The 72089-nt window shown below is 40.6% G+C and overlaps 3 protein-coding genes across 3 annotated transcripts in view; 2 read left to right on the top strand and 1 right to left on the bottom strand.

Annotated features, from left to right (window-relative positions):
• The first annotated feature begins 5324 nt into the window (after window positions 1–5324).
• Window positions 5325–38708, top strand: SLC9A2 (solute carrier family 9 member A2). The gene is made up of 12 exons (XM_075738740.1): window positions 5325–5900; window positions 11444–11907; window positions 17533–17783; window positions 24540–24757; window positions 26099–26301; window positions 29024–29113; window positions 30440–30510; window positions 32000–32161; window positions 32752–32848; window positions 33755–33886; window positions 35781–35871; window positions 38114–38708. Exons 1-12 carry the CDS (start codon window positions 5624–5626, stop codon window positions 38482–38484), a joined length of 2427 nt encoding a protein of 808 aa, XP_075594855.1. The 5' UTR covers window positions 5325–5623; the 3' UTR covers window positions 38485–38708.
• Window positions 38709–44465: 5757 nt separating this feature from the next.
• SLC67A2 (solute carrier family 67 member 2) lies at window positions 44466–54099 on the bottom strand. The gene is made up of 6 exons (XM_075738753.1): window positions 53925–54099; window positions 51821–51908; window positions 50468–50511; window positions 49051–49180; window positions 48289–48498; window positions 44466–47744 (listed from the first exon to the last, which is right to left on the bottom strand). Exons 1-6 carry the CDS (start codon window positions 54096–54098, stop codon window positions 46954–46956), a joined length of 1437 nt encoding a protein of 478 aa, XP_075594868.1. The 5' UTR covers window position 54099; the 3' UTR covers window positions 44466–46953.
• A 10632-nt stretch (window positions 54100–64731) lies between these two features.
• TMEM182 (transmembrane protein 182) overlaps window positions 64732–72089 on the top strand; it is a 23609-nt gene continuing 16251 nt past the window's right edge. Inside the window, exons 1-3 of the mRNA XM_010299880.2 lie at window positions 64732–65085; window positions 65501–65600; window positions 66974–67072. Coding sequence (XP_010298182.2) covers window positions 64945–65085; window positions 65501–65600; window positions 66974–67072 — 340 coding nt within the window. The 5' untranslated portion in view covers window positions 64732–64944. The remainder of the gene's footprint in view (window positions 65086–65500; window positions 65601–66973; window positions 67073–72089) is intronic.

A 72089-nucleotide genomic window follows, 5' to 3' on the forward strand; every position in this document is an offset into this window, starting at 1 on the left:
CCTCTGCGCGCTGCCTCGGGACACCCCAAAAAGCGGAGTTTATCATTCTGGATTCAGCGTTGTCCATCTCCACTCTGTGCCACAAACTCACGTTCAGCTTCACTGCTGCTCCATTCATGGGCTCCTTCTGAAGGTTAAAAAAATAGCTATGCTCCTTCATTCGTGCTCCATGCCTGTAGTCGTGTAGCCTGCTGCTCCTGCCACTCCTCCAGTTCTGGAAAATTTGGCACCTGCTGGTACCTGTGCCCTTTCTCAACCTTTTTCAATTTAAAAACCGAGTTGTGCAGACAAAACAGTTAACATGGTAAGGGCCTTAAAACAACTTACCAAAGTTCAGACCTGCACAACTAAATTGCTGCCATTAAAGTGGCCATATGAGGAAGGTATAATGCCTCTGGTGGACCTGGTTTAAAGGGACGGTTGCTAAGCAGCCCTGGAAAAGGCTGTGGAAAAACACATCTTGAATGGACTATTGATTTCATATAATAAATCACTTGAAAGCTGAGATATTCTTTCACTAATTAATGGATTTAGAGACAGAGTTACGTGGTCAAGCCCCTGATGACACAGCCCTCATAAAAAGAGTCTAACCCCTAATGGAAGAGAGATTTTGAGAAATGTTTGTTAACAGAATGCATGTAGGTGAGCAACCAGCTCCCCTCCCAAAGAAAACAACTCTCAGTCAAGCATGTTTGTATTTTATAATCCTTAAATCTCCACTGAAGCTATTTCCAAATAAGTAAAAAGGATTTATGTCACCTCTTTGTTGTCTGTTCTCCCTTAACTCTTTGAACATCCCGGTTGCATGTACAGGTTTTCCCTGCATTACTGTGATTCCCATGCAACTGCGGATGTTGAGAAGAACTAGAACTAATCTAATAGTACATTTTTTAACAAATTTATTTTAGTAACACGCTAATGTATTTCAGCGAGATGGCCCATGTTTAAGTCTCCTGTACTATACTTTTTGGGGAAAATTGGAGAAAATCTTTGTCTGTTTTAGAGAAATGGCTAGCAAGAAGGGTGAAATTTATACTTTTCTTCTGAATAAGGAACACAGATTTTACAATACTGCTGTCTGCACTGCGTCAGGGAAAATTTAAGAAGTATGCAACCTAAAAGCTCCTCTGCACAGAGTTAATTACCATCAAAATAAAATATCAGCAGTAGAATATAACATATTTTTTTTAATCTCCTGAAAATGTCTGTCAAACTAAAACAGCAATGAAAATTACAGACAAATATTTATTAATATATTTATGATTTTCCCCCCAACCATTTTGATTTTTTGATCATATTTACTAGAGAACACCTATAACATTGCTCATAGGAGATCTAGTAAGTGAAATAGTCACAGTAACATTTTCCAGAAATGCTTCCTTGATACCAGAGAGAGATCAGAAAATTAAGTATGAAAATATGACCTCATGATTTTTAGGGAATCCCTAAATATAGAACTAAATTTATGATACGGTGAACATTCTTATTTGCTCAACTCAATTTATTTTTTTTTAATTGTGAAAGCAGAGTTTTGATAATAGCTATAAAGATAGATATTTTCCTACTATATAGATAAAGCTGGATTAATATTAACAGATGGCATGCAACCCTGTGACTCAAAGCCCTGCCTGCAATGAAAACGTCCCAATGCCTACTACAGCAAAAGTAAAACTAAACTGTCATAACACCCGTATGAACCACCCAAGCTATTGCAAACCTGCGTGGTGTGACTGCCAACATCTCTCTTTCCCAAACAGCACGCTGTAGGTAGCCTGAGCAGTTCCTTGCTCTGGTAGTAATTTCCAGTAGTAAGCAATAACTGGATTAAAAGGTAAACAAACTGAATTATGTGAGTTACCATCTTGATGTATAAAATAGCATGCACTTTGTCACGTGAAATGCTGTTAGCACTGTATCTGGTAAAACAGACAATGCCTGTGAGCAGAATTAAAGAGATGAAAGTACAGCCGGGTGCAGATGGCACGGCACAGCGCGGGCAATGAGGCATTGGTGGGGGCACCGCGGGAAGGTCCTCTATGGATCAGTTGCAATCAGGCAAGTGCGGCGTACGTGCTTTCTGTTTGTGCTATCATTGAAATGGTGCGGAGTGACCCGACAGAAAATTGTTCTGAAGTGGGAGCAGATGCATTGAGCTGTCAGGGGCAGAGCCATGACGAGACACCGTGGCGCCAGGGACACACCTTCATGTCTCCTCTATCGCTCTCCCTGGCTGAGGGGACCCCCCTCCTTCCCTTCCCGGGGCAGCTTTGTGACTCGGGAATATTTTTCTCCATATGATGATGTCCCCGGCCATGCCCTCGGGAGGAACTGCTTATTGTGCAGATACCAGCAGGGCTGGGTGCCATGCAAGCGGTGGTGGAAGGGAGTGAAGCTGGTGCCACCGTCTCATACAGCCTGGGTGAAGCAGAAATAATGGGAATATCATATCCCACTCTGCTGTCTCCCACAAATCTCTGCCTGGATTTAAAGACCTTCCACCAGTGGTGAAACCCATCAGCATCTGTGGGACCAGCTGCACAGGCCGGTGGCAATGAAGAGCAGCATGTGCTGCAAATAGTGAGAGAAACTCCGCAAGACCTTCAGCACCTTGTACTGTACTGAGCTTCACTGCATCTCTTTCAACAAGCTCCAAAGTCAAACACGGTCCACTTCCCTCTTGTATCACGCCATCCTGTAAAGGCAATTCCTATCCAAATATTGGGTATTCTCATCTATACAATCCATCGATAAAATCGATTGTTTTGGGGTAACCACAGACAGTATCAACTCTAGTAACTAATCTCAACTCCAGTTTTCTTCACTCTCCCAGTATTTTTGGGGTCTGTGTCAATGTATTATTTCCCTTTTTTATTACTGGCATGTAAGTCACCAGCCTCAAGATTAATGATGTCTTTCTCTCACTTTTTTTTCTTCCCATTTACCAACTTCTCATTTTCATAATATTGTAAGAAAAAAAATTAGCCTGGTACCCAGATTCACAGCAGTGTCAGAACTAGAAGGATTTCTGTTGTGTGTGCACTTTTATTTTTGGAGAGGAGGAAAGTAAGAAGACAAATAATGGCAAATATGAGGATGGCGCCTCAAGGAAGGCTCCATATTCCTGTGTCTGGGAGAAACTTTGTGACTCTAATGGCATGACTTGGGTGCCAAAGCATTGCTCTGTCTCTGCCATCCATAGCAGCCAGGCTCTGTCATCCTTCACTGCCTGTAATGAAAAGGGCAGCAATAAAGAACATTTTCCATGAGAAGGGACCTTCCCCCACCTCCTCGTGCCTCAGCACTTTCCCACCCAAAGTCTCCCTTCCCCTCTTGTGGCAAAATGAAAACCCTCAGCCTCAGTTCACGATTCCCAAACACCTGCGGGGCTGTCGTACAGTGATCCGGTTCCCTGCTCTACCGCCTGTTGCTGCTGTGACTATTGAATGGGGATATGAATCCCAGCATAGAAGGGGATTATGAGGTGATATTAGAGAAAAGGGTCGCTGGGACAGTATATAAATAACCATACTTCCAATAGCCTTGGCCAGCTTGCTCTTGGCAATGCTTTTTCACTGACATTATTGAAGATAATTCTCAGTCCAGTGCAATATCCTGAAGGCACAGGTCAGATAACTGGAGAGGATTTGTAACGCTGCTCTTAGGAGAGCAGGTATTGACACTTTCATAACCGTATTTTTCAGAAAGCCTTTCTTCATCTGCAGGAAAGGTCATAAAATGAGACATGCAAGTACAACTACAGATCTTACGATTTCAGACTGAATTAAATTAATAATTCACAGTCTGATTTGCATGTGAGAGATAATGCTATCTCCTTCACCTGAGGGTTAGACTTCTCTTCATATGGGTGGTCTTTTGACAGGGACCAGGTGATTCAGGAATGACAGAGCATTTTCTTTTAGTATTTTTTTTCATATAAAGGAAATGTCCTCAGAATTGGCAATATTTATCTGTTTCTCTTATTTCAGGGAATCTAATATAACAAATAAAAGGACCTATGAAGATATCACATGCAGCCATAGGGTTAGATGGTAAACATGCTGTTTTGGTGTTCAAACGTGTTCTCCTGGCTGACTTGAAGATAAAGAAAAAGAGTTTTATTAGTGTCATGTTTTTAAATTTGTCATTAAAACCATAGGCTTAGCACCTTGTTTTCAGGTTCTGGGGGTAAATGACAGCTACAGATATTCAGCTAATTGATTCTGAGCTTTAACTGTAACTCACTACAGAAAGAGTAGCCACTGGTTACTTTTTGCCATTTGGGGAAAAACGGGAGAAATCTTACTGCCTGCTTTTGTTTTATTTGAAATCAAGACAGACATGCTTTGTTATACAGGCACGCAGAACCGTGTGCTATAAAGATTTTATGAGTTTGAGCTTTGGAATACTGTCTTACTCACAAGTGGTGAAGTCACGAGCACATCGTGGCTGAGATTTTATTCTTTCAGAAATACAGAAAACCGGTGTTCAGCAGTATCTGATGGAATACCAGCCATGCTGAAATTCATGGCAAATCCCCACTGCCTTCAGGAACAGGATTTTGCCAATCACATGTTCAATATTGGCAACGCATACTCACACATACATAAACACACAGGTGTAAATATATTATTAGTTCGATATTTATATACCATATATGAGAATATATGTATGAACACTCATATATGTTTATACAGTGTGTTCTTTTAACTCTAAATTAACAGAATTTAACTCTTAATTGGTGGGAACAGAATGTTATCTTTCATATAGAAAGGGCAGAAGCACCCTTCTTGTATTTGGTAATGGCAACATAACTACGTACATATATATGTATATATGTATACATATATATAAATGTATATACATATATAAAGTCACTTTACTAAAAAATATATGCATATACACATCCATATGTATATACATGCACACGTATTTGGATACATTTATATACATATACATACACATATAGTCTCTAGATACGTATATCTGAAAGCAATTTATCTAGAGACTTATCTACAGACTATATATGTATGTACCTATATGTATGTATAGGCGTGTACATAGCCATATAGCGTGTGTTAACGCTTTAGATATTGGTTTCTATAAATGTATATGTGCGTGTATTCTGTGACTGCATACAAATCTCTTCTAGTAATTGAACGGGACGCACCCCGCCTCTGCCTCTGCCTCTGCCTCTGCAGGCACCGGGGGTAGGATTGCCGCGGGGTGCCTGAACGCCCCGTCACGCCGAGGCACCGCAGGCCGGTGGCAGGCTGGCCCGCACCCAGCCCGAGCACCTGTAGGTCCGGCCCCCGCCCGGGCGCTCCCGCGGCGTCTGACAGCGGCCGCCCGGGCCCGGGGGGCGGCGAGGGCGGCGGCCGGCCGGCCGGCCGCGGCGGGGCCAGCCCGCGGCTTTGCCCCGCGGGGGGCGGCCCCGGGGGCGGCCCGGAGGGAGCGGGGCGCCGCGGCCGGCCGGCGGCGCCGGGCCGGGACTCGCCCAGTCACCGGGGAGGAGGCGGAGCCGGCGGGGCCGCGGCGGCGGCAGGTGCCCGCGGCGGCGGGATGGTGGCGGCGGCCGGCGCGGGGCCGTAGGGCAGCGGCGCGCCGGGCCGGGAGCGGGGACGCCATGGGCAGCCGCGGCGGCCCCCCGCGCCCTGCCGCGCCTCTGCTGCCGGTGCTGGTGCCGGTGCTGGCGGTGCTGGCGGCCGGGGCGGCGGAGGCGCGGGCCACCTCGGAAAGCCAGCTGCCCGGCGCCTCGGCGATGGGCACCGGCACCCCGCCGAGCCCCAGCGGCACCGCCTTCGAGGAGACGCGGCTCCACGTCTTCACGCTGGACTACCCCCACGTGCAAATCCCCTTCGAGATCACCCTCTGGATCCTGCTGGCCTCTCTCGCCAAGATCGGTGAGCGGGGCCGTCGGGCGACTCTCCCTCCCTCCCTCTGCCCTCCCGGGCCGCCCGCCCCCCGGGGCCCGCCGCGGGCAGCCGGGCTGGGGCGGTCCGTGCCCGGCGGCGAGGGGCGCGGGAGCGGGGGCGGCCGGAGGCTGATGCTCCTTGGCGGGGCGGGATGCCCGGGCGTGATTTGCCTGGCAGAAGCTGGGGTTTTCTCGGTTAGGAAAGGTGTGGAGGAGAAAAAGAGATGACTCCGGCCCTCTGCAGCAACGCGAAAACCCCGGGCTGTCAGGGCTGTAAACCCAGAGTTCACTCAGTGTGCGACTGACTTTTCCTTGATCGCCCGACTGTCATTTGAGCGCTTCCTTCTTTTTCTTAAAATAACGCCGGGTATAATGACAGTTTCAGAACAGAACAACGGATCGATGGAAAGTAAATATTAATGAGGGCAGAGTAAGCCTCCTAGTTGTACTTTCCCACCATTCACTTAAGTCCCGAGAAAGACAAAAAAGACAGCGCCGAATGAGTAAGAAAGGCCACCTCTTCCCTCATGTGGAAAATATTTGTATTGCATAGTTTCACTGTGTTTTGTGCAGCTTATAAATAATGTTTTTAATTAGCTTTCCATGTCCCAAACAGAAAAATGAGTACAGCGTAATAATCTGAAGAAAATCAGGTAAAGGTGTACTATAGAGAGCTATTTACAAATCAGTAAATCTCTGCAAAGGACGAACTTTTCTATCTTCTTAACTAGAAGATAAGGTAAGGAATAAAGTCGTGGGAACAAAAAAACCAAAGTTTACTCATACTCGTTTGATTCAGAAGTCTTGATTTTGCAGCTCAGATTTCAATAAACACTATGATTATACTCATTTTGATAAAACTTAAAACTTTGACTTCTGCTTGGGACATTTAAATAGACTGTGTCACATTCTGGTTAGTGATGGGGTAATTAGGATTCTGCAAACCCAAAAATTTGTACTGACCTCCTGCCACGGCTAGCGTTGTCGTTGGGGGCCTTGTCCTCTACCTGAGCAACTTGTGATGGCTTCATTATTTCCTGCAGAAATACTGTATGTTGCATCCATTAAGGATGCACGTGTCTCGATGCATGTTTCTTAATGCATTAAAGATGCAGGCTTAGTCTTGAGTATGTATTTAGGGGTTTGCAGAATCAGGAGAGAGTTCAAATATGATACACTCAGGTATATCATGAACTATAATAGCCGGAAAATACGGAGTTTGGTAAAGAACTTATCTCAGCTAGTCGAGTATTGTAAAATTGTTCTGGCTTCTGAGTTTAGGTACAGCAAGAGCTCTTCTATAAGCTAAGACTAGTGAAAAAGTTGCTGTTTTATTAAAGATGACAGGGAAGCCATTTGAAATGTAAACACACATACATACACAATGATACATAATTTCTGTAGGACTGCACGTTCTGACTATCATTATATTTTGCTAGTAGATAGGCATCTAAAAAGTAAAAAAAAAGGTGACAACTAATTTTCTAAGCTCACTGCAGTACAGTAAACAGGCAAAATGCACAGATGAGGAAAAATGCATGTAATTTTAAAATCCCTTCAGTTATACCAAATGAAAGCTAGAGTGGCTAATCTAGGGCATTACCTCTGCTGTTATAAGTGTGTGTGTGCTAAGCAATAAGGGACGGATCCAGGAGAGGCCCTAGGTGTGGCAGCGCTCAGCTTCACCACACCTATCTGCAGGCACCCCGACTCTGGGACTGGAATTAGGAACATCCAGTTCTTGCTCCTGGAGCTCCATCTGTACTTCCTTATCCAGCGAGTGCATCGGGTAAACCTTCCCAGGACAGACTCCCACCCCTCCTAAGTCACATTCCCATAGTGTCAATTTTTCACTTGCTTGCTCCTTCTTTTATATTGATGGTAGCCCAAATGGGCAGAGTTCTCCAACCACTGAGATGCAGAAATGTTGGCTCTGCCACGTCCTACTGTGTTAGTAAGAGTGGGCCATGTGTCTCAGTTCGTAGAGATGGAGAGGGGTTTTCCATCCCGTCTCACTGCCTGCAGCCCCGAGAGCAGCCCTGTGAGCAGGGAGTCTCTCCGGAGCATTCCTCTCCCCAGCATTTCCTGCCAGGCAGCACGGGCATCTCGCCCCTGTCCTGCCAGGCAGTGTGAAATCCGCCTCTAGACTCACGTACTGCCCAGGAAGCTTCGGTGCTTAATCTGGCATCACAAATTCCTTTCTGGGGCTAGGCGCTGACTGCTTACGGTTGGCACTGCCGAGTAGCAAACCTTTATGAACGGAGCTCTAAGGTCCTTTCAGCTAGAAGGGGCTCAGAAGATGGGGTTGCATTTAATAACAGCTCTCACAGCGTGTGAAGGATGCCAAAGACAACTGTATCACAGCACCTGCTTATTGCCCAACTGGAGCCTTTTTGAACAAATGTGATTTTGCAGAAATGCAGTTTCACTGGAGCTGAAATGTTCCAGCATTTGCTAATTTTTATAGGGGATTTACCTGGAAGGTTTCTCAGATCCTGGCTGTGATTGTGCCATTGTAGGCTAAGTTTAGAGGGAGCAAGACAGACAGCATGAGAAAGGAAAACCTGAAGTGGTCAAGTTGTCAGCCTGAACGTTTTGACAAGGTACATTTTCACAAAGACATTAGAAACATGTTGCTTTTTATTCCAGCATAGAACAAGGGCACATTTAGAAATCTAAGAATTTGCCTTGAACGGCATTATTGTGTTCTGGCTACCTCTACTTACGTGTTATCCTGTGTGGTGATACCATATATGAGGTATGTTACTAACATGCTGATGGACTCCACCAGTATATTAGGTGGGACCCAGTGCACCCAAAGTATGCTGCAGTCTCTGATCAGTAAGACTAGTCTACTTACTTACCTTTCATTTTTGCTTAATTCCTATGCTACTGAACTTACAAAATGTTGTCTAACCCATCCAGATTCCTATTACTCCTACGTTTAATCACAAATGCATGATTAGAAGTCCTTCTTCTGGGAACTGAGCTGATACCCTTCCAACATGTTTCTCCTGAAAAAGGGTTTAAGCAGTTCAGAGGGCCCTTGGAAAACTCATGTATAATCAAAAGTACACATCTCAGTGGCATTTCCAGCATCAGAGTGCACTGGATTTCACCCAAGAAGTAGGAAACCAGGACTCTTAAGGACTGAACTTGCACTTTAGGCAAGTGTCCTAATGCCCAGTGGCCTGAGGGTAAACATCTTCTGTGCTGTTCAGGCTGGGTCACTGCGTGGTCAGGAGCCCGAGAACAGGGTCAGAGGAGGAGAAAGTAGCTGTGTCTGGGGTTCAGCAAAAAAGTCCAAGTATTCATGTACTGCGAGGGATCTGCTCCCAGGGTGCTCCTGACCACGTGGCTGTGGATCCGTCGGAGCAGGGCACCTGAGCCTGACTCCCTGCACTGGATCCTAAATCCTAGTTATCTGCCCTTAGATGCGGAACCACAGCCTGTTCCTGATCACCTTTGAATGCCTTTCATGGAAGTAGGCAGTCTTTTAGGAGTTTTGATGCAGTTTACATGGATGAAAAGCATATTTAACTTATTGGCAGCCTTTCCATTACCTTTAAGGATGAGGTAGAGTCCCAAAAGCTCTGAGAGAGTATGAACTTTCCAAAGAGTCACTTGTAAAGAAGGAAAGCAAAACATTTTTGCTTTTATATTCACAACAGACATTTCATTGCCATTGCATTACAACTGGTTGGGATGGTTTTTTGTTTTCACTAAAAGCTGCATTTACAAAAATTCCCTCCTCTTCAATTTTTTTTGAGAAAATTATTTAAGATACTTTTGAAGGGCTTAAAAAAACTTTTAGCAAAATCTGCTTACTCAGGGGAAACTTCAATCACTCTATTTTGGCATCCTGCCACTGCAGAAACTAAGAAAAACCGTAAAATGTTTATGTGGAAGTGGCTGAAAGCTGAAGAGTCAAGTCTCCAACTGCAAATTCTTGTGTTTCCAGGGTCATTACCTGTTCTGCCAATATAGGATATTGATGATTCTGGTTTTGAAGAACGACAGTGAATTTGGCAGTCCTTCTAATGAGTCACATAGTCTGTGTTTGTAAATATTAAAAAGCAATCTGTGCTTATCCAGAAAGGAAAAAAATACAGCCTGAGCTGCTTGCTTTAAAAAATAGATGTAATAGTTATAGAATACGTAAGTATAAAATCTGTAGATTAAAACAGCTTTCCCCTTGATCCTTCTTAACCATTTGTTTTTCCTAATAATAAGTTCAGGCTTTCTTTTACCTGGAAAAAAAATCTATAATGAAAAGAGAATTAATGAAATTGGTGTTACAAGATACAGAAGCCTGAAATTGGGAAACTGGATGTGAACTCTATCAAGCTTGCACTAGTTTAACTGTTTCGACTACAGGTGTGATTTTTACTGAAATAGTTTTACTGAAATAGACGCCCGTTATTACCACACCCAGTGTTTCCGTGCAACTCTCATTTAAAATAATTTAAATGCTTTTTAGTTAGGCAGGAATTGTGGGATCTTGTGGGTGTGGATAGTTGTCTATATAATTATATGGGCCAAATATAGATAAGGAGGAGCCTGGAAAAGATTGGCATCGCCAGGACCTGGAATGTGACCTTGGTGCATAAGGTTGATCGTTCCATTAGATTGGCCAGAGTTCCTTCAAAACTTTTCTCATTCATTACCAAAATCATCCTTAAAATAGTCAACTTCTAGAAGTAATGGGAATCTTTAAATCAAAACTGCATGGCTTGTAGAGTTTTAGTAGGCTATGGAACATTCAACCATTAAGTCCTCATTCAGAACTGGTTTTTATTCATTTTTTCAGTACTTTGAACAGGTTTTTATGAGAGATTCCTGAAACTACCACAATTCATATAATACAGAAGAAAGAACATAATAATACAGGCTACGGCTTATTGTCGCTTTATGGAAAACATGTTGGTTCTTGCGAAATTAATTTGAAGGCGCCATTAAAATAAAAAGAATAATTGTGTCTGTAAGTGCTTCCTCGTGGTCACTGGGGAAGTGACCATGGGTGACTGGGCACAGGTCACATGAGCTAGTTCCCCTCCCTAGCTCTGAAACTCTAAGAAACACCTAAAAATGAAGTTAATGTACTCCTTAAACTCCTTTGTGAAGCTGTGCATGGAGGAAGGGGTGGTTAGTATGATTCTTTTCTTTATCTAGATGTAATTTACCATACAAAAGTCTTTGGATTGTGTTTCTGGAGGATTCTACATTACAAAAAACCCCAACACTTTCACAAACTGAACTCTTGCACACAGTTGCTCCAGCCAGCCTAGCTATTAACTGGAACATCTCACTATTGAATTGACTCTCCACCAAAGTATCTGAATTAACCACCTTAGATGACAAATTTGTCTTGACCTGTTGTGGTGGTTCAGTTCAGTCTTTGCATTGAAAATGAAATTGCCCTCCGATTGCTGTTTGTTTGCTATAGAAACTAAGATAACAGAATCCAGAACAATCTTTCGGATTCTGTACAAATAACCATTTTACTTTCTTGTGTTTGACTTTCCTTTGAAGGCTTTCATCTCTATCACAAGTTGCCCTCAATAGTTCCTGAAAGCTGTCTCCTTATTCTGGTTGGATTGCTTCTTGGTGGGATTATTTTTGGAGCAGAGGAGAAGTCCCCACCTGTAATGAACAGTGATGTTTTTTTCTTGTATCTTTTACCACCCATTGTACTCGATGCTGGATATTTTATGCCAACTCGTCTCTTCTTTGAGAACTTTGGTACCATATTCTGGTATGCCGTGGTGGGCACGCTCTGGAATGCCATCGGCATTGGAATTTCTCTTTATGGAATTTGCCAGATCAGTGCATTTGGTTTGACTGATATCACATTGCTGCAGAATTTGCTCTTTGGCAGCCTCATTTCAGCTGTGGATCCTGTGGCGGTGTTAGCTGTTTTTGAAAACATTCATGTCAATGAGCAGCTTTACATCCTTGTGTTTGGAGAGTCTTTGCTGAATGATGCCATAACTGTGGTAAGTTACTTGATAAATGATTACTTGATAAAAACAATAAATGATTGTTTGCATGCCACTCTGTTATAGCTCTTTGTGTCTGGTTATTAGAGTTTGCTAAAAGATTGAAGCCAATGAGTGCTAATGTGTTTATGTAATTCTCTAAACTTTAGATTTAGAAACTATGGTAGTCTTACTACACCAGAGTAACATGTAATGGTAGTATATTTGCTTTAGGGATTTTACTACCTGATCTCTTTAGTTTCTGTATCTTTGAATTCTTCTGTAATTCTCTGATTACTTCTGTAATCTGAAACTGAAAGTTTTCCTCACCTGCAGAAATGTCATTGGACAGGAGAGGGAAAAGCACCAGTGTGGGGTGTCCCACCACGTTCACAGGGAGAATGGGAAAATCATTGAGGTACCAGAGGCACAGGACCCAGTTGATGCTGGCCTTTCGCATGTGCCCATCCAGTTGGAACTGCCCTGAGACCACCAATGTATTTCTCCCAGGCTACAGATGAGATAGGACAGCCATCTGGAGGCAGTAATTTCTAATCATTAACTAGCTGAACTGGGTTTGCAGTGCTGACCTGAGGACAGCAATCTGCAGATTCCATTAACACCCCCAGTGCCCTTCGTTTGTACCTGATGACACCATGTCTGGAACACTACTCCCATTTATCCATGCCTTACTTGAAATCCTGCCTGTACCAACTATGTCCTGGCATGCTTCCTGTTTTGTGAGCCATGGAGGTCCAGTTTTTCATATGCCAGAAGGATCAGAAAGATTAATGAACTGGGTCCGCACCTTGCCTGTCTCTATCACTGGCTTCTTATTCCTGTCCCATTCCAGAATTTGTCCTTTGTTTTCCCCTTTTCTAGGACTTTGCCTCACCTGCTTAACACATACGTATCTCATCATTTAATCTGAGCCTTGGTGCTGATCGTTTCTTGTGTGGCTGGGGGAGTACTGTCGTGGGTTTTTTTGCATTTACGCTTCATGCTTTACCTGATTCTGTTGCTATCCAGCCAGCTGAATCACATCCTCTCTTATGGGCTTGCCTTAAAGCCTAGCTTTTCTCACTAGCTTACCGCTGAAATTGCCTGCCATTACTATATCGGTACTTAAGCCAATCCTGAAAATAAGTGGGTGTAAATACTGAGTTTCAAAAGGCTTAGCAGTTCTGCCATGGCTGTGTCTGTCTCTATTCACTCTTAATGGCCAATCATGCAGTGGAATTATTTTCATACAACTTTTTTCTGGGGGAAAAAGGTCTCGGTTTATGTTAATGTAAAGCTTTTTTTGGTGGATTTTTCCAACCGAAATAACTTTTTCCAATCACAAAAACAATCGTCTTTCCACTGGAGCAGCAGTTAATCCAGCAACATTTTCTAGGAAAGCACTGCATCCTGATGATGGAAGTATTCATGTGTGCCATTGCCCAACGCAAAATTACTCCCAAACACCATTTTTATAGGCTCTGGCATGGCAATTTAATAACCGTGATGCATGGCTTTCCTGTAAGCGTCATTATTGCCTTCTTTGGAGGCAGTCCTTTCTCACGGTATGCCTGCCCAGATGCCCTAATGCAGGGGGAGATATACGCTGAGGAGTCTGCAGGGCCAGCCCAGCATACGCAGTCCATGCATATATTCATGAGGCAGTGAAAGGAATTTAGAGTACGTTCAGTCTTCTTTCCCAGCTATCACTTAAAGGTAGCACTTGGCAGGAGATCAAGTGGTTTCCACATGCTAAGCATTGGTCAGCTAATGGTTCCTTGTTAGGATTTTGCACACCTGAGATCATGTGATTTTACTTAAAACGTGACCCAGGCCGTCACACAGATCCCCCGTGGGGTGCCCTTAGAGGACCTTGCCTCCCCTGCCCATAGCGGTGCTGCCAGGCCAGCCCTCGCTGTGGTGCTGCCAGGGTTACACAGCTATCCGCTCAAAGGAGACAATGTTTTGTCAATGCTATCTCTTCCTCTGCCCTTGTTGTGTTACCAGGAGAGCTGATAAAACCAGCTAGCAGGCAGAGCTCAGTCCCTTCCAGCTTTCCTCAGCTGGAGCCCTCGAGTCCCACCTACCCTGGCAGGTCCCTCCGGTGGGACGCGGGGACGAAGCAGGAGGGGAGCTGAAGGCGGGCTGGCCATCTGCAGCCCCTGCCTAATTCCTGTGGCCACTGCAGTATCAAAAAACCCAGGGGCTACACAGACGGGCAGTACAGAATGGTGTGGCTTTAGTAAACATGCTTTCTAAATACTTTAAGACCTTCTTCCTGCTATCCCACTTGCACTGCCTGGCTGCTCCTAATAAAAGCTTTTATTAGGATAGCAGTGTCATTATGCTTTCCCTTTTCAGAAAATGTGTTACCACACCTTCATTTTAGATAGAAAGCGAAGTGTGCTGTCTCAGGAATCTCAGCTCTGCTGTGTTTCTCACACCGTCTTTCATGCCTGATAGTTTTTGCGATATGCCTGTGCATTTGGATGATCCTTTTTCCCCACTGATGGAATTTTGGAGCTTGAATTTGGCTGAGGACAATGTTTGCCAGTTGGCTTCTTGTTCAGAGTTGGTCCTTTAACGAAAGACTGGGTCAGCACAGTGATATTAAATGGCAAGATCACAGCTAAAGTTGAGTGTTAGCAGTCCAAATTCCAATTCTGGTCTTAAAATCACAAAGAAGGAGCCAGTGTCATTACAATAATATTATTCCCATGTTGGAAAACATTACAGCAGTGGTCTGTATTCCACCTCTACTGAAAACATTGTTTTAGAGTGCTTTAAAGTAATTTCAGAATTAAAAACTAATAACTGACAACTGATGAAAATAAGCAATTAGTGTCTAGGAAGAGCAGAGATAGTCTGAGACAAGATTAAAAAGTGATTGGTGACTAATATTCCTTGGTGTACCCTTCAGTGAGTTCAGCTGAGGGATATTGAGTTAATGCAAATCTTGAACTTGAAAAAAACCCCTGTTCTCATACTAAACACGTTACAAAATGTGATCAGAGTTGATGTTAACTCACCTGAAAGCTTAGAGAGAGCTGTAAAACCAAACTGCTGTAGAGTAAAAGGGAAGCGGACCTGATTTTGATCTCATCTACAGCAGTGTAAATAAAGAACAATAGGAACGAGATTAAAATTGTGTTCATGACATTCCATAGTCCCAGCTGCTGCTTCTACTACGTCTGTCTGGTTTTGATCTGAGGTACAAAGGAGAACATTGCTTTTCCGCTTGCAACTAACTTAACGGCAACGGACTTGAGATTTATGAGGATGTCTGTATGTGGAAACAACAGATTCCATTCTGTTTGCAGGGCGAATACTTTGCTATGAGGATGAGAAGATGTTATGGGAAGGCTGTTGCTTGAGTAGATCAAAATTATATGCTTCTCTACAAGCAGCTCTCAGTGGCCTTACTTGGAGACTTGCCTTATATATATTCATATAGTTACATTTTAAAATATAAAATAAGTCTATTTAAAACTCCAGTTAAAGAAAATAATCATCTTCCCTAATACATACCAAGGGAGTATTCTGCTAGGTCAAATTCTGTAGGTGTCTTGAAGATTAACACAACTCTGGGATAGTCCCAAGTTTCAACAAGTGACTCAGGGGATCTCCTCTCCTTGCAAACAACACAACAGTATTTTTTCTTCAGTCTGTGATTCATGGAGACTCCTGGGAGTCAGTGGACTGAGAGGTCCTTGTAAAGTGACCAACAAAGGCACACCTATTGTCAATAAGCTTAATTCTGGTGTACTTCTCTTCATGCAAATCCATAAGGTCCACAAATCAGCAAAACAGGTTGAAAACCAGTGGAGCCTATGACATTACTTTCCTGTCCTGCACAGGACATAGTAACAAGGAACAGGGCAAAAAAGCTGGGAATCTGCCTCAGAGCAACAAGATGAAGGGGTTTGTCAAGGTGAAAAAAGGATGCATCTCCCAGGTGGACGCATCCTGAGGACATCATTCTTATCAAATAAATAGTTCCTGCTCCTGCTCTTGGCCTGTTTATCGCTTTGTAATGAAAATCAGAAATTACTGGTGACTGTGCTAGGTTTGATTTAACCTTCTTTTTTTCATGCTTGCTCTGGAATACATTTTTTGTTTGTAATGAAAATTGGAAATTATGGGTGACCATGCTAGGTTTGATTTAACCTTTTTTCATGCTTACTCTGGAATATATTTTTTTCTTTTCTTTTTTTTTTCCAGTTCTTTCCTTTCACTTAGCCAAAAGGACCCATAATAGGCCATGTCTTTGCATTAGTCTGTAGTGAGAACTTTCACCTCCGTAAGACCTATCAGATTTTGGCCAAGAAGAGCTGTACAATTTACTTTCGTCATGTGAGAGAGACCAAGACTGCGAACATGACAAATCCCTCCCAGTCACTATTCAAACACCTACATTGTTGGCACTATGCAAGTACTGATAAAACATTGTTCTCTCAAATAGCATTTCTGATAGAGAAACCTGTTTGGTTTACTAAGACGTCCAGAAGGAAAGTGGAGGTTTAACTCCTGCGAACTGTCCAAGATGACTAGTCAGGTGTTTATTATGACCAAGGTGGCTTAGCCTGTGAACTCACTTTCCATTTCTGGCTTAGATCCTTTTTGTGATAGGAGTAGGTACCTATGACCAAGCTTAGCTCTGGACAAGGGGACTAAGTAGCCATCAGGGTTATCTCATGGCTGGGAGCGTACATGCAGCACCAGGCAAGGCTTAAATCTCCCAAGTAAGTCTGCAAATGGGGAGACCCTTTAAGGTTTCTTTAAGAGTAATTGATTCCATTGTTGTCTGTTTCATAGTAACTAAAATACGGGATATTAGAGAAATGTGAAGTTTACATTGTTCTGTTTCCTGTGTAAAACAAAAAGTCTCTCTGGCTAAGAAAATGCGATAATCCCAATGACCCAGTTTGTTTTGGAGGATGGCTATAAACTCTTCGAAAATTAAACTGAGCAAATACACGGTAATAGGTCTTTTACTGGGAATTAAATCCAAATCTCTAGAAATTATCTAAAGTTTGAGTTGTCTTTAAACCGCGGGATTCTTAGTGGTTAATATATCAAAGAAAGAGTGCTCCATGGATGTCATGTTTCTTGTAGTCCTTGGGTGGTCACTGTCCATTCCTTTTCCCTCCCCACCCCATGCCAGATGGATCTGTGGTCTAATTTGGTACTGCAGCTCTGGGTGTCTTATGTAGATCTAACACATTTGAAAATAACCTGATTTTTCACTGATTATGAAACTGTGTTTTTTCCTTCTTCTTTTTTATTTCTTTGATTCTGGGGAAAATCTGAAATGGCCATTTGTGGGAAAATTAGAAGCTCTGCAAATAAATGAATTTAAAGAAAGATTAGATAGATCTATCCTCCTGGCCTGCAGAATGGTATGGGTTAAGAAACTTGTCTCATTTGCAAAAATGAGAATAATGATATTTACCCTTCTTTGTACATCTCCCTGATACATATAGATGAAAAGTAATATGCCAGAGGTAAACAACAGCATATCTCAAAAGTGAGTTCAAGACAGATAGAGAAATTCAAAGTTCAGCACTGAAGCAGAGGATCATAATGACATGAAGGGAAATTAAGAACAGTTCAGAAACATAATGTGCTTTCTTTTTCTCATAGGTCCTGTACAATTTGTTCAAGTCTTTCTGCCAGATGCGCACAATTAAGGTTATTGACATATTCGCTGGGATTGCTAACTTCTTTATAGTGGGGATCGGTGGAGTATTGATTGGAATCCTTTTGGGATTTGTAGCAGCCTTTACCACCCGTTTCACCCATAAAATCCGAGTGATTGAGCCACTCTTTGTCTTCCTGTACAGTTACTTGTCATACATAACAGCTGAAATGTTTCATCTCTCGGGCATCATGGCGTAAGTACTCCAAACTTCAGTAATAATAGCACCCAAGTAAGAATGCCAAAGAAAATTGCAGAGAGGACCAGATTATTTTGCAAACTTTGCCATATGGCATCCTTCCACTGTGCATGGCAGCCATGCTGGCTTGAGGATTTCCGGCCTCTCCCCTCCTGCTTCCTTCAATCCCATTCTCTCGGCTTGCCACCACACCAGCTGTGTCACTAAAACTGTTCATGGTATCACACCATAAACCATATCTTTGAAATGTTCCAAGTTAGAAGTATTCCCTTGTATTTTGGGTGGGGTTATTTTTAACCCAGATCAGTTTGGTGACCTGTGTCCTCATGTGACCCTACAACTAGTCATAAGGGCATGGCTGAGGGGTGGCCCACAGGGATGTGGGGACAGCGGTGGCCGGGAGGGAGAGGGAGTGGTAGCTGGGAACTTCATGAACTGGCTTCACTGCCGATGCCAATAGATTGTGAAACTACGTCTTACGCTTACTCATGTGAGCAGCCAGTAGGTACCATTCAATGAAGACAATGTATATATCATTAAGACAAACTCGTGCTGGATTCCAAGCACAGTAAGGACTGGGTGAATGTAAAATTTACAGAATCTAGTCCTATGGTGATATATCCCTTTAGTATCTTGATACATGTGCCTGTGTGTAGCAATGCTCTCTGTATACATCATTATGTATGAAATAATATTGTTCTTCCCACTTCCAACAGATGATACAAATATTTTCACTTCTGTTTTTTCACTCCTGGGCTTCAGTAAAGAGAGAGCACAGCCTCTCGCTTGATGCTGTTTATACTGTAACAACCTCAACTTTAGAAAGAGCCTTTATGACATTTGATATACTTAAACGGTTCGCTCTGGTTCCAAGTAATATTTTTAAAGGCCGACCTTCTTTAATGACTTTGTATTGTTCTAGTGGCAAATATGAGTCATTCAGGCATTAGGAGCATAGCTTTTTATGAAAGCTCAGATGTTACTTCTGAGTATTGCTAATACTTGATAATACCTCATCTGATGATTATCTTTTAGGAAAGTGAAGATAGGTTTGATATCATAGTCATGCCAGTATAAGGTTTTCTGGGGCTGGGAAGCAATTTACATGGAAACATACAGCTGATGATTTCGGTACACAAAATAGAAATATGCCATGAAATGGGAGGCGTTAGTACTTTAATATAAGTAAAGAGCTAAAGATTGCATGGGTTTCTTTCTCTGATATGAGCCTAAATAAAGTAACGTATGCATCCACTTTGACCGAGTTCATAAATATGCCATCTCTTTCCCTAGCTTCTATTCATAGCATTTGTGTGGTTTCTAGTTTCCTCCACTTCTTAAGTCAGATGTCCTTGACATCCTATGATCAAATACTTAAAGGGCTTCTAAGCCAAAACCATGTGGCTAAACTGTACATGGAAAAAATTGTAGCTGTATGCATGAAAATACTGATTTGGGCATGCTGCATCCAGAATACAATGGAAAGGGCACAGCGGGTCTGCTGGTGGGTCAGTGGACCCACCGCATGCCGGTGCCGGCCACCAGCACACCAGGGATTCGATGGCACTACTGACCTGTCCCTTTCATTTGTAACAGCGGCCCCTGAGTGGGTGCAAAGCAGCAGGGGAAGCATGAAGTATTTCTTCCCTCCAACAGCACAACAGAAAATATGGTATCTTTAAAATGTCCTGTATGTATTTGGACTCTAAACGTATTTTGTAACAGCTGAGGGAGCTGGAAACATCAGTAACGCTCACAGGGAGCAGGAAGGGCTCTCTGCAGCCCTTAGCGTCTCAGCGATCATGAGACGTAGCGCATGCCCCCTCCCAGCAGTGCTGCTGAGGGCCTTATAGCCCCTGTAATCTCCACATCCCCTCGGAGTACATCTTCCCCCGTGCTTTTCACATTCTGCTGGGTTTTGAACTGCAGAGAGTATTTTGCTCTGTCTCACAGTGCAACATGCACCGGTATTGAGTTCCCTGTCATTTTCTGCAGCAAATGACTCATGGCAGGATTGCCTGGGTCTGACTTCAAAGTCAGCCCTCCTTTGAGCATGGAGTTGCACCAAATGACCTTGGAGTGTCCCTTACAACCCAGGTTGTTTATCCATTATATGCTTCTGTGGCCACTTATAGTTCAGCATATAGGGAATAATTGCCTGATCTCCCCTTTTTCACCCACATCCCCGTGAGTCTATTAAGCTATTGATTCCCACTTCCTTCATAACTGGGTTCTTAAAGATACTTAATGAGACCTTGCGGTTACGTGCCGTACCATACTTGAGGTGGAGGACATGAGCGGGGACGTACACTGTTATCAAATAAATAAGATGATACATACACAGAGTGCCTCATTTCTGTGCAAGTAGGAATTCACTAGCAGAGGAACAGAGGGGAATGAAAGGTGCTTGTCCCTCTTCTGATAAGTCTGTTCTGGCGACAAATGATTCTTGAAATGTCCATGTATAACTCCTGCACCAGGATACCAGGCTGAAATAGCAATGGGACTGAACCATGTCCCTGTGAGCTGCAGTGAGAAAGTCCTCTCCAGAAGGAGAGGAAGTTGCTTCTACTGTAATTAGAGCCAGGCTTGAATCAGGAGCATGGCTGTAAAACATACAGATGTGAATCTGAACTTTATTTGCTTGGTTCCATTTCTAATTATAATGCTGCATTTTCTGCTTACTAATTTCTCATAAAGGCTGTGAAGCAGCAGAACTATTAATATGTGTTTGTTTTTTTTTTTTTTTGCAACAGTGAGTTAGCAGGCTGAAAGGAACAAACATTGAAACTACTGTAAATTTAGTAGGTCAAGGAAACTTGAGGATTGAACCCAGTGGCCTAGTTTGTTGCAGTCATGACAGAAACTGCACTGTTTGTACAGGAGGACTTTTATTCTTCAGATGCACAGAAGATTGCAGGTTAATGGCAATTAACTGGTTTTTTCCCTCCTCTTCTTGACCAAGGCAACTACCTCAGGTCACAGAAGTGGAAGCCAAAAGTAATGTGTGGATAAGAAATGTAAAATAAAACACACCTAAGCTTTTGCTTAGATTATGGTGACAGTAAAGATTTAGTTTGGGAAGAGCATATTATAATAATGTACCTGAAATCTTACATATCTAAAGAAATGTGTTTTATATTCAATTCTAACACTATATTGTGATAGCATTTTCAACTTAAAGAGACTTCATCAGAAGTTTTTCTAATGTAGATAAATACTCTGAAGAGATACCAGATTCATAAAGTGAGCAGTGATTAGCTGTGGAATAGTACTTACCTGAAGAGTTATAGATATTGTACAGCACTATTTGTTATACTGGTGAACCAACTCATCAGTTAGTTGACACTAACTGAATGAATGCAAAATGTGACTGAAAATAATATTATATTTATGAGTGTTGTCCCTTTAAATTCTACTGGTTAAGCATAGTAGGTGTTTTAAGTTACAGCTTGCAAAGATCCTGATTAATCTGGTGACAGATTCTTATCAGACATCTATTTACAGTGTCTCCATTACCTCAGGATCCAAAAACAAACTGTGTCCAGAGCATGCTTCCCCACTCCCCAAGCTGCAGGGCTTTCCTAAATGACTATAATCATGAAAACTATTTATTTTGAGAGAGTAATAAATAGTACTGAGCGTTTTGTTCTGTCTTTGCTGCAGACCTGACAGCCCTAATGCTTCGGGCAGTAAGCTGCAGCTTTGAGACTCTGAAACGACTGCGGGTCTGGAAGTGGCTGTTTTGCAGCCTGCCCACTGCCTTCTTGCTGTATTGCATTTGCTGCCCCTGCAGTTGCCAGCTCCACTGTGTGTGCAGTCAGCTGGAGGTAGCTGGGATGCATCGGACTTGTTACACTTCTACAGATAAGCTGTGCGTGCACAGGAGAGCTGTCACGACCCGTGACATAACATGAGATATTTTTAGGTCTGTCAGTGTACCTTGTGGCGTGTGAAGCACTGGTTTGCCACTGAATATGAGAGTTCTGGAGGGTGAAAGTGTTAAGGAGATTTGAGACCCTTCTTCACATGCACTTTTGAGGTTGGTCACCAGAACTATGTGTAAACTGAAGAACCTGGGAATGTTTGACAGCTTCGGGGCGTGGATGTATGTCCTGGCCAAGTCATTGCTCCATGTCAGGACAAAAACCCTGCGTGGCCCAGATTGTTTCCCACTTGCTTCCTGAGATATGCAGGCACATACGTTTGTGGGATCTATGGTGAGATCTACGACAAGTCCCCCCAGTCTGGGCAATTGTAGGTTCAGAACAAGGAGTAGAGCTGTGAAGGACGTCCGCAGTCTGTATTGATAAAAATGCAGGACCTCTGTTGTCCCAACCACATGCTCAAACTAGAAACATTACCTAAACTACTGAGTGTTTCAGGGAGGAAGCTTGCATGCTCATGAAATCTGCTTCATTTCTTCTGTGGTGGATCCCGTGTAGCCATGATGAGCTCTCCTTACCAGACAGCATGCTACTCTTGGGCCACAGAGGATCTTTCTGTTCAAGACCATGGTGAAATTAGCTGACAATGAAGAGAGAGCTGACAATTATGTCAGTACGAATTGCAGATGAGGGGTCTGAGATAGTTTCAGTCAAGCTTTCCTTCTTCTTAATCTTGGAGTTTGCTTAGGGTTGGAGCTAGTTTTTGCATGGCAATTGCCATTTTGTATTGTGTTGACTAGATCTGCCTCTCTGTCACCAAGTGTAGGTGGACAAAAATGCAGGGTGAATGCCAGGATAGGTGAGCTGTTCTGCTAGCAAACCCTCTCCACCTGTATTTGTAAGCCACTACCTACCCCATTGAACTGCATCTGTCCCCACGTCAGACCCTCTTCTCTGGGTTTTATTCACCCTGGTATGCCTGCAGGGGCTGTGCGGCTTGACAGAGGCCAACGAAGTACACTGTGCCCTCTCCCAGTGTCCACGTGGCCTCCCAGATTCGTCCCTCAGAAGTAATGCTGCCCAGTCACTTTGGGGATGTGGATGTGTTGGAGTCAGAGATTTACAACTATGTTTCAGATCTTGGCCATTGTCCTCCAAAGCAGGCTATGCTGGGTCCGCATAAAAGAAGGAAACTTCTGGACAAAACTAACTTTAAGTAGGAGAAACGTGTTCAGACTCTGCCAGCAACTGCAGCCTCAGCTGCTGCTATAAGACACCCTCTTGTAATATGCTGAGAAAATTTCCTATGTGAAGGTCCTTTTGAACTTACTGCTGCTTCTGGGATTCTCCTTTCTACTTCGTAAATTTTTTTTGGTAGTCCCTTCTTTTAGAATAAAGAACCATTATGTGTGTTCATAATGTCAGTGAGCTTTTTCCGAGCTCTCCCTCAGTCTGCCTTTCAATTTACACTGACATTCAGGGACATTTGAGTTGTTCAGAGATGAGGCTCTTGGCTTAGAGGCAGGAGATGCTCAGCAGAAGACTTTCTACAGTGAGATCTCCGTGAGATGTGGGAGAGTCTTCTCTAGCTTTTTCCAAAGAGATGCTGGCAAACCAACCATCCACCTCCATGAGAGAGACAGTATGGAAATTTCAGTAGGAAGAGATATCCCCTATGTTGGCAAATAATTATATACTGAAAACCTGGTGAAACTGGGATAAATAACCATAGGACAAGTCCTCTTGGGCTGTATTCAGAAAGACAACATAAATACACATCTCTCTTTCTGTTTAGATTTAGTGTACATGGTTTGACTGAGAACCCATACGTGGGTATGTGTAATGCTTTTAACTGGGAAATCAGAGAAGACATGTTTTGGCCCTGGATAATAGAATCAGGAGTGACAGCTGTTTCACAATATGCATTGCCTTAGTTGCCCACCCTGATAATTATTAGGTAATTCATACTATGCTCCCCTACACTGAGGCATCACCTTGAGGTTATCCTTCAGCCATCTCTGCTAACTATTCTAAAACCTGTGAACTTTGTAGCTGAGTGGTCCTCAGCCATCCCTGCACCATGGGCAACCGTACTGAGCAAGTGATGTACAGCCAGTAATGGCATTCTTTGCTCCTCCTGCTGATTAAGAAACTCCGTTTACTAACACAGCCTCAGAGCACTTAGAGTAAGCCCTGTCTGTTCTCTCACATACCAGCTGAGATGCCCATTTCATTCATTTGTAGGTGCTTTAAATGTGCAACAGCACCAGCGTGATTTCTGGGGGTGTTTTGCTCCTATTCAGCCCTATGCACAGGCAAAGCAAGCAGTGGCCTAGAGTGGTGGAGGATGACAAGTTGTCTGTAGCCTTGGTGCTTACTTTACCTGGAAAGAGGAGCTGGCTCCTCACTGCCATTGAGGAGGGGAATGGTTTGGTGGGACAGCTGCTGGTGGGAAGGATGGGAAGCCCTGCCCCAAGACATGCAGTTGCCATCCTGTCTGATGTCCCTCAGCAGCAATAGGAGCAGCAATCCCTGTTTTCCAGGGCTACCCCTGCCTCTCCTCAACTTTGCCTCTTTCAAAACACAGAGTTTGAGTGATCCCTGCACAGATCATGTGGATTTAGTATGTGACAAAACTCCCCATATACTGATGTCTTCTCAGAAAACTCCCCACTGTAGAAAAAAAAAAATCTCATGCCCCAAACTGTAGGTTCACCAAATCTATAAATTTGAGATTGGTTATGGAATAAGTTATGCTTGGCATTTTAAAGGGAACTATGGAAAAGTGAATAATATTCTGTAGAAATAAGAGAGGCTAAAAAAACCAAACAAGCCAATGAAATACAGGATAATGTTTGCCTTTCAGGATTACAGCTTGTGCCATGACCATGAATAAATACGTGGAGGAAAATGTTTCCCAAAAATCCTATACGACAATAAAGTATTTCATGAAGATGCTGAGCAGTGTCAGTGAGACCTTAATCTTCATCTTCATGGGAGTGTCTACAGTTGGGAAGAACCATGAGTGGAACTGGGCCTTTGTTAGCTTCACCCTCCTTTTCTGTTTAATCTGGAGGGCACTGGGTAAGCATGTCTCAGATTATGTATCAGTAATCATTGCAAGTGAAACTTTTTACCTCTTCTTAAGTAGAAAATGCCAAAATTTAGACAGAGTCCCATCAGCTCGTAGAATGATCTTCTTATTTGTAACGTGTCCTAGATCTCAGGGTCAGCTTCCACCTTCCCCCAAAATGGAACCCAAAATCAGTTTGATCCTGATCTTGCCCATCTAAAGTCAGAGGCAGTCTGCTTGTTAATCAGAGTACATGTATTTAAGTAAACATTTATTTACAAATAAACAAATTTTTGTGTTCTGCAACACAAAAATAGGTTGTGGGGTTTTTTCATTTATTTATGTTTACTAGCTTTGTGATTTTCCCAGTCATTGGCATAAATAGCATCAAAACAGGAAATGCTGTAGTTGAAGTGTGGTTCAGGTGTATATTGTGAAGAAAAATTTCCTATAAGAAACTGGTTGACCCCTCCTGAGTTTGCAGTACTAGCTCTTTTTCTTTTACCTTGAGACTTAAGTGCAGGCCAGGCTCATAGGTCTTACAGTTTCCTATGTAATGATTCAGTCCCTTTGTGTGTAGAGGCGGCTCATGCTCTAGTCTGCCTCTGCACCCCTTGTACCCCTACTTCCAGCTCCCAAGTCTCCTTCCAGTGCAGAAATCTGGACTGTTTTCCCTCTCACACCTGCAGTCCCACAATTAATACCTTGTGCTGAAGAAGAGCCAAGCAGCCTGACTGCCCCCCAGCTCCTGGCCCCCAGGCTTGCTCCCTTCACCTGCCTTTATACCTTTACTCCAGTCTGCCACATCCCTGGAGCATTTGTCTTTTTTACATCAGCATGCACCAACATCTTCTCCTTCCAGCCCCAGTCCTGCATCCTTCCTGTCTATGCAAGTAAAATTGAGTGAATAGGAGTTTGCAGGATGCAAAGCACAGATTGACGGAGGTGACAAGCCAAAGTGTTCAAAAGTACCTCAAATCCTATTAAAACATAATTTAGGAGTCTTGGTCTGTACTGACACAGAGAATTATTCCTGTTCTAGAGGTGCAAAGTCTAGCAGATGGCTGTCTAGTGGAGATCAATTAGCTGCTTCGGGTCCTCAATCCAGCTGACCTGAGGTGGTTAGCTCACTAAATATGTTTAAGGTGATGCTCTTTAGGTATTTTAAAGTTTTCTTTCATGATGTTTTCAAGCTGCCAAGTAACATTTCATTTCTTCAATAATATATAGGTAAGAAGCAAATAAAAGTGTTTTTAAACAAATATTAGCATTGTAGGGGATTTCTGTGTAATTTAATTTCTTTTCTTTCCCTCCTCCTTGTATTTCTGTGTTGTTGTTTTTTTTTCCCTCAGGTGTTTTTGTTCTGACTCAAATCATTAATGTGTTCCGGACAATTCCTCTCACTTTTAAGGACCAATTTATTATTGCCTATGGAGGCCTCCGAGGAGCTATTTGTTTTTCACTTGTATTTCTGCTTCCTCCTGCTGTGTTCCCCAGGAAGAAATTGTTCATCACTGCTGTTATCGTAGTGATATTCTTTACTGTTTTCATTCAGGTAATGCCTTTTTTCTTCTGGACTTCTTCTTTCTCAGACAGGTTGTAAATAATCAGTGGGTAGAAAAACAAATGCCCTGACGCACTGGAAGGAACATACTTGAAGGTACTCTCCATGGTCATAGCTTAAAAAAAATGCTATGCAGAATGCAGAGAGGTAGCAAAAGTATGCCAGATATTAAGTACTTATGCTAACATATAAGTAGTATTAAGTATTTAAGACCTAGTGAGGTTGGAGTAGAGATAAAAGATAATCTGGGTACAGCCCCAGCGCTAATTCCTTGTTAGAATATTTAAAGTTGTGCATTTACTCAGGAGTTTGGTGTTGGATACGGTGCACGGTGAGCAGGGGATGGAAGTCACTGAGGGCACTGAGAGGTGAACTGGAGCGTTTGTCTGGGTGTTAGGCAGTGATCTGTCCAAAAGCTCCAGGTGTGCGGAACAATGTGAAGAACTTGTCTCTTGTGTCAACCTGCCCATGGAGGACTGGTCGGTGTGACCGAGAGAGGGGGAAATGACTGAAACCAGCAAGATGTAGAGGAGGCTAAGCCCCTCGCATAGGCAGGTCAGGCTGGTCATTATCCAGAGCAGTGAGAGAGATTCTGCTACATGGAATTTCAGGACTGTGGGGAAAAATAAATTTTTTGGCCTGCCTTTTACATGGATAAGGGTGTCATGGGAAGTTACAAGTATCTGTGCTCGTGTTTGGGAAAGGGGAAAAGGTGGCTGGAGCCACTGAAGGTCAGTTAGTTGACCTTAGCATGTAAGCTGTGAAAACTGATTTTGAAGGATTGCATAATTTAAAATGTGGAGGTAAATGGAATGTGTTATGAAATGCAACATGGTTTACCAAAGGGAAACTTAGTATCATTCTTTGATAAAACAATTTATTTTCTAGAGTAATCTCATCTAACTGGACTATTGTAAAATCCAGGGGGGGTGTGTGGTTACATAGGAGATTGTTAGCTTAACTACTCGTTAAACTGAGGTTTAGATTGACATTAGGATGATTGTAAAGTAAATGAGGAAGGAGCTGACAGTTTCTGCTATAAAGGAAAATAGAAGCATATAGCCCTTTGGGTCAGAAAGGACCTCTGGAGGTCTCTAGTCCAACCCCGTGCCTGAATCAGGGCCACCTTCAAGCTAAATCACGTTGCTCAGGGCCATGTCAAGTTGAGTTCTGAACAGATTCCCCAGCCTCTCTGGGCACCTGCTCCAGCATTTGACCACCCAGGTTAGATAAGCGGCTGACGAGATGTTGTTAATGGAATTCCTAAAAGTTGTTTTCTGGGGATGATTTTGTTTAATGTTCTCATTATTGACCATGGCACATAAACGTAGGAGTTTTTTGCTGCTGATGTTTCTTGATGACAAGCTTTGGAGGTGTTCTCAGGGTGACAACAAGATGGGATATCATGTAGAAAGAAGAGAATAACTGAGGGCAAATATGATAGAATGAACTGTAACAGTGATAAGTGCAAACATGTTCTTGCTAGGATTTTCTTAGTAGGATTTTTGTCTTATGAAATGGTAGCCTTTCATTTGGAAAAAAATGGAAAGGGAAAAAGGACACAATTGTACTAGGTGATAACAGGGTGGAGTTTAAGTTACCAGTGCAGTGGGGGACAGAAGAAAGGCAAATCTGATCTTAAGACATACTGAGACAGGTATTTCCATCACGGAATAATGTCATGTCCTAGAGTGATCACAGGACTGGTAGGCCTGTTGGGTGAGAGGAGACCAGGATGCCTCGGCCTTAGCAAAATGAAGGAGAAGAGGGAATATAATTACTGTTTATATCAGGGAGTGAACACCAGCAAAGGAGGACAAATGTTGGCACAAGAACAAAGTGGTACAAAGTGACCATGATGCAATTAAGAAGCAGCTTGCTAATTATCAGAACAATGAGGTTCAGGATGAGTGTACAAGTATGAGCAATGGGGCAAAGAAACCTGACTACTTTTAAGATAAAGCTCCATTCATTTGGGGAAAGAAATATGTGACCTGGTTGTCTGGGATAGGAGGGACTGATCTCAACACCGTGAGAGATTCATTCCTCTCCCCTGTGCCAGTCCGCCTATACAAATAAACAAATTGTGTCAATTCTTCCACAAATAATTGTTCAAAACCATTATATCATTCTGGGATAGCCAAAACTTTTTGTTCTGTCTCTGAGAATAGTCAAGCAAGGATACATATTTACAATAAGTCTCAGTGTCATGGGTCTTGAATAGCAATTTGAGTGCTACTGTTGGCACATCTTGAAGTACCTGTTTTGGAAGTAATCACTGAAAATGGAATGATGTGGGATCTGTTTATTAATTCGGAAAACAAGTAAAGGTTTTTCTAATATATAACAGAACTAAAAAAAAAAAAAAGGTTTAAAAATACTTTGGATGGGGTAAGTGACGTATTCCTGATGGGATTTGTCAGGTTGCCCCTCTTGGACTCTTAGCTCTAGGGAGCCCCTTCCTTCCTTCTGTTGCATTAGTGGAGTCTGTGTGCTGACAAGGACTTCATAGCTAATTCTAAGATTGCTAATCACAAGAGTGAGTTCACTATTACAATTATTGTTCAGGCTGGATTTGGGGGTTAAGAAGGTGAAAGGGTATCCAAAGCTAAAAAGATATCTACAGGCATTTTCAATGCTCTGACAGAGATGGAAAAGACCAAAAGGCTTTGTTTTTTCGTTATGTTTATGGGGAATTTTTTTTTCTTCACAGGGAATAACAATTCGCCCACTGGTGGAGTTTCTTGATGTCAAAAGATCAAATAAAAAGCAGCCTGCTGTCAGTGAAGAAATTTATAACAGGGTATGTTGCAGCTTCAGTGCATAGATGAAACCTGCATATAGATGAAATTCCTAGTGGTTTTCAGTAAGACGAAGATTCAGCATACAGTATTACAGAAAAGCACATGCTCTTTTAGATTTCTTTTTGATAGCTGTTATAAGCACATTAACTGTAAAGCTTATATTTAACCTTTGGCAGTTATCAAAATTAGTATTATTACATATCATTATTTTGGAATCTTCACTTTCTTAATTGTTCACCTCTTGAGATAAATTAACCTTCTGTAGTTTGTTTCACATAGGAGATACGTGTTATTTTAGAACTTGGCTACATTAGGAAAAATTACCAATTTAATTACATTATATTGCATTTGAGTTAGTCTAATTAAACAAATGCAAACTCCTCCTAAACACACTCTTAAACTTACTTAACTCTCACATCATCAGCCTCTTAATGGATTTGTATTTGGTACGTGTATGTCTCTAATTATTGCAGTTTACTAGCCATGCATATTCTTGAATGTATTTCTTCTCACAGCATACCTGTGGCAGGTGGTTTGAAATGCCAAAAATGAGGAATAATAAGGGGCACATTCAGCAAAGAATTCAATCTAGGCATCTAAAAGTCCATCTTTTTAGAGCTTATCCTTTGGACATATCTACCAGGATTTCCCCCCTGAGTTTGAGAGACCCCTACTGTGGTACTCGAATTAAGAGCAAACGCGCTGCCTCTGGGGATCAAGTGAGATCTTAGCTGAACTGATTCACTCTTTTGTCATTCATAATAGGCTGAGGAAGAGTGTGTTTCTAATATTAGGTGACCAGGATGCTTTGAGGTGACGCTAAACCACAGTTCCCTAATATAGGAGCTCAGGACCTGATGCTGAGTATCTCAGCTCTGTCCTGTGCATCCCGAGGGGGCAGCGCTGACGTGGGGAGCTGCTGCCCACTCAGTCTCTCTCCTCCTCAAAGTCATGCCTGGTTCACTCTCAGGCCTGGGGAAGTCCCTGAAGAAGTCCCAGGCATAGCCCTAAGTGGTTAGGGAACTCAAAAGAAATGAAAATATGGGAAAACCAAATTAACTGCAGATTCAGGCAGGAGCTGGGCAAGACTGACGTGGAAATTAGGAACTAACTTTTGCAATTGTGAGGCTGTGAGCTAAGGAAGCTCCAGGGGGACAAAACGTAATCTTGGCTCTGAGTTTGGTTAGACTGCGTTTAGTTAAACTGAAGCATCATCCTGAATTCTGACTGGACTTTCCTGTTCTGAAGTCAGAAACTAATAATATCTAAGGGCAAGCCAAGCGATGTCTCTAAGTTTATGTAATGAACCAACGTTTCCCCTTTAGTTCTTTGACCACGTGAAGACTGGAATTGAAGATGTGTGTGGACACTGGGGTCACAACTTTTGGAGAGATAAGTAAGAATGGCATTTAAAACTCTTTGTTATACAGGAGCGTTGAACTGGCTCAGCAGCAACAAACGAAGGTTGTTGGGCATCGTATTTCATTTTAGCATTTTGTTCTTGAAAGCGGATGGTTGTTTTTAGAACATGTGGGTTACAATGGGAAAGCGGCAAAACAATGCCTTTTTACTAAACCACAAGCAAGTAGAACAAAATCTCCAGCTGGGAAGAAATGCAACCCTCTGATCCCAGGGTAAAGGATTTTGTACCTTCTGAGGGTGCGTGTCATCTCCCTATTTCTGACTGTTTCAGAGCGCTTCCTGTATGTCTGCTGAGACATTCATCCCATCTGGCTTTCCTCCTGCAAATTGTACGTCTCTGTGGTGTGAAGTGAGGGGGTTAGTTCCCTATTTGATGGGAAACATACAAAAGCTTTGGGACTTTCTCTAGAAAGATTGAGGCACTACCTGGCATGAGGTGCCTGAGAGATCCTAATGGCAGGCAGCTCCACAGTTCTTGATGGTATTATTTAGGACTTAGTGTCAGTTAAGAAGATTACTACTGGCAATACCTGAATAATTCACGTTTTCAGTTTAGCTGCTGAATCATCATCATCATTGGTTTGGATCTAACTCCCTTTTTTTCAGAGGCACACTCTTTTACACCCAAATTCTTTAGTCCCAAAGCATGGGCATTGCTCACTCACCTTCTAGTCACTGCTCCAACAAGAATTTAAGTGTTTTCTACAAAAAGGAACAGCACCAGCAGGAAGGGCTGAGAAAAGCCCTCTCCAAATGACTTGAGGGCATGACAGTGAGGACACTCTCCTGACAGATGTACGACATGGGTACAACTTTCCTTTACTCAGTCTGGTTGTCCTCCAGTCTGTGTGAGATATTTAATTAACAGATTACGGAGCAAAGGAGAGTTCCACCTCTTCACGACCTTCAGAAACATTTTTGACCCAAATTCAAGAATAATTTCAGAATGGCCAGAGGGCAGAATATTTTTGGACAAACAAAATCACCCCAGCTGTAATCAATATTTTTTCACTAAGCATCCAAGAGGGTTGCAGTCGCTTTAGAGAAAGGGAGAACTTCCAAAGTTTTACAAAAGCAGGCTAAAATTTCAAAGAAAAAGCAGCCAGTGCAAATTTAGACCTTTTATTTGTTGTTACAGTAAATATTTAATGTTCTCTTTGTCTCACTGAAAATGGAGAATTAAAAATAATATTGTCTAATAACACAGAATACCTAAAAGTTAGAAGTTGCTGCTAGGGAGACTGTCCATTAACGTATTAACGAAAACATAGGTTAAGTCTGTCTATCTGAAGCAAAGATGAACTTGACCCTTTATTGTGTTACTCAGCAGTAGGTCATTAATATGAACAGGCACATGCCCAGGGATTAAACTCCTTCACAATTGTGTTAACGACAGTATATTGGCTTTCCTTAACTATGCACAGTAAAAATTAACTGGTTGGGTTGGTTTGCCTCACGTACAGGTTTAAAAAGTTCGACAATAAATACCTGCGAAGACTTCTAATCCGGGAGAACCAGCCCAAATCCAGCATTGTTTCTTTGTACAAGAAGCTGGAAATCAAACATGCTATTGAGATGGCAGAGAGTGGAATGATAAGCAAGGTCCCATCGTCGGTGTCTCTCAGGTAAGCCAGCGATGCCAGCGTGGCCGAGTGTTTCGGCTGGCTTCACGTAATTTATTTCACAGCCCAGTCCATAGGCAGGATAATCGCTTTGACTTAGGACACTTTGTGTCCAAATGTCACCCGAGCAGTAAGCGGATGTGAAACAAGAACGTTTCATTTGCAGCTCACACACGAAGTGCTCGGTGAGCTGTGCTCATCCGGAGCGTGTAGTTTTACAAGGGCAGCTGCTCCCGGGAACATTGATTTGCCATGTAGAGCGGAGCTGGATTTGAACCAGTACCTGGACATCTGCTGCGAATAGCTATGAGGGAAGCCTGAGGGGCATTCTGAAAAGTGCCTTAATCAAATTTACAATTTAATGCAATTTCTGTGAAATTTTGGAGATTGAATTTTGAGCCTTACCACTGACTCAAATGAGATCAAGGTTGGATTCTGATGTGTTTCATTTTTACCTGTTCTTTGGTTGGTTTGAAATGTTATTTCCAACTCTAATGAAGGAAATAGTTCAAATGTAATTCCCAATCATAAAAATAAAAACATTCTTCCTCTCTTTCTCTTTCCCTATTTTTCTGGTTTTTATTCTGCCACAGTGAATATCATGAAGGAAAAATAAAGCCACTTTCTCCCACTGAAATGGAAAACATGCGAGAAATATTAACAAAGAATCTCTACCAAATACGACATCGGGTAAGGATGAAGTTTCGCATACTGAAATATCCCACTACTGTTTGAACATACTGATTACCTTCCTAACATATCTTTGGGCTAGTGCAGCATCTACTGTACCATGGCATAATAATTAATGCTGTTATTTACTTTTATTGCCTATGAATCCATTTTCTATCACATGTACAGCAACAGATTCATACTCCTTTATGTAAATAGCTTGCTTGATCTCATACTATAGATAAAGATTAATGTTTTTGTTTTGTTATTATCTGCAATATACTTATATTACTGAAAAAGGATCATAGGTGAAAATTCAACCCAACATTGTCCCACTTATATCAGTGTTTTAGTCACTTCATGATATGGGATTAGATTTCCTATTTGCCTCCAGTCGTGAAGTTGTTTGTATTAAGAGCAGAGGTGATGAGCTGGAAAAACAGTGAAATAAAAGCAAAAGGACATTTCACATTTACCCTCCTGTGGCTAAGTAGTTTGAATGTCTGAGCCCTTGGAAAGCATTCAAAAGCAGAGCAAGCTTCAGCTTGCTGGAGGTAAAAATGACTTCCCCCTAGGTGACTCATTGCTTTCAAATGTGCATCCTCTATTGACATATTGACTGAGCTAGGACAATGTGGGGGTAAACAGTGTATTGAGCCAGCTTTTTCCAACTTATCTTTCATTATAAATATCAGCAGGTTAAAAAAAAAAACAACAAACAAAACAGGTACTTGTGAAGCAGCTGACTAAAAAAATGCTGGCGTAATTACTGTTCTTGTTCTTAATCATCTGCAATATGATTTTGTTCACAAGGATTCATGCTGCTTATTAAAACATAAAGCAAGCACTTTATTATGCACTGTGCTTATAGTTCAACACATTTGACATTATGCTTTTCAGAATGTAACCACTGCTTTTATATTTCAGACAATGTCATATAACCGACATAGCCTGGCTGCAGATGCAAATGAAAAGCAGGCCAAAGAAATTCTGATCCGTCGCCGGCACAGCCTTAGGGAGAGCCTGAGGAAAACTAACAGCCTGTCAAGAGAAAGACCGGTACTTACATGTTGGTTGTTTTATAGAAAGCAGTTCTTTGTAGCTAAATGCCATGCAGAAAAAAGCTTTCTGATATGCAGGAAAAATAAATCCTGAATTTGGAAGACAACTGTACATCTAATGTCACACTAACACCTTGAGTTGCAATACATGGGCCCCTTAATTTGTGTTGACCCCTTCAGCAAAGCTTCAGTCTTATATGGGAGTGGGATGCGCTGCCATAATTTTATCTCAGAGGAGCTGAACAGTACACTGTACGCAGTGTACTTCTAAGGGATGGTCAGTATTCTCTATCAGTATTTTGATGAAGTGAGGATGATCGAGGTCAAAAATGACTTTGAGATAGACAAACTACTTACAGTATGCTCCAAAATATGGGAAGGAGAACTTTTAACTGAGTCAGTCAGAGTGAGCTCTTAATTTGAAAAATGTTGTAGGCTCTTTAGTATTCATAAAACATAGTCAGGACTTCAGGTTTTGCAACCTGAATAGGAAAACCCCTTCTGCCACCAAGAAATGCTGTGGCATGATAATATTTGGCTCTCTGAGGCAATCCTGCAATACCTTCACTGTGAACGTCAGACTATATTTGAATGGAGCACACTGATTCAGCAGGGAAGCTGATCCCCCAAATAATCTTTCCGGTTTAGGTATCAGGGAAATTAACCATCCTATAAATATGTATTTTTGTGTTACAGGAATACTTAGTGACTGTTGTCTTCATTGATACAGTTATTCTTCAGCAGCTGAGACTGGAATGATGTCTCCAATAAGTGCTATATATCATTTGTGATCATTGCCAGGGCTACTGTGGTTTGTCACAATAAGTCTGTTCCTGAATGATTTTTTTCCCTCTCAACCACAGTTACATATGTTGTCATACAAACAAATTATTTACTAGGTGGAATAATGAAGAGACTCAGCAGGATTGAGACATTTTTGGGGTAGGGAAAGAAACAGAGCGTCTGACAGCTTTTAAAATGCACAGGCTGTAAATTTTAAAATAATTATCCTTAGATAAATCCACCACAGAGGCAAGCATAGTGGTCCTGAGCAACACAACAATATCCAAAGAGGAAAAATCTCTCATGGAAAATAAATTTCCTTTCAGGTTCCCTTTGAGTGTGCAACAGTGAATAGCACAAGCAGAGAAGAACAAGTAGACTGTAAAGGTTTAAAAAATCTTTGTAACAAATGTAAGAAAGGATGCCCTTGAGAAACTTCTGAATTTAAAAAAAAAAGCAACCTCTCCTGGAAAGTACCACTCATGTTCCAGGAAGTATGAGGTGTGCTCTGCTCCCGGGGCCTTTAGAGCTCAGTCTTGGGAAAACAAGGATTTTATGCCCTGAACTGGTAAATGATCACGCTGATGCCTAACTTCCCCATCAGTTTCAGTGTGACTAGTCAACTGTATCAAGTCATTTATATGTATAAAGCGCTTGCAGGATCAGAATACAGATTAGTTCATGTGCCCAAGCTTCAGTCTCAACCTAATTTTTGCAGCTGACTAATAAAAAGTTTCAAACTGGAGTAGCATGAAGTGATGCCATGCTTGCAGCATTTGCCTGCCTTAGGAAAACCCGTACAGGTAAGGTTGAGGTTAGAGAGCATACATTTATTAACTTTGATCTCAGAGGGCATATCACTAGGCTTTCCTTTGATTAAGATGCTTGAGATATTACTCAGTTTTTACCTTAGTTAGCACAGACCTCAACCAGCAATCAGCATTAACTTGAGTGTGTAGTAAAAGATCACATATTAGCTAATCCCAAACTACTCTCCAACCCTTTAGCTACATAAACCCGTTCAAGCCTCAGTTGTGTATCTTAACATACATCATGCAGGTACTTCAGTCTGCAGTAGCTCAACATTTCTTATATTTCTTTGCGCGCAGGCTGCTGCAAATACAAAAAGATTCCTTTCACTTCCTAAAAACACTAAACTCCCAGAGAAACTACGAGTGCGAAATAAAACATCTTCCAGAGGTAATGAAATATTTTCTGCTGTCTCTTACTATGCTGCAGTCATTTTGCCTATGTAGAAGGAAAGTTTTCCAGGGATGACATGGAGAAATCAGCATATTAGTTTTCAAATAAATGCTAAATATTTTACGTACACACGCTTGCATTCTAGAGTTAATAACTTCATAGCCTATTTCTAGGTGTTGGGTATTTAGCAGGGGTCTTAGAGCATTAAAAGCAATGAGTCCTAAAGGAGATATTTGAGTGAAATGCCACAGCAAGCAGAGTCTTGCAGGGCTTTCTCAGTTCCAATGCTGTAGTGGTGTAGTCCTCCCAGCACATCTCCTCATGTGGGCAAGCAGCAGCCTGGAACACGTCTGCACCAGAAACACTGCTATGGCTCATTCTCCTTGCCTGTGTTCCATAACGTCCAGATCTCCCTCTTGGATTATGAGCCTATTTGGTTTCTTTTCTCACTGGGGACAGGGTAGAGGACACTACCCTGAGAACCAAACCAGAGAGGAGAATGAGGGCATGAGGTCTGATTTATAGTTCTCATGAAGAATGTCTCAAAATGCTGTGGTTTACAACCAAAATGTCTTTTTTTTTTTTTTTTTTTCCCTGCCTAAACTCACAAATGTTTTATATTGGAGTTCTTGAATTCTAACAGAAAATTTAAAAATCTGGAGGAAGACAACCATTTGATGTGAAAACTTTGCCCAATTCTATATATTACTTTTGATTATTACTGGTTGCATTACCATGCTTATACCATGCTCATACCATGCTCAGGAGCATTTCCTTTCATAACAAGCAACCACTGAGATCTCTTTTTGGGAAGATTAAATCTCTACAGTCACAAAAATGTCCTGATCCCCACCACAATTAGTTTCCCACTCTTCCAAATTAATTTAGAAATAAACCATGGTTTTGTCTGTTAATAATTACATCTTTGCTGTCCTGAATGTAGGATGACTTTTATTCTTTAGTTATGTCTGCAGAGGTCACCTACTGTCACCTAGAATTAAAGAGGAAATGTGCCTCCAGATTATTCAATTATCAAAAAATATATTATTTGACATATTGGGGGGGGGGGGAGAAAGCCTGCAAACACAGTCTGATGAAGACCTTCCTTGATATATAATTATCTGGGTGAATGGACAATTATGTGGTGATATATTTTGTTGACCCCTTCCTCACCTTTTTAAAAGAAATAACATACAGGCTACTAATGGATGTTGTTCTTATGACAGTTGCACAATACGCAATTCTTTGCTTTAATATATTTCACAGAACCATAGAATGGTTTGGGTTGGAAGGGACCTCAAAGACCATCTAGTTCCAACCCCCCTGCAAGGGGCAGGGACACCCTCCACTAGACCAGGTTAAGTCATATCTGACATAGGTCTAAGAACGAATCTAAGGCATTCATAAATGCTTGTTAAAATGATTATCAAATGACTGAAGTGTGCAAGTTTTGATGAAGACATTAATCAATTTAAAAGAATTCTGCTGGGGAAAATATATGCACATGTACACATCCAGAAAGCTTCCAGCTTGGTTTACCTGACAGCGATCATTTAAGAGCATTCTCTGAATGATTATGCCAGCTTTCCCGTGACCATTTTCTACCCTGCTGTGAGGAGGTGAAGGAGTCTGCAGCACTTGCATCCTGTGAGATTTGCCCTGTGGATTTTCTTTGATATCTATCATTCAGGCGTATTAAGGACAGGATGTTTCCACCCATCTGTACATTGACCTTGGGAGATCCTTTGCTCGGTGGAGTATTGATGCTCCTTTCCCAAAGTCAAGTTTCTAGAGCCCCTGTACATGTCGTGCTCTGGAAATGCCTCTAAGATTAGATTTCATGGGATATGAGGGTGAGAAATCTCATTTTTGTATCCAGCTTGGACATAAGCAGGCACTAGACTCCAAGTAGCTCAGAGAGAGACAGGTTTTTCCATGTCCAGAGCCAGAACTGGGCAGATGTCGACTCAAAAAGGGGGTGCTTGGAGATTAAGGAGCAGCTGAGTGCGGGCTTTCTAAAAATTGCAGTTTTGAGGGGAGGGATGTTTCTAAGTCAAATCTATTGTCTGTCCTGACAGAGTTAAGTGTCTATTACCGGGTCTAATCAGAAAGCATCGAATTTAGGAAACATGGGGAAACTTTCTTCTACGGCTGCTAGTGCTCAGTGTGCTGTTACTTGAATATTCCTGAAAGAGTAATATTCTGCACCTAAAATTTTAATTTTGTTTTCAATTAACAGTGGGTGACAGCAGTGACTCTGAGATGGATGCCGCTACCACAGTGCTCAATCTAAGACCCAGAGCAGGGAAAATCTTGAGAGACCAGAGACTGAGACAGCAGAGGCCAACTCCTGAGTTTAGGGTGGAGTGGAAGAATGAAGTTGACGGGAGCCAGGACGGCCGAGGAGAGCAGCAGGAGCCGAGCGCCTTGCCTCAGCCATCCATTGGGTTCAGGCAGCCGCTGCTGACGAGACCAAGATTTGGCACTCTGAGCAGGGAAGACTTGACTGCAGACCATGGGTCAGCAAGACCTATGCCACCACCACGGTTAGTTAGGCAGGCATCGCAAGGGGAAAGGCAGAGGAATAAGCCCGAGAACCAGACGTACTGAACATAGCAAAAAGAGAATTATTCATAATAAACCATGGGCGTATCAAATTAGGATTCTAAACTATCTGATCAGACTATGGGATCCATTAAAAAAAAAAAAAAAGCCTCTATGTGGATCTAAGCACTTCCATTTGGGTAAAGTCAATGCCATTAACTAAGTGAAAGGAATACTGGAGCAATTGCAAAGCTGAAGACATAAAAAAAAAAAATCTCTTTTATAAATAACTTATGGCAGTGCTTTAATTACATTATTTCCACTATTAAGATAGGATGGAAATGTGCCTTATCGCATCATCTCTTGTGGAATCAAATCATGCAGGTTCAATACCCAGTTATCCATTGAAAAGCATTGTTGAAAGTCCGGTGATGAATGGGTTCTTAAAAAAATTCTGTGTCATTTCAGATTTTATTTATAATCAAATAATACTTATTTTAACTAGAGCTTTAATATGAGTAACACTGAAAATTGCACAAAGCACCTCTCATATAGACTTTATAAGAAGAATAAATATATTCCTGAAGCCCAGTTTGTTCGAAGAGCTGTGATGCAGAAAAAGAGGAAGAAGAGAAGGAACAAGCTGTAGGAGCAGAATTGCAAATACAGTTTACAGAGAGGAGTTGCAACAGAGACAAGACCTGAATAGCTTGAATTTTTACATTCTGAATTTTTGGCAATATGTAACCTTTGAAAGCTACTGAGGATCACCAAAGGAAATCTTGACTTTCACTAATGTCAGCAAGAGCTAAGAGCACCTAGCAGGACACTAAAAGCCCTAAAAAGAGAAAACTTCAAGCAGATAAATAACGTTCTTATTCGAAATCGCTTTTGCACCTTAGTTTCTTGGTTGCAGTGCAAACACGGCAGTAGAATAGTTGCAGAGCGCTGCATGTAGACAAGGCAAGCAGTCTCCTGTTTGAGTCAGGGACCACTAAGACTCATGAAAGCTCGTTCACTCATGCTTGTGACCCTGCTCAGCTTCTTTTACTTTTTGTTTCCTCATCTGTAAAAGGGGAAAGATAATCTTTTCTTTGTCTGAGCTATGCACTCCAAGGAGCAAAAATGTTCCATCTGATTTGTTTGTGCAGAAAAATAGCACAGTGGGGCCCTGGAATCAGTTGAAGTCACTGTGCACCTTAATAACACCCACCAGAAACACGGACTTCTTCATCCCAGCGTAAATGGCAGCCATTTGAGTGCATACGGGAAGGGAGGGTGCATTAAAATAAATGATACTTAACTGTAGCTCTCAGGAATTTGCACTTTCTGTCCCACTTAATCTGTCTTAAGTTTTGAGCTTGCTCTAGCACAGATACACATTTCAGCACAATGCAGAAATCATTTTCTTTCTACTTGTTACAAGATTGATAACTTTCATTGAAGAATGTACACTGTGAAATCATAACTTTTCTTTTTCGTTAGCACATTTCTAAATCTGTGGGCAATAAGATTCCTTTTTTATTTAAGCTTGTTTTGAAAGAACTATTAAAAATCAGAATTTCCTTTTAAAGTCACTGGGTAGATTTCTTTCAAAGATTCATGGGTGGGATTGATAAATTAATTTTATAAATGGGGATTAAGACTTTCCTTCTTCTAACAGCTTTTTCAAAATATTCATTTCATGTATGTATTTGAAATGTTAAACCTTCCTGAACTCTTTTATTGGGACAGGTTTTTTAGTCTTTTTTTCTCTGTTCCAGCTATGGAAGTTTCTGCTGCGTGTCAAATGCAAAGTCTAAGCTGCAGAGGGATGGCTATGTGAACCCTAGAAATCTCAAACGTTCATGGCTAATCTCAACACGTGATTTTTGTGGAAGGCAATACTTAGCTATCCTTTAATGATCATCTCTTGTTTGTAAATAAAACTGGGTTCAAACAAACCCAGGAAGCTTTAAAAACAAATTTGAATTTCTCTTTCAACTGGTAAATATGTTCCATCAGTAAAATTGTCAGCAAGTACTCTGTCACTGCATTATCAGGATCATGTCTGAATAAGAAAGAAGCCTTAAGTTTGGATTTTAGTTTTGAAACCGTGTCCTCCTTGCAGCTCAGACTGTTTAGATTAGGTGTTTTATATCAAGCCCATCTGAAATCTGACCAAATAAATAAATGTGAAATGTTGCACATCAACATTTAGTTTACTCCCTGTGGAGCTCTCTTTCATGTGCTGGTAATGACCAAGCAATTGACTTGTATCTGGGGAAAGCTGCCTTTTTTTTTCAAATGGTTGTCATGTTTTATGGCACAATTTTAAATACTGAACGCAGGTTTCAGGAACCTTAGTGCTTTGCTGGTTGTCCCTTAGTACAGTGCATGCTCAGATCATTGGTACTTCAAGTGGGTGCCCCGTTGTACAAGCAAATCAAATTGGAGGTCCTTTTTATGAAATGTGGTCTTGAGCTCTTGATGCTTCAAAACATGCTAGCACATTGTTATGTTTCCAAAGCACTTTGAGATCCACAGAATACAAGCATCGAGGCAGATCTCCAGCATGGTTACACTGTGAAGCAGAATCACAAATTTTCTGGGACTCTGTCTCTTTGCAAGTGCTCTCTCCCTTCCTCGCTCCTGCTCCTCCCACCCTTTTTGGGCTCTTTTCCACCACTGCTGGGTCAGGCCCTCATCACCTCTGGGAACTGCTTTCCTGGGCAATCTCCTCAGTAGCAATGACAGCAGCAGGCAACACAGGCTGTGTTCCAGGTAGCCCTTCTCATTCAGCTCTTGCTCTGGTTTGCGTCAGAGGTTTGCCTTTCTTGCTTCCACCCCCACCCCCTGCAAAGGAAAAACAAGTTCAATAGCACTTTTTCATCTTTCTAAAAGGCCCATCTAACTTCAGTTTCCAGAGGAGACTTTTCCTTCATATTATATCAAAGAGTTTGTCCGCTGGAGAATGAAATGCCCAATAAATCTGTGCTTGAGCACCATCTGATGGGGAAAGTCGTGTATTGACCAGGAACATGTTTTTCATTTTTTCAGGAAACTGCATCTTCAGCAGTGACTGGGAAACTCGCCAAATGCACATATACAAATTTTTTGTTTCCAGATGGACTCCCTAGTACACTCTGTAGTATCAACATTTAATGCCTTGGTGAGGAAGCACAATGCCCAGTTGTCCAGTTTAGGGACAGTAGGAAAATATATATGTTACATTGGATTCTGTGAATTTCTTTTCCCCTTCAGCTGCTGAGAGGTCCATAAATCGAAAGCAACTAGGGTAAGAAAGTAGGTATAGCAAGGGCAAGAGAGTAGATAGACATCCAATTATCTGTTTTAAGCAGATATTTGAAAATGAGAATAATTTGCCATAAGAGACGAAATTTTAAGGGCTGTCCTACCTGGTACTAAAGTATAATGCAAGCTCCACTGAAACCACAGGTGTTTAACAAAAGAAAACCATGAGGCATAACAATTTGGAAACTTTAGAATATCCTTCTCCACTGAAGTCACATAGAAATCACATAGAGAAACAAAGTTAAAAATTTGGCCAAAATAACATGCATGCTGCTATGAAGAGTATCTTAGGGTCTCAGGGAGCAAACACCCTGCAGCCTGTATGGGCTTTTTCAAGGGATGCCAAGTCCACCAAGTCCAGAGACCAGCAACATTTTAAGGCTGATGTTGCAAGAAATGGTTCAGCTGGTCACCATTTCCAACATTATCTAAATTTTGCCAACATCCCCCAGCTCCTGAAGAAAAGATGAAGGATTTTGAAATTGGCTGGAGGAATGCTTTGTACTACAAGAGCTCTGATCCTATAAAAATACGCTTGTGAATATGCTTAAAACACGTCATCTGCAACAGACAGCCCCAGCCAGGCCAACGACAGTTGGGAGGCTCAGTCCAGGAAACATGATGCAAGCAGGAGAAAGAGGAACTGCTGTAGGACACAGTGGAGAGAAAAGTCAAGGACTACCTAACTCACCTGATTCAGGTGCTATTTAAATCCAGGAGAGATAGGAGGACTAACAGTCTTTTTTTTATCTTTTTAGCAGATCATGATGTAACTTGTACTTTCTAGACAAACTTGCAGCTGTGTTTGACACTGTCAGTGGTGTGAACCACCACGAGGAAGCTGTTTTACAACTTGCAAGTCAAAGGGTTTTATCTCCCTCTTGGCCTGTTTACTAGAAGGCCAGCTAAATGGGGACCTACTTAAGAATAAAAAAGGAAAGGCAGCTTAATTCTTCTGTGAACATTTGAAGGAACCTTAGCATTTGGGAGTTATCTGAAGTTGGAGCTGAAAATTGTCCCTCTTGGATATTGTGCTGAGCCACTGGAGAATCTTCTCCACCAGAATTATTCTTGCAGGTGGTAGACTGATCTTCTAATAGGACAACACAATGGAAGGTTGGGTTAGCATCATTGCTCTCCCAAGTAGGCAAACACTGATGCGGTTTCTGTACAGCGCTGATGTGCTTTGGAAGCCTTTTTATCCTCTGAGATTTGACGGCATATGAGGGACTAGGATTGCAGAAGGAAAAGTGATAGTTACACTGGCTGCTCTGGTGAGTCTCATTGGTTCATGATCTGAAACTTGCTCGGGTTTACAGTTGTGATTTGCGAGTTATGACAGCACCCTAATTACCATAGGCTTTGTTTCAAAAAGTAAGGTTTTGCCACAAAAGGAAAAGGCATTTTAAATACCCCAGTTTACTTCCCCCCCCCCCCCCCCCCCCGTATCTAAGACCTCCTATTTATTACAAATTTGACAGAATGGAAGAGCAGTGCCTATGATGTAGCACATCTTAAAAATAGTTCTTTCATGCTAATATAGGATTAAAAATAACTGGAAATTTGGGGTTATTTCTCCTTGTAAGTTAACACAGAAATTTTTCAAAACTTCCCTTAAAAACAAGCTCTACAAATTTTCATTTTTATAATAAGGCCGAGCTCCACTCACAATCATTTGATTCTAAAAGTTCAGGCTCCAATGTACTCCCTTACAAGATTCACGATCAGCTCTTTGTGAATGAGTCTTCAGAATTATAGCAGTTAACAGCACAGTCAAGTCTTGGGTTTTCAAATCCCAAAGCTCCAAGCTATAAAGCATCACTTACCCAGGAGTATTCCACAGCACCCATAAACAAATGGGGGCTGGCAGCACCCAAACATACCCACAGAGGCTCCCATCAGCTAGAAAGCGATGTCATGACAGAGTGCTTGAGGTAATGAGCAAGCCAGTTAGTAAGCAACGCTTGTCCTGTGTCCTTGCTGCATTATCTGCTCAATAACCAACCTGTTCTCAGGAAATGAGAATAGTACTGACCTCTGTGATGGTGCTGCAGTGAGTAAATTCAGAGAAAATAAAACACGACAAAAAACTGAAATCTGCAGAACTGGTATGTTTTTAAAGGATCTCTTTGAATGTATGCAGCGTACACCAACACGGAATTCACATCTGCTTCATCTAAAAGCAACAAAATCAGTACATATGGTATGATACCAGCTGCTTTACAGAAATAAACTACTACGTTGTAGACAGTGTCTTCAACGTCAGCTGATCATAAAGGTTAAAAAAGTAGTCACTGTTAAAAAAAGTGAAAATTTCAAAATGTAAAAAGCAAAAAACCCCAAGCCTGCTTACAAGCCCAGGAAAACCAACCCACACCTAAAGTAACAGCAAGCAAGAGAAAAAGGTTAATTTGCAGTGATTTGCAGGTAGAAACTTTTTTAGTCCACCTTCAGATCTCTGGTTTGTCAGAGTCTTCCGGTACCACAACTGGATTTCAGAAACTGCTGAGTAAATTCAGTAAAGCCCACTAGACTGTAGCCAAAAATAGCTGCAACTGCTCCTCCCCAACTTAAAAGGGGGAGTCACACCTCCTCAGCCTCAGGGATGTCATTTACTCATCACTCTCTGAACTTGCACAGTTGTGGCAACTAAGAGACAACACAGGGGATCCAAACATGGTCTCCAGGCACTAGGAACAGTAGCTTTAAGCACTCCATCTCAAAACGGGTAAGTTCTTTATTTTCTTTTCCTTCTTCTTTTTCATTCACTGTCAAGCCACTTCTTGGTTGAATCATTGGCTCCTGTGCCTTTTATGGTAAAAGTAGGCTGATTCAAATGATCATTGTAAGGAACAGCTCAAAGAAAAACAAACACAAAAACATCTGCACTTCATACTGACTTGAACATCTCTATTTTGTGCTAGAGTTTCAGCAGAGGAAGAGGGGAAAAAACACAGTGACAATATGATGTGGAATGTCACTTCATTTTATTTCTATTCCTTAAAAGAAAAAAAAAAATAGGGCAACTTTTCTAACTGAGGCTTTACAAAGAAGAAATGTTTCTGCAGCACTTCAGAAATCATTTTGGCCTACAAGTAAAAAACTTTTCTTCTGTAACATCATTTGCAACATGTCCCTGAGAATGCAGCCTTCCACAGATTTCTCAATTTGATTATTTAATTTCATTTTTATTTAGCATATATGGAGAACTATTTTTCAAAATAAACCAAAAATATTTGCTGTTTGTGGAAAGCACATTTTTCACTTACATATAAACAAAAGCAGTGAAGTTTTGAAGTTTTTATAAGCAGAAAAGCAATATTCAGGCAGCTCTATACGTTAGTATAAACTGAATTTTATAGTATTTACAGAATTCAGCTTTAATCAGTGCAGCAACTTAGAAAGGTAAATGTTATCTATTACTCTATATAATCAAAAAGTATAGTAAAAACTACTAAATCTTTCATATATATTCATTTTTGAGTGTTTTTTTCTACCCTTTTCCTTTACTCCTTGCTATAATTGCAAAACAGAAGTCCCCGACTTACAGAAGGGTGGTTTTAGGTAAAACAAATAGAAAGTTTTTTAGAAGACGAAAAGAAAGAAAATAGGAAATTTAGGGCGAGAATGTTTTGGGGCATCTACCAAGCAAGACAAGACACTTGAAAATGCCTCAAGTTCCTAGGGAGAAATGAAACACAGATTATTACAATAAGGAACTCTGAGGATATGTACCGAAATCATAGCAGTAGTAAGACGCACACTCATTATGTCAATATATAAAATTAAAACAACTTAGAATTCTATAAATATTCCCATGGTGCTGCCACTGGAATCACTGCGGTTTCAATAAGGATTTAAATGACAACAGGCACTAGAAAAGGTTAAGAAGAGGAAAAAAAAGAAGAAGAAAAAAAAGCAAAACACCATCGATGACTCTCCTGAAGCAGCAACGCTATTTGCACAGATCTGTTCAAGGAGATAACTAAATTGTTTTTAATCAACCCCCAACAATTATACATAGCTGACTTTGTACTTTCATCAGGTAATACTAGGAAAAGCATATGGAATGTTATCAGTGCAAAATACATTTTTCACGTTTCCAATGAAATACAAACAGTGGTGACTGGCAAGTAATATGAACTTGAACAGTAACTAGCACAGGAGAGTGCTACAACTCTCAGTATAGCTCTGAAAGTAACCTCTCACTCCCTAAGCAGTGCAGACACATGAAGACTAAAATACCAAAAAATAAAGTTTTTCTCTTGTCACTGAAATGTCACTTATGCCTCCAGAAATGAGAGAGAATGCATTAATCCAGATCTATGAACTACTGCTAGTTGCTCCAGCACACTTTTACAGTCATTCAAAAGAATTAAGCAGCAAATTTATTCTTAAAATGAAGGTAAAAAAAAAAAATTGCACAGGAAATATTAACAAATAATTTATGACAAAGCTTCTCAGTAGAAGTTATTATTAAACAGAAACCACCAGTTTAAGTTTCAATAAAGCTTACACTCAGTCTCAGTTTCAGTCTGAATGAGCCTGTATTATTCTAAAATTGTCCATTTTAGGCCTTCTAATACATGAAGTCAGCATATACCCAATCCTGTTATCTGGGAAAGACCAGGAATCAGCAGGGTTTCGATGGCTACCCCGAAGTGCCTAATCATGCTGCGCAGCAAGTTTTGTAGACAAAGTATGCTTACAAAATCACATAAGCAAACACTCTGTTAATTAAGCTACTGTCACAGCAGACAAATGGCAGCAGACCACAGCATAAGAAATTAAGGCTAACGAGCTATATTGCAAATTGTCCTGATTAAATAACAAAAATTCACCTCTGATTAAATAATAAGAATCAATTTCTGTCTTTTAATAATCCATCAATTTAAACACCATTTCAAATGTGAGCTACAAGCAGGATTTGTGTATTTCATTATATTCTTCTCTTCCCCTCCAAAAAGGTTAAAAATCCATTAAAAAAATCCCGTCCCGTAGAATACAGCAACACCTGTCCCTCTCACAAGTGTTCTAGCGGTACCAGTTAGAATAACCTTTGTCCACAGTTAACATTCCTGCAGCAGAAATATTGTATGTACTTGACTCCACGTGAACATAATATGCCCTCTTAAAAGATCCTGTTCCTACTGTACTAGCCTGGCAGGGGTAAGCACCACCCCAGGTTGATTCACTTTGCCTCTCCTGTAAGATACTTCTCTCTGCAATCCACATTTGCAGTTATGGATTTTTTAACTTAACATTTCCACGGCTACAGTATTTTTCTTTGTTTGCGTTCATTATCAGAATAGCTACTAAAGCTAGTCCAACCCCTAGAGTTGGAGGGCCGCAAGGACTGAACTCCTGAGCAATTCCAGAAAGGAGTGGGGCAACTATACGACCCACTGATGTCACGGACTGTCCAACACCTAGGAGCGTACCGCTGGCCTCATTCCCACCAATGGTCAGTTCAAGATCAATGATACAAGTCCGACCTATAGTAGTGGAAAAAGCTAAGAACGTGGAAGACAAAACGACCATCCATATGCTCAGCGCTGACGCGTACAGGAGAATCAACGTGCAGGTCAGAGTGCTGGAGTGCAACAAAAGTCTGTAAGTGTTGTGCTGATACAGTCTTGTTATTGGTCCGAGCAGACAACCAGCCAGGACTCCAAGGGCACTGCTATAGCTCATCAGGTATCCAGCGAACAAGGGTTTCACGCCAAATCTCTCCTCCAAGGCCAGACTAAAATTATTATAGTACAGTAGTATAGCAACAGACATCAGCAACCGCACTAAAAATATATCCCACAGATCAGAGCACGCAATTCCTTTAATCCTTTTCAGCACTGTTGCAACTTGGATCCATGGAGACTGGAAAAGACTGTCGCTTGCCATAGCTCCGTTAGTTGTTGATTTCAAGTGCAGGTCACGGTTTGCTTTTGCTGAGAAACTGCCTGTTTCTTTGTTGCCTTGTTGGTGTTCCCTGTTGCCAGTGTTTTCTTCACTCCAGGGTAACATCCAGACAAGACCTATATAGATCAAGAAATTAGTTGGTTTCATTCAATTGCTTTAAGTGCAAGATATTAGTCTGATGGCAACAGTTTACTCAGTGTAAAGATCACAATTCAAAACAGGACTTTAACAACCATTTCACTTTAAAAAATTACAAAGATTAAGTCTAGTGTTATTCACAGTATTAGTTCAATTTTAAGTGTGGTGAGAGCAAGGAAGGAAAATACTGAGGTGACACATTTGCAATATATAAACAAATCTAAAGGCTAAAGCCAAAATTCTGATTTCCAGTCTTCATCTTTGGGCACATGAAAAATTCCTATTCCTGTGTCTGAATGTAGAAGCGATATATACAATACAAAGGAGAAGCATCTGGAGGTTAACTGTTTCAAAATTCCCACCCTTCCACACAAGCTCAAATTCAAAGGGTAGTATCAGTATACAGAACACGTACGCCATAGATGATAAACACACCACCAATTCCAGGTTTTACAAATGGCATAAAACCACAAAAGTGAGGAATGAAGGAACCCAAGATGCAAAATATGACATACAACTTACCAGCATTCAGAAGGAAGATACAGGCACAGATGAAAGACGTTTGATAAAAGCCATCTTCCAACTCTGTAAGGTAGCCACCAACAACAGGCCCCAGAATGAAGCCCACGCTAGAGGCTGCATTGAAGCGTCCCATCACTAATGGGCGATCTCTCTCAGAAACCAAGTCAGAAAGCAGGGCTTTAGAGATGGAGAGTGTGTGTTTGAAAATACCTACAACATAACATAAACACAATAATAAACATGTATTGTTCAGTCCAAAAGCTTTAAAATCATAAAAGCTATCTGAAATATCAATGTTCAAAATTTATTTTTAAGATTCCATAAACCATAAATTCCTTGATGCTAGAGTCACGCAGCACGGTGGGCCACAACCATCATCCTGGCTGTTCAAGGATTTGGACTTCACAATTAAAATTATTCACGGATCTGTGTTGAAGGAGCGCTCCTGCAGCCCTACTGAAAGACAAAGTAACTTAGCTGAGTGCTGGACCACACTAGGAATAAACCAGCCCCTAAACCAGGAAATTGTGAGTGGGTAATGGTGGAGTAGGAATGGTTTGTTTGCTTGTGAACATAACTCTGTACCAACTTTGCTGAGTATGGAGATTTCCAGGATTGTAACATACCAAATTCATATGGGAGACTGGTAGGTGGCAAAAGAAGAGCACAGAAGGGCAAGCATCCTGCAGGAATACTAATAATGCAATATTTGATTATTTACTACAGGGAATTTAAAATGCAAATTGCCAAGCGTTTACTCACCTACGGGGACTCTAGAAAGGGCAAACAGGAACACAGTGGTGGATGTTCCAAGAAGGAAGTAACCCAGTGCACTGAGAAGAATACAAGCAAGCAGGGAATACCGTCTTCCTACTATATCACTCCAGCAACCCTTTCATAAAGCAGGAAACTAAGATTAACTTTTTATAACATTTAACTATGTACAGTGAACCATCAGTACTTCTAAATTAAATTGAGAAAAGAGATCAAAGGACTGTCAGTGAAAGCTTAATAAGCTTATTACACAACATTCCTACATGTTCAAAATCTGGAACTGACGAGCAGAGTTCTGCCATGCCAGCAGTGCACCTGCTGAAACTATCATTCTATTTAATGTCACGCATACAGCTTTTTTTAAAAAAAAAAAGTCTCTCTTTTAAAAATACAGTCCTGCAATAAGCACCATGAAATATTAGTAGTAGGGGCCCCCGGAAAATGTTACCACAACTGACCACAAATATTTCTTTGCAAAAATGGTTGCTGTGTACTAGACACTTGTTGAGCATCCGAAAAGGAACGATCTTCACTATGAGGAGTTTGTCATCTGAGCGCAGACAAGTAGGAAGTATTTATGAGAAGGGAAACCAGTAAATTTGCATGTAGCATGCTTATAAATCAGCTTGATTCCAAACAGGAAGTTTTTTAAGAAAGTAGGTAATAGTCTTGCAGTTCACAGAAAATGCCACAAGATTATAGAAGCAAATTATCCCAGGTGGCCTGCATCACAAACGCTGAAACAGGTTTTTTTTCATCAGATGCTCAAACTCCGCTGTCTTGAAGGCTAGGAGGTATCAGGGTAATATTAAAGGTGCTCCTATCTAAATATAGGGATCTAAGGTATCGATAGGTAAAGCATACATTCAAGAGGTTCAGCCTTCATGTTTAGCCTTTGCACTCTTGCTTAGATTAGAATGTAAAAAAATCAGAAGCTAACAGAAAACAAACCCAAACAAAGCTCACAGGCATAATGCATGAATTTAGGCCATATGGCAAATTACAGGGCACTATTCATTAAGCAGGGAAAGCAAACTCTAGATAACAGGCTTATGAAAAGCTGACTCGTGAGACTGCTTTTTGGACAGGCAACTGTAGTGAAGAAAACCGCTTTACTAGCACCAACACTAAAGAGAACCCTGTGTAATGTACGACTGACCCCAAATCTGGATTCTAGCTTTTGTCTGAAGACTGTATTCTGTTTAGTTCTGGAAAAAAATTGGTAATTCCCTATAAATGAAACAAACATTTTCCACACAAACTAAAAACCGGATCCACCAACGAAAAATGCTTATATGAACACTGTAAACATGTTAAAATTTTCAAGAAAAACTATTATTAATCTCATCCTTTTTTCCCCTAAAATCCATAGAAATACCAACAGGAATGCAGTGTTAGAACTCACCACAAATGTGCTGGAAAATAGTTGCATTATACCATAGAGAGATCCTAAAACAAACAAGTAAAACACCAATGTTAAAAATTAAACTGTTTTTTTTTTTTTTTAATGAAAACTGCCAAATTTTTTCAATGATGAAACATGAGAGAAACTCTGGGAATAATTTACTAGGAGAATAGGAAGAGGGAGCGGGACAAACCAAGGGTGGAGCTTAGCACATAACCAAGAGAATAGTTTCTGCTAAAAACTTGTAGAACTATGTAATGAAGAAGGATGTTGCTTTGTATGATGTATTAAACATTGCCATTTATAGTTGCTTTCTCAGAATCAGGAGAGAATTTCATTACCGGGAGGCTCTAATTACTTTCCACTTGGCACTTCAACATGTTACAAGTCACCACAGAAGCCCTGAACAAACCACAGACACTAGTCTTCCATTCTGGAGGCTAAGAGTTTAGCAGCAGTTAGTAACAGAAGAGAAAAAGCAAAGAGAAACAGAGAAACATCTGCCAGACTCTGTAAGAACACACCTCAAAACCCCGTTTCTTTTTAAAGTTAAAAATCAAAGCAGACTGTTGAAATGAAAACATACTTTTGATGAATTGCTGCTTAAAATAATACTCTTGACAACTCAGACCAGAACCCGAATTATTTCATGAAAAGTGCTGAATTTCATCCAAAATAAAAACCCAAGGTAATAAAAAACTAAGTAACAGAGCCCATGCAAACCACATGGAGCTATAAAGAATATCATACTTGTAACATTACAAATCATAAACAGTACCATACGATATAAGTAAGAGCTTTAGAACCACAGAACTTCATCTTGGTGCTTCATTTTTAAGATAAAATTCCAAACCTTCAGAATTTACTTGTAAACACTCCTTAAAGATGATAAATATTTTGCCAAAAGACAATTGCAAGGAATTTAATCAAACTCGGAGTAATCACAGCCTTTGGAAAGCTCAGGAGAACCAGCTGCAGAAGTACTGTTTGCAAAGCCTGTAAATAACAATAAAACTAAAAGCAATACCTCTGGCTCCCAAAGTTGCTGAGCTGTGAATTCTTGGATGCTGGAAAAGCATCTGTACAAGTATCACTGCAAGACTTCCTTGTTCTTTCCAGGAATGCTCTTTCCCAAGCACCTGCTTTTGACTACTGTCAAGTATGCAAGTTTGGACAGGTCTTTGGGTCTAACACAGCATGGCTGCCCTTACAATTTTACTTAGAAAATTGGCCTTACTTTTTGTTATGCTACTAGCAAGGAAGAATTATGTTACAATGTCCAATTTGCAGTAAAGCATAATCCAGTTCACATTATCTTATTCTTTGGTAAATCAGTGAAGTACTGCAACCCACCTATTATTCCAGCAACTGTATGACTTGCTCCTAGAGATTTGATATGAAGATTCATTAAAGGAACAACCATGCTCACACCAAATAAATCCTGAAAAGAAGGCAAGAAAGGTTTTAATAACTAACACTGATTTAAAAAAAACCTGACATTATTATTAAAAAATAACTGATTTTTAAAAAATATTATTTCCATATAAACACAAGATTAAAAGAAAATTTTTCATAGCCAATGTGGTATGTTGTAACCTCTACAATGCATCCAGTATGTACAAAATTACAAAACCGCATAAACTGAAAGATAAAGGATTGCCTCACAGAGGAGTTAAAACTATGAAAACAGCAATCCCCTTTCCCCCTCCAGATACAATCATTCTGAATATATATACTTTAATATATATTAAAGGAATATTTAATGTGTAACTTTATCTGTTTAACAAGAAAAGTACTTGGTACCAGTATTTTAAATTCAAAGTGGTCTGTAATTTCAATCACCTAAAAATACTTTTTACTCATGCACAGAGAGTACATTTGGAAAATCTACAGTATTTTAACTCTCAACCACCATAGGGAAGAAGCTATGGTAGATCTAAACCTACCTGCAGATCGCCTTTGTGTATAACTTAAGAAATGTAGTGAAAAGACAGAAACATGAAAAAAAAAAAGAAAAAAGCAAAGCATAAATGAAAAATGTTTTATAAGAGGAGGGCAAAGGACACTGCCCATCCTAAACAGTACAAGGATCTCCTACTCATTCCTTTTGACTTTTTATCTTTTGTTAAGCTAACCCCACTGACCCAGTAGTTCTTTCACTACTACTATCTGGCACAGCATGCAGCGTCCTACATCAGAGCAGAACCTTACAGAAGGTCTGTTGGAGCAAGATCACCTTTTATGAGTGACTGCTTGAGCTGAACTAGACTAGCCCAAAGCCTGAATAACTGTAACAATGTGTACCACTAAGTAAATTCTCACAGTCTATCATTAAGTGTCTTTTGATAGTTGAAACTGAGACTTACAAGGTCAGAATAATGATTAAATACATCAGCACGAGCAAACAGCGCACCTGACTTACAAACATCTTCAATAACAACATCTTGGGTGTCATGTGCAAACCTGAAGAGAGGTTCAATGGCCTTGTCAGGGTCATCAATAAAGACATTAAAAAGGCCAAGTCTCTGAATACACCCTGGCAGAACTGGACTTGTCATAGGCACACAGATAGAGCAAGACCCATTAACCACTATCCCAGATGGGTAGCTCTTTCTCATTCCACCTATAATTTCTACATCGAATGATAACTACGTTGTATTTGCTTGGTTACAGGAAGGTTGCATCACAGGCAACAGCTCTTTATTACGATGTTTCATCACACCCTATGCCCTCTAAAAGGGCACTCACTGCTTGGTTGATTTCAGCGTGTACTCCAGCTTGGTGTCAACAAGGTAGCACAGGGTTGGAGAACCACGGTGTTTAAGAGTGAGCAAAGATGCCAAGCTTGTTCTAATGCACCTTTCCCTGGAATATTCGTTCCAGGACCCAAACCAACTAGACTGTTTCTACTGCCCAACCTACAGGTGGATATATAGCTACATTTCACACTGCAAATTTGCACTCATTTTGTATTCATTTTCCAAGTTATCCCATTTAATTGAAAATTAATTAAATGACATTTTCCCAAGCCTCATGAATCACTACAGAATAGACCATAGTCTATACACTATGGTCTTTCAGTAAGGATTGTTTTATTTTGGGTTTTTTTGGGGGGGTTGCATAGTGGTTTTTTTCTTGTTGTTGTTGGTTTTGGTGGTTTTTTTAAGAAAAGGCAGGTTTTCCTGGGGGGGTGGGAGAGTTCTGTGTAGGCTTGTTTTAAGTTTGCACCAAGCACTGGTATTTCAAGTAAAAGCTCTCTAATAACCATAAGCTGCCCTGTGCTATTCCACTCCGGAGCCGCCGCCCCCCACTTCTGACTGGAGCACGGCCCCTCCAACGGCTGTCCCGGAGCCGTGGGGCCGGGCGGCGGGCCGGATTTTCCTTCTCAGGCACGGCCGCCTGTCCCAGGCCGCGCCGGAAGGGCACCAGGGCCCTTCCCCAGCGCCTCCCCGCTTACCAGGAAGCCCACCGCGTAAAGGCACCGCACGAAACGGCCGGACGCCGCCGTCTGGCTCCCCGCGGCTCCCCGGCCTCCATCCTCCTCCTCTTCCTCCTCCATCCGGCCACCGGTGGCCACGGGCCCGCGCCCCGTAGCGGCCGGATGCGCGGCGGAGGCGGCGGCGCTGGGCATGCGCAGTGCTGGCGGCGCGGCGGGGACATGGAGGTGGTGGGGCAGGGAGCGGGGGTGAACCCTGGTGTTTTGTTTAGGTTAACGAATGTGTTTTTCGTTTTATTTTTTCAGGCGAGGAGAAGGAGGAATAAGGATCCCTGCAGGTCTCGGAGGCCGTCGGGATCCCTGCCCCCCCCCCGCACACCTGTAGGACCTTGCCCTTCCCGCCTCTTCGTGCGTGTTTGCACTTGGAGAGTTTTGTAACCCTTCACCTCAGCCTGCGGCCCTGCGGAGACCAGGAAGAGTTAGATAGGATGGAGGGGCTTTGGAGGCAGAAATACACCCTAGGAGCGTGATAAGGGGTTCCCTGCGCTGCTCTCTCCGTTGCTATAGAAAGGTGACTTTGGAACCAGTGCACCTCCGAGCCTGCCTCCTTCATGGGGAAAAGTGGAGGTGTCCTGCCACTACTGCTGTTGCTTGGCCCTCTCAGCGGGCTCAGCCTGGTGCCTTCATCAACTGTTTCTGATGGCAAAGTGTTTTCCTGCCTTGCTATGTGGCTGGTGGTTGTGGCACTAAGCCAGGGAAGAAGGGCATCCATCGTCATGCTTAGCGCGTACGCTGCTGTACTGCCTTTCTGTGAAAGTTTGGGATAGACAGATGGAATTGTGGGTGGCTATTATGTTATATCATATTCATGTCCAAAGAAGTAAAATGACATTCTTAAATCACTGAGATGCACGGGTGGAAGCGATTGTCACATGCAAAATACCTTTATGTTGGAGGCAGAGGGGACTTTTTTATATAGCTGCAAGGCCAGGGATCAATGAAAGGACTGTAGTTTTAAATACTTTAAAAAAAAAACCAACAACAACAAAACCCAAAAATGCACAAGGGAACAGGAGGTGCTTTAATGTATTTTTAATTATGAGTAAAAAGAAGCTTTTGAAAAATGATGATGATTTTTAAATTTTAGAAGTTTGTGCTAGTTGATAAAGTTTGAGAATGATCAACAACCAGAAAGAGGATAACTTCAGTTCTATCTTCATGTTTTCAGAAGAAATAAATATCACAGGATTGAGGGTCTTCAACAGATTTAGGTCACAAAAAAAGGAGAAGGGAATGTGTTTTTGCCTTATTGTTATGAACCCCCCCAACTGGAAAGCAAGACATATTTCTAGATACACAGCTTATTTATAAGATAACAAGGCAAAGCTTAGGCTAGCATATGCATAGGGACAAAGATATCAGATTCTTCAGAATAACTCAGTTGTTTCATATCCCAGTGGCTGTGATATTTTATAGTTGGCTTAACCAATACATCTTACTAATTTAACTCTCTAAGGCCACTTTGAATAACAAATCCTCTCAGTGAGATTTTTAAAATTCTGGATATAACATTAATGGAGATCACAGTTGCACACAATTCCTCTGAAATGGACAAAATGGTTACAAGATACTGAAATATTAGAGCATAATGGGAATTGACACTACATTGTCTGCTCAATATTGCACTAATTTTACCCTTGGTCATTTTAACTCTGATAGAAGAAATGGAAAAGGCCTGAAGATTTATCAGAGGAAACTGCTAAAGAGGTGGATGATTAAAAGATGTTGCCAGGGTTAGGTGCTGTTCCTGGGGTATAAGACAGATCAGCTCAGTGTAAAAGTGAAATTTTTGAGGTTCTATGTAAATGTTGGTCTCTGCTGTAAGTCTCAGAAACCTCAGCATTTCTGCATTCTCAGATTCTGAAGATCAACATGATGTAATATAACGGGGACAAAATATTGTAGGCATGAATATTGAATTCCCTGACAATTAAAACCTTCTTAGTTTTGTCTGTTATTTCAAGCAAACTCCATGCAGAATGGCTTGTAAAGCAGAGAATAACTGAACTTTTTGATCCTCCAATAACATTGTCAGTGCAAACTGTTCACAGAGAAAAAAGGTAAGTTTGAAAACTCATACGTGTCTCTTAACAGATCTCTTACTAGATTATTAAAGAATTGTGCATATTACATGTTTACTTTTGCATAATACATGGTAACATGGCAAATATATCTGTTGCCTTTGAACTGAAGACAGATGAATGACAGATGTAATGACTCATTCTGTCATTACAATTACAAAATTTAAGATAAAGGCTCCCAAATAAATCTTAAGATAAAGGTTCCCAAACAAAGTGATGGCATGACTGATAAGGGAATTGACTAATAATTAAAGGAATGAAATACAATGAAGACCATTTATCACAGTCTTAAGGAATATAGAACCGGTGTAAGATCTTTAGAGGCAGAATTACACGGTTGATGAAAATTATACTGTCAATATAGTACACTCACATTACTTTAAGGTGTTTGACTTGTTACTGGATGATTCTTAAAGACAGTAGAGCAATACATATTCAGAAATGGCAAACAGCATGTTTATTCAGAATTGTTTGATATGTCTCCAGACTGTATTTGTGAATGGAAAATCTTCCATGAAGAAGGGGTATGTCTAGATGGTCCTCTCATTTCCAACCCCTTTTCCATGACCTGGAAGAAGAGGTAGAATCAAAATTAGTGTTTTTTATGGATAATGCTTGGACCAGGAAAATTACTCAGACTACTGACACAACGCAATTTGAGTACTCAGCTTTCATGACATATCAGTATTCTAAGTGTAAAGGTGCAGCTAGAAACAAAGCATGATGCACGCTTAGGGGGTGCACCTCTCTGTTGTGGCAGTCAGTGATTAGTAGTAGTCCTAGTAAATAACCAGCAACCATAAGCTTTTATTGCTATTTTGTGGCCCAAAAAGCAAACTGCATCTTTTGTTAAGAAATGGAGGAACCTGAAGTAGAAAAGCAGGAAAACTTGATTACTTTTGTATCAGTTATTTCGTCTGAATACTAATGCAACATGGTGTCTAGTTCTGCTGTCCTAATTGAAGATCAATGTAGAATACCTGGAGAGGGTTAAAAAAAATTAAATAATACTTTAATTGCGAGCCCTGCCAAGCAAGGGCTTGAGGCAGACTGCAGCTGCCCTTCCTCAGCCAGCTCGGTGGCTGTGCCTGCTCCAAGCCATGACAAAGTGAAAGCACTGATGGAAGTCATCTGAAATCTAACAAAGTTTTGAAAAAAAGATCCTTTCATTCCTTCAACAGGGGAGAAAATTTTAAACCGTATAAATTCTTTAAATAAAGTTTGTGAAATACTTTTGTAAGACAGATCTAAGACAACTACAGTAATTTATTGCATTAAACAGAACATATTCTTGGATTCCTGCGTTACAAATAGGTAAGGTCAAGACCCCCAAATGTACAATTTGTCATCAAATTTAGCGAATCTAACAATGACTTATTTCATTCTGGTTTACCGCTTCAGATCATTAGGGTAACATTCAACAGTCATTTCAACTTTTCATACACAAATTGAGCCCAGCAGAAGAAGTTACAATCCAGTGGTCCAGAACATTTTAAGAGGTACTGTAAATGAACTTGAGTTTGGAAACTGCTGTTAATCTTAAAGACATTTAAAGTGTAATCTCTCTGAAAAGATCTGCAGATTTAAGGAATGTGGAAAGAAACCTTTGTTTGACTTCACTCTCAAAGCTGTAAGTGCTGGTGGGCATGACAGAGTGACTTAGAAAGCATTTCTAAAAACCTTGTTAAAGGAAGAAATTATTTCAGGCTTTGGGCCTAGTTCTCCCCTTCTGGAGTTTTCCATGGCAGCATAACTAAGATCACATAGCTTTCCAGGTTTCTTTCAATTAATGTTTAACAGATAAAATAAATGGAATGGTTTAGGCAGTATTGATCCTGCTCTGGATCAGAGGATGGCCTGATGACTCCTGTTGACTCCAGTCCATTTCCCATCGTACTACAGTACCCTTATTTCACACACACACACAGAGCCTAAGATTTATTTATTTTTTTAACCTCAGGAGGTCTGTAGAAGCTGGAAGAGTACAGAAAAGACTGGAGGCTAGTTCCTCAGACCTCCTGAATAAAATCCAAAAATATGTACCAAAAAGTGTCTGTGCAGTAGATGGAAGAAGTTAGTGCCTCAGAGTGAGATTCATGATAGCTTCCTGCTGTGGAAGGACCCATGTAAGACAGCAATAAAAATGGTGAACAAGGGCACAACACTTAATTTCTTATTATTTCTGGGGTGCGGGCACATAACTATTTCCATGGGAAACTGCCTGGAGCACCTCCTAAAATTAGGCAACTCATACATTTCTGTGAAAATTGTACAAGGAGTGAGTCATTCCTTTAGAGCACTGGAGGAAACATTAAATGGTTGTCCTGGGTTTGGCTGGGATAAAGTTAATTTTCTTTCTAGTAGCTGATACAGTGGTCTGTTTTGTATTTAGGACGAGAATGGTATTGATAATACACTGATGTTTTTAGTTGTTGCTGGGTAGGTGTAGTGCTCACACTAAACCAAGGACTTTCCAGCTTCCCACGCCCTGCTAGGTGCACAACGAGCTGGGAGAGCACAGCCAGGACAGCTGGCCCAGGCTGGCCAAAGGGATATTCCCTGCCATAGAACGTCATGCTCAGTATATAAAGTGGGGAAGCTGCCAGGAAGCGGGATCACTGCTCGGAAACAGACTGGGAATCAGGTTGTTTTTCTACATGTAGTGAGCAATTGCATTTGTGCATCACTTGTTTTATTTTTATATATATATATATATATATATTTAAAAAATACTTTTGTTATTATCATCTTCAGCTTCCTTTGTTACCCTATTAATCTGTCTTTATCTCAACCCATGAGTTTTTTTCTATTCTCCTCCTGATCCCACTGGTGGGGGGAAGGGTGAACGAGTGTGGTGCTTGGTTACCAGCTGGGGTTAATCCATGGCAATGGTATTGGCTTGGCTTTCCTATAATTGAAAGAAAAGTTTAGAGCACTCGCTGAGGATGTGAGGAACTCAGATGCACCTTCTTGTACATCGGATGGTTTTAGTTACCTTGCTCAACTTGCAGGGACATGGATTCATCACACCCCAAATCAGTGTTGTGACTTAATTAAAAAATACCATGCCTTCCCATATTTTTACCTATTTTATCCAATGCAGATCTGTTGTAAGATAAAATGCAAAATGGAATATATGAAACAGAGTGACCCACTCACAATCACAGAATCACAGAATCACAGAATCACAGACTGGTAGGGGTTGGAAGGGACCTCTGGAGATCTTCTAGTCCAACCTCCTGCTAAAGCAGGATGACCCAGAACAGGTTGCACAGGGTTGTGTCCAGGTGGGTTTTGAATATCCAGGGAAGGAGACTCCACAACCTCTCTGGGCAGCCTGTTCCAGTGCTCAGTCACCCTCAGAGTGAAGAAGTTTTTCCTCATATTCAGGTGGAACTTCCTGTGTCCCAGTTTGTGCCCATTGCCCCTTGTCCTGTCTCTGGGCACCACTGAAAAGAGTCTGGCCCCATCATCTTGACACTCGCCCTTTAGATATTTATAAGCCTTGATGAGATCCCCTGTCAGTCTTCTCCAGGCTAAACAGACCCAGCTCTCTCCGCCTTTCCTCATAAGAGAGATGCTCCAGTCCCTTCATCATCTTTGTAGCCCTCCGCTGGACTCTCTCCAGTAGTTCTCTGTCTTTCTTGAACTGGGGAGCCCAGAACTGGACACAGGACTCCAGATATGGCCTCACCAGGGCAGAGTAGAGGGGGAGGAGTAGCCTGGAGAAGAGAAGGCTCAGGAGGGTATTTTAAATGTATATAAATACCTGAAGGGAGGGTATGAAGAGGACAGAGCCAGGCACTATTCAGTGGTGCCCAGTGACAGGACCAGAGGCAGTGGGCACAACCTGAAACAGAGGAGGATCCCTCTGAACATCAGGAAACATGTTTTTACTGTGAGGGTGACCCAGCACTGGCATGGGTTGCCCAGGGACATTCTGGAGTCTCCAGCCTTAGAGATATTCAAAAGTCACCTGGACATGGTCCTGGGCAACCAGCTCTAGGTGGTCCTGCTTGAGCAGGGGAGTTGGACAAGGTGACCTCCAGAGGTTCTTTCCAGCCTCAATCATTCTGTGATTTGTGGCCTGATTTACTGTAGCGTTAAGATTAAAGTGGTTGTATCTCAAAGTAGTTATTCCAGGCCCCCTTTTAGTCAGTGGAGAAAAAAAGACAAAAAAAAAAAAAAGAAAAAAAAAGTAATTGCACTTTTAGGGCATGATTCATTGCACATTGAAGTAGTCATCCAAAAATAGGTCAGCTGAACTGTGCCGTACAAGTGCCAATATGACAGTAAAGGAAATCTGAAGTGACCAGCTTAATTGGAGACAGCTACCCTGCAGCTGTCTAGTATTAGGTAAGATGAATCCCAGCCAAAGATTTAACGGACAAGGTGTACTATATGTGTGACTCTGTATGTCTGCCCAGCACACTGCTGACAATTGATCGTATGGTGCAATGGATAATACTGCCCAGCGGGGAAGATGGACAGGATGAGGATCTGAATCAGTGAGAGAGATACTCCATCGCTGTTCGGAATGTTTTTCAACAGTAAATGGGCATTGAGGTCTCAGAAGGACTCATCTCTGAGGCAGCTGCTGAAATTGTTTCTTGGTGTATAGTGAGACATGCAGCCAGTTCTAAAAGGCTGTTTTTAGATCATGGACATATCTGCCAGCACAGATAAGGAGCTGCCTGCCAATTCCAAACATACACACACGACATTTACTCAATCACACACAAACATAAACAAGCAAATAAACAACCTCCCCCTCTCATCGACTAATCAAGCTTTTTCTCCTTCAGATGGAAGAGGAAGAAAGAAACAGCCTGTTATTGTTTTGGTTTGTTTTTTTCTTATTTTCTATTTTTAAATACAAGGGGGGGCTCAGATACTATATTGAAGTTGGAGCTATTTAGATACATAAATAAAATATGCAGATTTAGGAGTTAGTTTAGCCCTATTTATCTGGAAAATGAACAGAAATAAAATCATAAAACTTTTGCCAGCTTTGTTAAATGAGATTGGAATTCATCCATTATGTGGGGGCCTTCAATCTTCACCCTATGAATCAACAAAATCAATGAATGTTGGGCTTAATTGGCAAAACTGATTGGATGTTAAAACTGATTTAATTACATCATTGTCATTATAGCAAGGATAAATTTGGCCAAGTCACTTTGATTTTAAAATGCCAGGTTTTCTGTAGAAATTTTGGAAGGAACTGGGGAATGACCTTGTTGAAGATTCAGAATAATGACTGGTTTGGCTCAATAAGCCTGGTCCTATTTCACTGCCTTGAAACTTTCTCTCTTCTATTGAGGAACCATCGGAATTGAATTGAATTGAAGAAAAACTGTCCTGAGACTTTCTGTGAGTATGTATTCAAGTAGTGGATAACATGAATTTTTAAGCTGACATAACAAGTCTTAACACGGCCTCTGATTCATTCCTGACATAGCCAGGCATAATACTGGAGATGTCAGAGTATTTGGAAGATAGGACTGCCAGAGAATGTGCCATAAATATAAAAGAGAATAATTAAATTAGATCCTCTCAGGATGAACATGCTAAACTGAGACCAGAATGCATGTACAGTATAGTAAAAATAAATACTTGTACTGCACAGGCAGTGATTCAGCTGTCATGTGAATTCAGTGAAACTTTTCATACAGACATATTTCAGTGAAGCTACTCATAAGAGTGTTACTCTCACGCAGAAATGGGTTCATGGGGTCACTGACATATTTCTGACCTGATGCCAGCTAAGTGCAATAAGACTGAAATCAGCCATTTTATTTCCTTTATTATTTGTAGTTCAGTGGCTGAGACTGGAGTTCTCTTTTTACTTCTGATAAACGTTGAAAAAGACATTTCACGATTGTTTGCCACAGTTTCCTTCATTACAGGTATGAATAGCAGTGCATAACCATCTTTGAAAAGAGCTTTGAGAATTGTAGAGTTAAACATGAGAGTGAAAAGTGTTTCTATTATTTTCACTGTCAGAATTCACCAACTTCAGGCTTGTCCCCTTTTGCAGTACTCATACAAGCTCTGTCCAATTGGTATTTTGGAGGTCATAAACACATATCCTGTAACACTGAAAAATAACATTATTTAAGATGAGCCAGATGGCATTGTGTTAAAGAGCACACCAGAATTAATTCGATTTTATCTCTTTTTTTTTTTTATTTTAATGGCTATCATGAAGAACTTTGTATCATTGATTTTGTTTATGTCGTGACTATCTACATCTCTGGATTTCACTGAATAAAATTTCTTAAGCTTTGGGCCAATGCTTTGTAAGGCCACCCATACAACAGCGAAATGGTTGGGAACTCCAGCCCACTGAGTGGGATTCAGTTCCAGATTAAGACCTTTGCATTCAGATGTCTCCGTGTGAAATAGGGATCCTGTGGTGCCATTGTTAAGTGTCGGTGAAGGTCTGGTTAAAACACTCAGTAGTGCCTCCAGAATGACCTGACCAGCTAATGGAGACTGATTTCAGTCATCTAAACAGAGGCATCTAGCATCACTTTTAGGTGGTGTGAACCTGGCTTGCAGTTGTTGTTCAGGAAAAGTATGGGTGTCCTCTAAGTCCCTTGTCAAATGTAGATGCCTTAGATGTCCTGGAGCATCCAGTGGTGGGAGATGACAGTAAGACAACTGTATCCCTCTGTCCAGGCTTGATTCAGTCACTATCACATAGGCTCCTAGTGCCATTTCAGGTGAAAGAGGGTACCTAAGACCCCTGCATGGGTCTGGCAGATATGGTTAAAACTGGGAGAGAAATATGCCCTTCTGGAGTGGCAGCTGAGAGCCCCAGGATTCTGTGGAACCTACCTAGAGCTAGGTGTCTGCCTGAGTGATTGGACTGAGCTCTTTGAGTGTCATCTAGGTTGTGCTGAACCGCTCTCTAGGCTCCCCTGACTGTATTGACTAGATTGCTGTTGATTATAATGGAAAGACATCTAGCTTGTGAAATTCTCTAAATTTGGGTGTGTTAGTCCTGAACTGAATCTTAACTTTTTTTTTTCTTTTTTTTTTTTTTTTTTTTTTACTATTTTGGACACCATGGCATGGCATGGCATGGCATAGAATAGACTATTTCAGTTGGTAGGGACCTACAATGATCATCTAATCCACCTGCCTGACCACTTCAGGGCTGAGCAAATGTTAAAGCATTATTCTAACCTGCCAGTAATCCTTTTCTAAAATATGATGTGTTTTCTTTTATAGCACATTCTATGTGTTCTTCTTTTTCCTGAAGTTTTTGTTTCTTTCAAAGAACAATAAGACATCAGTTTCCAAAGCAATGTTTCCAAACATCACTTTCTGCTATAGCAAAGTGAGCTGCATCAGTGGCTGTCAGAGATACAAATACGGCAAAGAGTCAGTTTGACTGAAAATTCATTCACTCTTCAGCATACACTGAAGCTATGCGGTGCAAAAAGGCCACAAAATATCAGATGCGCTTATGTATGAAGTTAGTATAGTATCAGGTTTGAGTAAGATATGACTCATAACAAATGCAAATATGGCATTAGGCAGATAATGTAGTGTTAGAACAACACTCGGGACACATCTCTGGTGCATCTGTCTGGAAATGAGGAGAGGTGGTTGATACAGTCTTTTCCTGGCTCTCCTTCAGCACACTGCTGCACTGTCCAGGCAGATACTGAGAAACTGGAAGTGGGATCTCTCTGGAGACCTAAGTCTGTTGCAATAAAATTTTGTGACAAATGTTTTCTGGAGTAAACTGACTTCATCCTTCTCTTGATCCCGGCACTTCCCAGCTGGGGATGTCAGTGGAAAGTTTTCTACTCTGGTGATAGATAAGGCCAATGAAATGTTATTGGGTAAAGACTGCGGGATCTGGTGCATAGTATAAACTCAGCAAATCTCTACAGGAGCATGCCCTGTAATCCACTAGGCATGTTTGGGAAGGCCTGCTTGGCATGAAAAGATGTTGTAGAAAAGCCTTTCTCTTGTGTAGTGAGTCCTTGGAGTTTAAATGTGTTACCTCTTCCCCTTCCAAAATGGCCAAAGCACATGTATGGGAAAGTGTTGTCTTTTTAAAAAAGATTGAAGTTTCTTTATCAGGTACTGGGAGGAATTTTTATTTGCATGCATTTGTGATATATGCAAAGAAGATGCGTCTGAATAGATAAAGCAGTTAAATGCTTAGTTTAGTGTCATTAAAACTATTAATTTAGGGGTAAGATGTAGATTTTTAAAGCTAATGGGATTTGTAATAAAATTTAGGATTTTTCAAAGGCATCTCTGCAGTTTGGCTACCATGTTTTAAAAGTTCCATAAAAAAAAATCTCAGCCTTCATTTACTAATATGAATTACAGGAACTTCCAAAGTGTTGTGTGTGTTTCCCTCCTTGCTAGCAGCCAAGGAAACATTCACCACCAAGCCTGAACTTTGGAAGTCCTTGTTGCTACTATGTGCCCTGTAATGCAGTTCATGTGGATGTATAGAGGCATTGCAACTCCATCGCCATCTCCACTGATGTTGATGGACCAGCTGCAATAATATTTCAAGTCAATCCCTGATTAGTTTGTGGAAGGTCAGCTATTTCTGACTGGCCTCGCCCAGACAGAGAAACAGAATGAAGCTCTGCCATCAGTGTCCTAAAATAGAAGGTCCTTTTCATCTGTCAGGCTTGAGTCAGCCACATGGAACACAAATTAGGAGACACAAATCAACTCACAGGGCATTGAGAAACACAGGCAGAAAGTCAAATGAAGAGAAACTTCTTCAGATAATGAGCTGTATTCTCCAAACAGCTTTTTAGTCACTATCCCAAAAAAATTATTTTACTACTTCTAAAGGAATTCAAAGAGTAGTTCCTTTTTTTCCTTTTTTTTTGTTTTTGAAGATAACATTGATAATGAAACTGAGTGTGGGGATATTTTTTGGAGGTTTTTTTGCAGCTCTGGGGGTTTTGATTTTTTTGGTGGCATTTGGAACTGATTATTGGCTTCTGGCTACAGAAACAGGAAGGTGTTCAAAAGCACCTGAAGATGTTGGGGTTAGTATGGACATTTTTATTTATAACGAGAATTATATATGTAGATTTCTTGGATGTGTTTATTTTGTAAGAATTTACTTCTGTGTGAACTTTTGAATATACTAATTTTGATGTTCTGGAGGCTTACAAGCCTGCTTCAAACCCTCTTGTAACCAGTTGTATTGATTCCAAAATGAATTTGTCTTTTGTGATACTACTTTTGCAATATGACATTCTTTCAAAGGAAGTATAACTGTTTAGATAAGGTATAGCTAACCTATATTCAGTCAGACTGTGTTTCATTATGATGGTGGCAGTTTTTACCTCAACATCTAATTTCACTTGAACTTGATTCTTTCAGCCATTTAAAAATTGTATGATAATGGCTTCTTCTTTTTTTTTTTTTTTTTCTTCTTTTCTCTTTTCTCTTCCATAGGGAGAGAAGGCCACTTTCCATCATGAAGGTTTCTTCTGGAGGTGCTGGTTTAGTGGAAATGTAAGAGAAAATAATGCCAGCATGTGGAATTTCTGGTATAGTAAGTAACTTTTTTCTTTTTACATTATCTACAGTAGTTTGTTCTCAAAACTGTTGTGGGGTTTTTTTTCTGTCTTATGAATCATTGGATTTCATATGGCTTCTTTGGTGATCAGGTTCTTCAAGTACCCTAAAATAAATTCTTAACAAGCATTTTTGTAATCTGTACTAAAGGAAACCCCAGGACAAAATCATACGTGTTTAACTATCGGTTTACGCTGTGAGTGTTGTAGCTGCCCTGTTAACCTGAGTCCATTCTTACCAGGACCGTCTTTTGCCACTTATTATTAAACAGACTGTTTATTTCTGTAATGTAGAGTCAAAGAGCTTAGTGGTTAGGTTGGTCCATGAATTTTTGCTTAGAGTTTCTCCAACTAGTTCTACAAGTGGGTTAAAGAGGGTATGAGCAATTCCACTGTGAAAATGGTGTAGGACATATCATTTCCAGAAGAATTCCACTACTAAATTCCCAGATGACCCTTTGCTTTCTTTCACTACATGCCAGGATTCTGGAAGATCAGATAGTATTTTAAAATCAAAATTTCCCATGAAGAAGAGTTCAAACAAAACTTCTTTTCCTGTCTTTGACCCTACCTCTGAGGTACAGAGCTCCCTCTCCTTATTGCAAGATTTCCACAATCCTTGTGAAAAGCAGGTGCCATCATACAAATTTGACTTCAATAACCCATATTTTGCTAAACATATTGCTTGGTCTTAGGTGACCAATGTAATATTCACTGTAGCTAATTTCCCCTTATTATTTATCTGGAGAATTCTGTGGTCAGAAATCTGAAATTTAAATGTGGGTTAAACTATAGTCAGCCTTTATCTTTTGCAAGGAAGAAGCCGATGTTTTTATAAGCATTTAATATAAAAGGTGAAATAACCCTTCTCTGGGGATATTGATTCCATAGACTAAACTCATATTTGTTGAGACTGTAAACTTTCTGAAGATGCTTGATATTTTTCATTGTTCTTTCACAAGAGAAAAAGTAATTTCCTGGTTTTTTTTGTTAGTTTGGGTTTTTTTTGTGGGACCTGCGATAATGAGATGGACGTAATTAACGCTCACAAGAGAAAGGTACATGCGCATATAAAGCATACGTATGCATTGCATATAAATTGCAGTGTGCCTTCAGGAAGGCTGCTTTACTGTTCACATAGTACAAATCTGTGTTGCCCTTTAAGGAATATCCTTGGCTGTAGAACAAAGCTGGTATCTCCTACACAACCAAATGCACTGTAATCTATTGCCCGGGAAAAACCCTGGAATCTTGACCTACGAAACTCAGTTTGCCCATTTGAAGAACAGGCTTAAAATATTTTCTTCTTAAGGCAGTAAAATATTAATCTTTAGGTCTCTTTCACTTTTAGCTAACCAGTCACCTTCTAAGAACTGTACACATGCTTACCTGTCACCATTTCCTCTTATCCGAGATGAACACAATTCAACCTCCTATGACTCTGCAATCGGTAAGTATTTTTTTGGCTGCAATGCCTATAGTTTCAAGAAAACAATTTGGATGCTTCAATATAAAACAGCCTTATCACTCCACACAGTTTTAATGAATAGAGTTTTGGTATTTCATACTTCTCATAGTTTTACAACATGCATATTTAAGCCACTATTTAGCAAAGTACTTAAATGAATGCTTAGCTTTAAGCATGATGGCAGAATGGAAATAATTTCTAAAAAAGGAGACATTTCCTTTTTTAGTGCTTTCTTATCCAACATAAAAAGTATCTTCCTTGGACTGAATGCATTAAACAAGTACTTCTTCTCATGTATTCCAATAAAACTGGGGTTTTTTTTGTTAAATAAATAACCACATGTGGAAACAGATTGCATTTATTCAACCAACTCAGATATACTGCACTGACCACTAGGGATGCCATCTTCTCTCCATTGATACTATAGTAAGCTGAGGCACTGAAATTACTCAGAACAGTGCGTGGTGTACATGAATAATGTAGCCTAAGACTGTAGCAATGGGCAGTTCTGTTTTGTGAACGAAGCTCTTTTTAAATAAATATATATTCTCTATAATATTTCAAAATACTTACTATGTTAAACTGAGATTTTAACACCAAGAATCTCTAGTGCAGTAACAGAGATACATATGTATATGGAAGATACAAAGTAATGGAAAAACTTATGTTTGAATAATGCCTGGAAAGCTGTTTTTACAACTTCACTTAAAAATATTGGTCACATTTCATCAGATCAAGGGCTTTATGCAAACATATTCAAAGTAAATTACTTCTGATGATACCTATTTCATATGACTCTTTGAATAACCCGTGATGTGTGGATGCTGCATGTCTCTGAGCGTGCTGACTGTGATTTGAGTGATCCCTTCCTGTCCTGAAGCTGTAATTATGCCTTTGCTAACTTTGAAGTTTCTTCAGAATCCAATTTTTAAGATGCAGACATGAAAAGAAAATAAGTTGGATTGATAATAGTTCTGTTAATCTTTAGAAATTACGAATTGTTTGTCCAGATAGAATTCAGACCTCACCATTTAGAGTTCTAATCTGTAACTTCACAGCATATCTAGAACAGTTTATCTTTCCATTTGAAAGGGACGGAGTCATCAGCTCCTAATAATCTAGACAGAGTTTGTATTCCACCATTCACTCATACGTTCACAAAGGATCTTCAAATTATATTGCATGATTACACAGAAGTGGACAAACAAAGAATAAGGAGAGGAGAAGGAATATCATCAAAAATTTAATTAATTTTAGTTAATGTTTGCCAAAAGAACCACTGCTCAAATATAATTTTCATATCTATATTTCATATTAGGAGATTAAAAATAGACAGAACTGTAGTATAGAAGCTGGCCCAGGTAGAGTATATTCAGAGCCATTCCTACTATATAAATAGATACAGTTGGATTGCTTTCGAGCTCATTAAAACTGTTTTTTTTGTATGCCTCCAGTTCATTTTCAGCATCCAAGCTGAGCTATTTACTAGAGCAGGTATGGTTGTTCAAGAATCTTTCACAACTTTTTAGGAAGAAGGTTATGTATACATCTCTTCTGTTAGGTCAAAACTTGTTTCTCCTTTAGTGTACTTTGACAGTCCTGCCCATCATATTTGGCAAACAAATTTTTAAAACCTCGCTGCATCTCCAGTTGCTAAATTAAGAAATACTAGAAGGTTATCCTCTTCTTGATTCACAATGGAGGAAATACTTCTTTGTAAAAGCCAGTGCCAAAACCCCTTGGTTTGATTTCATGAAGAACAAGCTCTCATCAACTATTTGGACATCCATTTGGCTGCATCTAATACCTTACATCAACTAAACATAGAACAAAAAGGCACTACCAAAAGATTGAGGTTATTATCCTTTTTTTTTGGTTCTGCTACTGTTGCTTGATACAATATTACCATTTTCATGGCTCATAGCTTTCTCAGCATATTCACTTTTGGGGATTAAAAAAAGAAATCTCCCCCACAAGTTTATGAGTGTGTTTTTAGCGAGTCCCTTAAGTCCTATTTTAATTAGGAGTGGATAAGAAGAAATATTCTGTCATCTGAAAAATACTTAGTTTGCTCTTTCATCGAAAAAATAAACAGCTGAATAAAAAGCTTTAAACTTCATTAGAAAAACCAAACGTACGTACAACGCATTTTTCTAAAAATCTCTAACTTTCTGTTAACAGAACTGTTAGTTTCTGAGAAGCGAAGGCACATGACTTCTTTTACAGACTGTTTGGCTTAAGAGACTTTAGGACCTTATCAGAGGAATTTGGATTTAACTGCAGCCCCTAGTGGAAACACAAGTGTGGTTTGTTGGTGGAGTGCCATGTTACCATCCAGTTAGAAGGGCTCAGGCAAAGATAAGTTTCCTGAGGAACATAAAATCTCTGATGATTTTTGAGGGCAGTGACTGGACCAAGTTCTCTGTTGACATAACTCCTTTGGTATCAGTAGGAATTTGGCTCAGAGCTTTTCTGGGACAGAATTCAAAAGAGGCTCAATCTATCCCCTCTTAGCTTATTTACATCTTTTTGTGTGTTGGTTTTATGGTGTTTGTGTGATAGTTCCCAAAAGACTCAAGCACTGAAGACCTTCAAGTTTAGTGTTTTAGTACACTTTACAAAGCTTTACACCAAAGGCTTGGTTCATCCTGCTGTGCATACCTAGACTATGAGCTCTTGGTGTCAAGAATTATAGCCTTAGATGGAAATGTAAAGACAGAAGAGCCTACAGTGGTGCTTATATTGGGGATTTGAATGCATGTTTTAGTGTCTCAGGTTTCTTTTCATCATCACTGTCAGATGCATGATCAACTTTGAAGCGTTAGATAGCACTGCTTTGAAATTGCAGCTTCTGCATCTTTTAATCACAGTTTAATGGGTTTGTTCATGCACTGGTTTTGTTAAGTATCTTGGCAGAGTGGGAAGGACTTCACCTACCTTCAGTGTAAGGTGTGGTCCACAGCTGTGCGAACTGTCATTTATATTTAGCACGCTTAAAGAAATTTGCAGGCCATGCCATTTATCTTAACCTGAAACAGGGATCTAAATGAACTCGGGGGAAGCTTGACTCTAGTGACTTTCTGTGATGGTTTATAGTGACAGCTATTACACTGTGCAGCTATTAAGTAGACTTAGACAGCACCTTGTTGTGTTGCCAGCACATTCATTTATATGATGATTCACAAACATATGTGCAACAAACTACAAACTAGGAATTAAAAAATTGAAATTAGCCCGTACAATAGAAGTGCCAGAGTAGTGACCTCTACATTCTAAAAGACATTTGTATAATCATAATCAGATTGGTTATCCCGTCAGGCTGTTTCGAAAACATAATACTACAAATAACGTACTTAAATGATAATTCATTGCTAGCTACATTAATGCATGGTATCATGTTATTAGATTACTTAACACTGACATTCAAGGACTATCACACTTTTATAAAACTCTTTTACTACAAGACAAGAATACTAGGCCTGTTTTTGAAAAATGTACAAAGTGTTTACTCATACAAGTAGCCCTGTTGGCTATAGTGAGGTTATTCCTAAGAAAAAGAAGTGCAAGATCTAGCACTTAGTCAAGTCATTAATTTTATTTTTGAGGGTTTTTTTTTAACTTGATTTGGAAATAAATAATAGTTCCTTAACTGTTGTAAATTGCTCCAGCGCCATCTGAAGCTAAATTGGAAGCCATTTAACGGGGCTGCACTGACACATTAGTTTAATATTCTGATTTGTAGCTGCTAGTGCTTTTTTTCTTGACCATTAGTATCTTATTTTGTCCAGTACTGGGCACATTGCCAGCATTTGAAGTAGTGCCTAATATAATGTAGAATACAGAATGTTTATAGGACTGAAGTGAAATTCTAGTTCAGCAACTATTACATCTAAAACGGTGTGATAAGATTTATTGGCAGGTTTGAAATTAACCTGAAGTAATCTAGAAAATATCAGCAATGAAATCTAAAAATAAAAATTGTACAGTGAAACGTTAGCAGTAGCCTATTTCTAGGGCAAAAAAAATGCCGTTATGTAATACAGTCACATAATTGCCCATGAGAGATTGTAATACAATACATTTACTAAGGCAGAACTCCCCAGCCACCAAGCAGTGATAAAGCAAGAAGTATTTAAAAAAGCAATGTATTCATACTGTGAATATTTTATTTGTTTTACTGTTAAGGTTATTAAAAAAAAAGATTATTGCTACTAAGGGATAGTAAAGGGTACTGAGTGAAACAGAAAAGTTTTTCAAGGTTTACTGTGTTGCGAGGTGTGTCTCCTGTACTGCTGCTGAGATCGGAGATCTCATTTACAGTTGTTTATGTGCACAGAAGATAGATACTCCAGATTTAGAGCAGTTCAGGCATTTCACCTTTCACTGTATTTTATATTGTGGGTGGCATTTTGATACCTCTTGTCAAAAGCATTTCAATATCTCTTACATTAAATAGAAAGGTAAAAAAGACATATTCTAAAATACAACCCACAGTCAAATGACAGGAAGGGTTCACTTTGCGATGTGAGCTTGTGGGTGAAAATTCAAGGCAACTTTTCCAAGTCATTTTGCATATCCTTAGTAATGTTTATACAGCATATGCTTCAAAAGGTTTTTCACCTTTGTAGTTCTTAATAATTCGTGTTTGATATTGAATTCAATATTAAGTGGCTGGGTTGGTGGTGGTTTTTTTGATAGGCCAGAGAAAATGTATGGGCTGATGGCTGAGATTTTAAAACACTTGAAGTCAGCAAGGGCAGTAAAATAGGTGTAATGGTTTCATGAGGTTGGTGTTAACACCTGCGGTAGTAGATGGGTGTTGCATTGTGTCACTAGCTAACCCATTCCTGAATAACCCTTTACGGAGCTTCTGAGGTGTGCACGGCTACTATGCAACAAGCGTGCATTGCAGGTGACACAGCTGTGTAACTTTGTCAAATATATTATTGCTTCTCTTTCATATCATGCATGTGTAACATCTTAAAATATGAATCTGTGA

The sequence above is a fragment of the Balearica regulorum genome, chromosome 1 (genome assembly GCF_011004875.1).
Source record: "Balearica regulorum gibbericeps isolate bBalReg1 chromosome 1, bBalReg1.pri, whole genome shotgun sequence".
NCBI classification, from domain to species: domain Eukaryota; kingdom Metazoa; phylum Chordata; class Aves; order Gruiformes; family Gruidae; genus Balearica; species Balearica regulorum.

Excerpts from the sequence above, each read along its gene's own strand:
- SLC9A2 (XM_075738740.1), top strand. The coding sequence starts at position 5,624 with ATGGGCAGCCGCGGCGGCCCCCCGCGCCCTGCCGCGCCTCTGCTGCCG. Across the intron at positions 5,901-11,443 it reads GGCCTCTCTCGCCAAGATCG|GCTTTCATCTCTATCACAAG; the intron begins GTGAGCGGGGCC and ends TTTCCTTTGAAG. Across the intron at positions 35,872-38,113 it reads AAATAAAACATCTTCCAGAG|TGGGTGACAGCAGTGACTCT; the intron begins GTAATGAAATAT and ends TTCAATTAACAG.
- SLC67A2 (XM_075738753.1), bottom strand. The coding sequence starts at position 54,098 with ATGCCCAGCGCCGCCGCCTCCGCCGCGCATCCGGCCGCTACGGGGCGC. Across the intron at positions 51,909-53,924 it reads TTTACGCGGTGGGCTTCCTG|GATTTATTTGGTGTGAGCAT; the intron begins GTAAGCGGGGAG and ends CCTTCTTTTCAG. Across the intron at positions 47,745-48,288 it reads TATCTTCCTTCTGAATGCTG|GTCTTGTCTGGATGTTACCC; the intron begins GTAAGTTGTATG and ends TGATCTATATAG.